The sequence below is a fragment of the Sprattus sprattus genome (assembly GCF_963457725.1).
Source record: "Sprattus sprattus genome assembly, chromosome: 18".
In the NCBI taxonomy this organism is placed as follows: Eukaryota; Metazoa; Chordata; class Actinopteri; order Clupeiformes; family Clupeidae; genus Sprattus; species Sprattus sprattus.
The window spans coordinates 7916025-7968524 of record NC_137916.1 but is presented as its reverse complement, the minus strand read 5'-3'; the positions used below and the strand labels follow the sequence as shown (position 1 = coordinate 7968524).

Genomic DNA, 52500 nt, shown 5'->3' with positions numbered 1-52500 from the left:
GAGCAACTTACATGAGTTTATGTTCTTTATGGGAAAGTAAAACAAAGCCTTTTTTTAAACCAGTATGAGCTGACCTTAAAAGCCAATCATGGGACAAAAAATATTTATATAATGTTAAACACACACCACACATGCACATGAATGCTCACAGCTCTTGTGAACCCATCCTTCATAAATACTTCAGCTGTTCTGGGCTTGGTTAAGGTTGCTCTCCATGCACCAAATTTGCTTTGTGACCCAAATTCCATGTGTTAGTCTCTAAGGAATGAGCCGGAACTCTTCCCTTTGTAGCTCTGCTTCTTTCTCCAGACGTACTGTGACTGCTTGGCTCATATTACATGGAACAGCTCCCTGCAGCAGTCTCGCTCACACACACACACACACACACACACACACACACACACACACACACACACACACACACACACACACACACACACACACAGATGCATGCAGGACGCACCCATACCCGCAGGCGTCCTCTTGCACACAAGCTCATACAGGCATACCCACATTCATACCCAAACAGACACCCACATGCACTCCCATGAACACATGCGGCCGCTTCATCTCACTACCACACTGTAAAAATGTGCCCTGAAGGGTGCTAGACAGACCACATGGCATGACAGTTGGGTGAGCCAAAGACAGCAAGAGAGACAGCAAGAGAGAGAGAGAGAGATACAGAGATATATATTGAGAGGGGGAGAGGAGAAAGGCTATGCCAGAGAGAGATATGAAGTAAGAAAAACACACCAGGGACACCGGAAGCAGATAGACCATCCAGCCAGCAGAGATAAGAGCACAGCACGCAAGGGATGATGCAGCACACTGTGTGTGTGTTGCATCGGAACGACCAGGAAATCCAGCCCGGTGGCGTGTGTGTGTGTGTGCGCGCATGTGTGTATGTGTGTGTGTGTGTGTGTGTGTGTGTGTGTGTGTGTTTGGGGTGGGGGGGGGGCTTGTACATGGCCTCCCAGGGCTCTGATCCCCTGCACCGTCACAATGGTGTTTTTTCGGCTGGTGATGAGTCGAATTTTCCAAACATTGTTGTCAGTGACAATGCGCTGTGACTGAGGGGCCTGGGCTGTGTGGTAACGCCTTAGCCAGTGGCCAACAGCCCCTCCAAAAGGACATTTACATTCCCTGTTGACCAGGGGCCTTATGGGGGAGGGGTGGTGGAAGGGTGTTTCCGACAACTCCAATATAGCCCCATCATAGAGAAGATCTATCCAGAAACGACCCTCCCACTCCAATATCCACAGGTCATCCCAGGTCCCTCACACACACACAGGCACTGAAGGATATGACTGAGATAGGGGTGTTCCCTCCAGGCTTGTGTCAGCTAACAGCCCCACTGGAGCTGGAGCTGGGGCGTGTGGGGGTGAGTGGGAGTCAGCGATCCGTCACAGAGCCCTCAGGACAGCCAGCAGCTGGGAAAGACATGTGGCTGGAGGACGGGGGGAGGCAACCAGGACTCGCACCAAAATCTGGTTCTGCCTTGGATGGGCAGAAGGGCTTTGTCTGTACACTACCAACATGTAACTGTCTGATGTTCATACACTGTTGCAGCACATGGCCTTGGCTTCATGCAGCTCAGAGTTTCAGCAAAGCATATCACAGCATAGCATAGTTTGTGGTCACTCTGCAGCTACCAATAAACCTCAACCTGTACCTGTTCAACCAAAACCTCCCAACTGTACAATCCGTTCTATCAGTAGAGCTACAGTATATCTGCTGAGTTCAAGTCAAACAAAAAGATCTCCAGATTCAGGGATATATCTACACTAACATATGTAATACAAGTTGTATAACAGTGTTGTAGATAATAAATAAAAGATAATAAATAAAATAAGTAATTTATAATGCTGAGCAGTGGAGTGGGCATGCTAGACACTACAACATTAGGCCACATCCTGCCTGCTTCCTGTATTATGACTGATGCGAATGGCATACGGTGGCCAGTGGGGGATAGACGGAAGTGCATATGTATACCCAGTGAGGTGGCTTCCCATGCTGTGAGTGTCAGACTCAAGCCAAAGAAAGGGTAAGGGTGGTTACATGTGGTTCGTGGCCCAACCCTGCAGCGAGGACTCTGCACTGCTCTGTATGGCCTTACCTTTCCTTTTTCACCCACTCTCACGGTGGAGGAAGAATGTGAGAAGATAAAGAGAAAAGCGGAGAGAGAGAGAGAAGCAGAGAAGCAGAGAGATAAATGGGGCTGGGAAAGGAAGAGAGAAGACAACAAAGGGAGAGACACAACTACATAAATAGCACGAGCGGGAAGGAAAGTGAAAGAGATATAAAGCACTGATACACCACACAGAAGACAGTATGTGTGAGAGAGAAGCAGAGAGAGACAGGCTGAGACAGACAGAGTGAGAGACTCCTTACTGTAGCTGGGGAAATAACAGCATTGTTTCTGATTAGCCCGAGGCTCCACAGGGAGGGGGGTGGGGGGTGTAGGGCAGAAGCAGGCAGGCTGGGCCGTGGGGGAAGTTAAAGAAGGACACCAGAGAAGAGATACATTTTGCAGAGAGTGGCAGACAACAGACCTGCTCCAACTCCTTGACCTTCAACTCCTCAGAGGAGACGGTGAATGCTGCTAAAACTCTTACTACTACAAGAGGCCCTTGGAGGCCTGTAAACTGATGACCCCCCTGATGAAAGTGGAAGTTTTAAGACCAGTTGGGGTTCAGCAAGGCCCTGATGTGTAAAGTGAGGAGGCAGATGGAGAGGGCCGTGGGTTCAGTACCTGCTTGCGGGCCTGGCTGAGTCCATGGAGGCGCTGCTGTAGCTCGCTCCTGTAGTTCTGGGCCGCCTCGATGCTCTCCTTTGCTTCCTGCAGCAAAGCCTCCGTCTCAATCGACATCCTCCTTCCTCCCGGCTGCTGTGCACAGACACACACACACACACACACACACACACACACACACACACACACACACACACACACACACACACACACATAAGCAATTATGGACAGCCTACAAATCTGTGCCGTGTACTGAGCGAATTCTTCACCACACAAATACAAACACTAAGGGCAGATTGATTATAAATTCATGCCGAAAAGTTTTAGAAGAAGAGTGCAATCAAAGCAAAGGCTCAAACTGCCTCCCACCCCACAGCTACACCCCCCGCCCTGGGCACAACAACCACTCATGCTCATAGTGCACGCACAAAATACCCTCTGTTTTAATGGCAAAACCATGTCAGATGATTCTAACATGAGGCGGTTCACCCAAACCCTTCTTACTGAAGCGGTTCTTCTCCTTGTACGCTCTCCCCACTGGGGACAAGCATCAGCCCTCCTTAAAGGGTTTTGCATTTCCGTGTCCCTCTGTGTTAAATGTTGGCAGATTCAGACCTCTCCCATTTGGAGCATTTCTTTACTCCTTGTACAACTGAAAGACATTCTGCTTCAAATCCGTCTCCACGGAAAAGAATACAAGGGAATGATGTTGCGAACTTGGGACTGTGCTTGTCCACAGAACGCAGGTTACACTCACATGATGTAAAGTTCAAGTTAAGTTGCCATAGCAGTATTATGACACAAATAATCCTGTGACTTTTATGTCATTTCAACTGTGGTCGTGTTTAACAGTTAAACAGTGTTTAAACTTCATCTCATATTTCCTTCTGGAGGAACAAGCCTCCAAAGTGTTAAACTTAATATAGAAGGAGAGATCGACAGACAGAACGTGTGTGTATGTCTGAAAGAGAAAGAGGGAGGAAGTGATAGATAAACAGATGAACAGCAAGAGAGGAAGACAGAAACACTTCATGGCACACTTAGCCTACTGGCTACATTCTTTTACAAACGGTATTTTCAGCCCTGTCTAAGTCATGCAGGTCATGAATCAAACAAACATTTTAAAGCCTAGTCATACCCAGACCCTACAATTCTACAACAGTGGTCTGACTGAAAGCTGGTTTTGCACGTCTAAAACAAAACTGAGAAAAGTCATTACCCTGTTTCCACCACAGAAACAGACACAGAAAGATATAAAGTAGGAGGGTTTGGTGTGACAGAGAGTGTGAAATGAAGTCAACCGATTGAAAGAATGCAAGAAGGAAAGTGAAAGAGTGAAACTGAGTTTGAAAGAGAGATAGAGAGAGAGATAGGAGAGATAGAAGAACTGCATGCCAGATGAATGTATGTGATATGTTTGTGCTTACTCTTTTCATTCACATCTATACTATTACTGTTACATGAGCTACCCCCTCACATGGTTTAGCATTACAAATGTATGTTTACAGGTGAAAAAAAGATTTGACCTAAAAAGAGAAAGAGAGAGACCACAGGAGATGTTCCACTGTGTGGATGGCCTGACAGCCTCACGGCCTCCCTTTGGCCTCCACACTGACAGGGAAACCTGATCTCCCCTGGGTGGACACCAGCCTGAAGCACTGCACACTGCCAAACAACCCATTGGACCCAGCCCAAAGATTTTCCTTTTTGGGGAAAATAGAAGCAACTCATGGCATATAAAATGGCTGGCCTGAGGCGAAAAAACACAAAATCAGCAGCCAGGAATTTCTGTTCCACTTGAATTAATAACTACTTTAATTGCAGTAAAAACAAATATATTTGTAGTTCCAACAGATCTTCCTGTGTACCATTTTAGATACACTGTTGTGTGGGAATCAGCCCCAATGGAACAACTGTCATCATTTCAGAGGTGAGGCCAAAGGGAGATTTGGTAGACTGTTCAACCAACACCGTGCAAAAAGTCCAGAAAAGTTGAATTAGTAGAACAGAGAGGAGCATGAACATCACATCCATTGCCAGTTGTATGTTTCCCCACGAGAAAACGAAAAGGGTTCCAATGCAGTTCTTACTGCTTAGTTATTTTCTGAGGCAGGATTGAGTGTTGACCCAGATTTGGGAGGGCAACGGGCCCCTTGCCAAAGTACAGTGTTGTGATTTCCAGACCAAGCTGTTGTTCATCTTCAGATTATTATGCATGCGTGCACTGGGCTTTTTTGTCTATAAATTAGGACGCTGTTAAGTATGGCTAGCGACTTAACACAATATATCTGCTTTGCCAGTAAACTACGCAAGTCGCAAGTAACAAAACAAAGGTTAACATTTATCACTACAATAACAACCATTAATAAATCTTAATGGTTGTTATTGTAGCTCCTGCACATAGTTTGAGAGAATCAGAGTCACCCTCTCAGTCCATCAAATACTAACCCCTGAGATACGTCTCACATCACTAATCTTGGAGGGGCATGACGTAACACAACAATCTACGTGATCATCGTTACATCCCAGACAAGAAGAAAAACGCAATTTCTATCTTTACGCACAACCATAGCCTACTAGAGACGTCAAGCTACTGATAACAATGAAGACTTGCGATGTCTAGATGGGACCCTACTATTAGGCTACTAAAAGCAGAATTTGAACATCACACTCATAAGAAGTTCTAGTAAAGTAGGCCTACTTCTTTATTAAGGTCCTCAATATGACATGGTTAAAGCCCAATTGTCGCAATTAAACCAACGTGAGTGAGAAACACTTTGCGCAACGTAGCTACAAGTATACTTTCTGAACCAATCACATAATTTTGGACAGGCTTAATTACCTAGAGAGTTCCAACATAGTGCCTAAAGTCTAAGATAGTAATCACATAGCAAGCATCTGACAGCACAACATGCAGCTTGCATAACATCGAACATGTCCATACTTGCTAAAAATTGAAGTGAACTTCCGTAATTCAAGCAGATGTTTACACCCTTCTGTCTACATTGAGGTATCACTGCCCCGACCACAAACCAGTTGTGGACTCCCGATATGGAACTGTTTGTCTATAACTTCAACGTCAGTTGTTCCGTAGCTTTTTAAAACGAGTTCTCCATCACCATCATCCATGGCATCATAAGTGCAAATTCACTCGGGATTGCTGGTTGCGTGAGTCAGACCTGAATATAGGCTAACCGATTCACGAAAACTTCGGGACTGGAAATACACTCTAAAAAGTCATCTTACAGATGAAAATGATCATAACCATTATTATAATATTTAAAGAATGCATGTTACCTGGTTAGACTTAGATACTACTCATATCCCACTAATAGATGAACTTCTCCGTTGACGCCCGGTCCTCAATAGAAAAGGGTTGTGTCTCTCACTGCCATATGTGACATCCAATCGCAGATCAAAACATTGTGTGGTCGCCATTGGTCCGAGGACTACAGCCAATCGGATGCTAAATTCATTTTGTTATCCCGCCCTAATATTTTCTTTTCTGTCTGAATGTAGCCTAGTAGCTGTGAGTAGCCTATGTAAAATATGAATTCATTCTATTTACAGCTCATACACACTTGGTGAGACAATATTTCATACTTTGTCTTGAATGTCATGGGGAACATCTTCCGTGAAAGTTTACATCATCTGGAATTTGCCGAGGTAGTCCCACACGAGCACATAAACATAGCACAAAAAGTAAGGACATTTGTTGGTATAAGATTTATTGACAAGAAGCATTTGTTACAACAAAGAAATAATCTACCAATCACAAATGTCCTCACTTTTTGTGCTATGTTTATATCGTGACTGCAAAAAAAATAAAAAATGATATGATGTCCCCTCACTGTCATTATGAGAGTGTCCTCCAGCCCTCTAAATGTAAGTTTTTACTAAAAGTAATGGTATCAGTCAGGCCCTGTTTGCCTTTTGGTTTTAAACAGTCAGATGGTCGTGTCCCTGATTATTTTAAAAATGCTTGTGTGATCCCACAGCTCCCTCTCTCTCTCAAAACTATTGACCAATTTTCAAGTTACCTTTATATCAAAAATTCAAGAAAAAAATATTGTCCAAACAACTTCTCTCTGCACTCGTAAATAACAATATCATTTATTTATTAAAATTGAATTCTGGTTCCTGGAAGTATCACAGCACTGTCACAGCACTGCTTAAGGTTACCTGCCTTAAGACCGGTCGGTCTTGGGACCAATTTTATACATCTTATTCATAGACATGGTGTTTATGTATATTCTTTTATATGCTGACGAGACACAGATTTGTCGGCTCATTAAATCATCAGATTCTGGTATGTTCACTTGATTACTTTTTTGAGATGTCAAAAACTGGATGTCAACGGATTTTCTTCAGAACTAAACTCAGATAAAACTGAGATCCTTGACATTGGGTCCAAGCACATCCTGCCATCTGCTGTTTCCCTAGGGGACCATATCAAGCCTGTTGCAAATCTTGGCGTCTGGTTTGACAGTTATCTCTGTTTTGACCAGCATATCACAAAACTTGTGCAATCATGTTTTTACTAGCTTAGAAATATTGAAAAAATAAGATCTATGTTACCTTTTAAAGACACAGAGAACATTTTACACACCTTTATCTAATCACAGCTGCATTACTGCAATAGCCTTTTTACCTGCCTGAACCAAAGATCTATTTAATCGGCTTCAGGCTTCTCACCAAAACCAAAATTTTAAGATGATATTCATTACTTTTAAGGTTCTTCGTGGCCTCTCTCCTAGCAAGGTCTATATCTGTGGCCGTCTTAGACCGGTACACACCGGTTCGTACTTTGAGATCCTCAGGCAGAGGTATTTTGTCTGTTCCAGAGGCTCGACTAAAAACTAAAAGGGACAGAGCATTTGCAGTCAGGACACCAGGGCTCTGGAACGATCTGACCGGACTAAGAAAATCAGGTTAGCTGAGGCAATGACTTCCTTCAAGTCCTTTCTTAAAACACTCTTGTAGGAGAGTTTTTTCTAATTTGGTTTGAGTTTCAATTTCCTTTGAATTGTCATTTATTTCCTTAATTCCTTTAAGAAATGTCTCTACTTTGTATTGGTGGACGTTTTGGTTTTCATTAACCTATATGTTTTTATTTGTTTTCTATTAAAACCGGATTTATTTTATGCCTGTTTTGATTTGCTGCCCCCTGTGAAGCACTAGAAAAGTGCGCTATAACTATTAACTAATAATAAACAAATTATTATTGTTGTTGTTGCTGTTATTACCACTACATTGAACTCAAGTCTCACAGCATAATTAATTTCCAGCAGATGGCAGCAGATATCTATTTGCTGGGACTACGGTTCCTCTGTCTATGGTTCATGGCTGCGGTAGACGCAAACCCTGGCGTCAGACCACGGTGGCTCTATGATTGGTCAAACCAGCTTGGGTAAAGGTTGATGACACTTGGCGCCATTTGCCACAGGGAGGAACCTATTTACAACAACGCGGGTTTTTTAAAGAAAAAGCTCGCTAGCAAAGCCAGCCAAACATAGGTGCTATTTAACCAGCATATCAGTTCGGTTAAGTTTTTTTTTTTACAATAGCATTTTATAACCATGTTGTTTTTGAAGAATAGATAGATAAGAAAGTAGCAAATGGACGGGGTTATAGACTTTGGTTTGTTGTTTCTGTCTCGCGAAGTATCAGTTGGCTTGCTAACTAACTTAACATTAGCCAGCTGTTTACCAGTTAGCAAGATGGTTGAGTGGCGCTAGTGGGCTGTTTTTATGCTTCAGTAGCTCAAATAGTGAAGTTTTCTTATTTAATATATATAGTATGCTTACGCTGTCCTGGAGTCATTGGATATTACTGGACTTAACGTTAGGAGATTCGCGTCTTGCATGATACGACACAGAAATTAGGTGAGTATTTTTTTGTCTGTCAACGTAGTGAGTAGAATTACGTTTAATGTACGACATTGTTTACTGGTAATCCCCCAGTCTGCTTAATATACTGGACGCAGACATCAATCTTGCTTTGTTGCAAACAAGTTGACGTTTTAATACCGTTAAGTCACGTTGACCTAATGTTACTCCATAAATGGCTAACTTGGCAAGCCAGGTGGCTGACGACAGAGTAACTTACAGTGTGGTAACGAGTGAAGTGTCCACTGTCTTTCTAGGTTTTGGGCCGGGGGACGCCACAATAATTATGGCAGGAGTCATCGCAATGGCATCTGTCATAGAAGACTTTGAAATCCAGGTAACTTGCGGTAGTTCAATGTATGTTTAACTACCATGATATGCCATGTCTTCAAAATCGGATGTGCTTGTTCATTCCCTGACTGCTATCCAACAAGGAAAGTCTTGTTACCTGTGTGTGTAGACAAACTGATTTAAAGTAACACTATGCAACAATTTGACACTTTTTAAGGATGGCGTTATAGGCAACTAGTTTTGGTACCATCCTCAAATTAATTTTGAAAGCATATGGTCATGTGAAGGACAGATAAACACCTGGGTCTTCCTCACTTGCCATCCAAGATATGCCCTTTGTAGTTCTGTGTAACGGGTTGGAACCCCCTGCAAAAAGGGAAGAGAAGCTTTCACACGCATGGCATTGCCAGCTATACTGCCAAAAGACACCAGTTAATGTGTTGACAAGCTTCTATCAGTGTCAGCTGGGCTGTTGCTGGTGTTTGCAAGGTTTTTGCATGTTCGTTTACTAGTTTTGGAACAGAACTCTGTATTGCTGCTTTAACGTTGACTCTTCACTTTAGCCATGCAAGAAACGCAAAAAAGACAGTGACGCCCCAGGAGTCAAGACAATCACCAATTACTTCACGCCAGTAGCCAAGACGATGGAGAAACCCTTCTCACCACCTCGCTCCAGCATCACGGACTACTTCAAGAAGACCCCTCCGGCCACCAAAGTGGCCAGCCCGCCTCATCAGTCCAAAGAGAACGAGCCCCATCCCGTAGAAGCTCTCGCTGGTGCTGACCACACTGCAAAACGAGGCAAGCCCCCGTCTAAAAAGCCTGGAAGGAAAGTGGGAAGACCTGCAAAAAAGGCTCTGGTGATGAACCCTCCTGTGGCTGATGAGGAGGATGATGTTGTGGTGGTAGAGAGCACAGCTCAGTGCGAGAAGCAGCCAGCAGATGCCCCAGTGTCTGTGGAGACTGCGAAGGGCACAGGCAGCACAGTCTCATACTCAAACAGTGGTGAGACCGCAGGAGCCGATGAGAAGGTTTATGAAAGCGACTGCACAGTCGATGTTACTTCAAACTCCAATCAGGATAAAATTCTAAAGGAAACTTCAGAAAGTGGCGTTCCCTCTGTGAGGATGGCCTCAAAGCAGGATGGTGCTGGTTGTCTTGTTAGTTCCATCCCTGAGGAGAAGGGAATGAGAGGCAGGACTGTGAGAAAGAATGGCAGAGGTGGAAAGGCTGACGCGGTGCAGCACGACGTGCCGCAGTTGCCATCTTCACCGCCATGTGTAACCAGCTCAAGGGCAAATGCAGATGTAGAGTCCCAGCATGACCTCAGCACTGTGACCGTCTCCTTTGCAGACTTCTTAAAGAGTCAAAGCCCAAAGATGGCAGCACAGAAGCAGCAGGGGGGGGAGGAGGAGGAGGAAGAGGAAGAGGGGGTGGAGGAGGAAGAAAAAGAAAAGACAGAGGCAGGTGGAACGGGACCTACTCCACCACCAGGTGACCAGGCCACCGATAGGCTGAGCGTCATCAACCCTTTTGAAGAGGGGGGCGACCAGCCTCCCACCCAGGTGTCTCCTTGCACTCTGACCGTCCAGGCTGAGGTCCACCCCATCTCACCCGACCAGGACCTCTCCCATGCCTCGGATCGTAAGGTGGCCTCCATCTTCACTGCCTGCCGCAAGACAAAAGACAAGCTCGCGGCCTCTTCCCAGCCGCAGCCGAACTCGGAGCCACACCCGGCCCCCCTGAGGAGGTCCAATGTAGTGCTGCAGGAGGAGGACCTGGAGCTGGCCGTGCTGGAGGATGGATCCTCTCCCAGTGCCTCTGCCGCCGTGCCCAAGTGCAGCCAGGCTGAGCGAAAGCAGTTCATGAACGCCTTCAAGCGGCCCCCCCCCCAGGACACAACCAAGGGCAAAGCTGGCAAGCAGAAGCAGCAGCCGTCCGAGAAAGACGATCCGGCTGATGAGGAGGAAGGGGAAGGTGAGGAGGAGGAGGAGGTGAAGGTGAAGGTAAAGGTAAAGGTGAAGGCAAAGGTGAAGGGGGCAGAGGTGGAGATGGTGGAGGCTGACCCCAAGCCAGCGGAGCTGAAAGGTGATGCTCCGAAAGTGGCCGGGAAAAGAAAGCGTGGGAGACCAAAAAAGGACCAGAGAACCACCCCCGAGGAGCCCACTCCTCCAGCCGCTCCCCCTGCAGAGGCAGAGGCTCCTCCAGCAGCTGAGGATGGGGACAGCCAGCCCAGCACAGACCAATCCACCAGCACGCCAGCACCCACCAGCACGCTCACAGAGACCAGGAGGAGGAGGTCCCCCCGAGAGCCTCCACGCAAGCAGAGCACCCCAGCCTCACTCACACCCTCCACACAGACAGCCACAAACGGAGAGTCGGAGCCCAAACACACGGAGAGTTCCAGTAAACCTCAGGGTCTCCCCAGTCTGGTCAGCACACCCAAAACACACCGCCCCAAACAACGTGTATACAAGTCCCACATGCTAGTACCTCCAGATGACCAAGGGAGCCCAATCAGGTGATTTGCTTGTCTTTTCTGCTGTTTAATATGATGTCACTGTCTTTTTGTACTCATTTCTGGCAACCATTTATGAATTATCTGTTTATTCTGGTTATAATCACTCAATATGTTTTCTTTTTGTTTTTCTTCTCATGTCATTTGTTTGTTTGTTTGATTGTTTTTTTCTTTTCAGAATGAAATTCACCCGTGTGTTTCCAAGCCCTGGAGAGACGAGTGAATTTGAGATCTTGAGCCCGCTGGTCAAGGAGGTAGGCGTTTTGTTGCTGATATCTGTCAGATAGACAGAGCATATTGGAAGTGTTTGCATACCAAGCCCATGTACTCAGGGCAGTGCTCTTCAACTCTCTCTCTCTCTCCACCGTGATGGACAGGACTCCAAGAAGAGGAAGAAGGCCCAGAAACTGGTGCAGATGGCGAAAGCCTTTCAGCAAAGCAGGCAGGCAGCCGCAGAAGAGAATGCACCTCCGCGCCGGTCCTCACGCCGTCAGGACACTGCTAAGAAGAACTACTGCGAGCCCGAGGCAGATGGGGTCAGAAAAACACCCACCCTCATGCCTCCATTGTCATTTTAATCACCATTTGTTGTGTCTGCTAGGTTTGACCAGGAAATCATTACTTTTACTGCATGATACCGGTATTTCAGGTGTCTAGTGTGTGTGTTTAATGGCTTGTGTGTGTTATGTTCCAGGATTCAGTGATATGTCTGGAGGAAGGTGATGGCAGCTCCACTGTGAAATCAGAAGACACTAAAGCCAAAAGACAGAAGAAGGTCCGCAGCCTTAATGACGTTTTGGGGAAAAATACACCTGGGACCAAGGGGACCAAAACGCTTGCAGGTAACGGCACACCGTATTCACTTTACACACGGCTACACCGTATTCACTTGACACACGGCTACACCGTATTCACTTGACACACGGCTACACTGTATTAACCTTACACACGGCTACACCGCTGTGTTTGAGTGCACATTAGAGTAAGAGAGTTAGTGTTGAAGAAAAACATGTCAATTACTGTTTGTTCCTTTCTAAGTAGAACCTAAACCCAAACCCAATGTTGCCTTCCCCCTAGTGACACGAACTAAACCCAATGTTGCCTTCTCCCTAGTGACAGGAACTAAACCCAATGTTGCCTTCTCCCTAGTGACAGGAACTAAACCCAATGTTGCCTTCTCCCTAGTGACAGGAACTAAACCCAATGTTGCCTTCTCCCTAGTGACACGAACTAAACCCAATGTTGCCTTCTCCCTAGTGACAGGAACTAAACCCAATGTTGCCTTCTCCCTAGTGACGGGAACTAAACCCAATGTTGCCTTCTCCCTAGTGACGGGAACTAAAGCGGCCCCTGTGTTCCTGGGGAAGAAGGCTCCGAGGCTGTCAGCAGTCATCTCCATATTTGACGACAGCAGGTGAAGGACTGTGAGATTGCTTAGAATTGGCCTTTGCTCTGTCACCTTGAGAGGACCTGTAAATAAAGAGATCACAGCACTCTTATCAAGTCAGTCTGTGTGTGTGATGCCTTGGGATGCCTCTGTATCATTTTTGATGTTAATGGGGGGAATTGACTTAAGATGTTATTGCAACCACAGTGAAGATCAGTTTTGAGTGGGGCTGTTGTAATGTTTTGACCTCATGTGACATGGTCTGAACTTGTGTGCTCTCACTCTCTCTCCAGTCGCGACGCCTCGGACATTTCCCTGGACGAAGAGCAGTTCCGGGCGCGCCGGGACTTCCTGAAGAGCGGCCTGCCCGAGTCGTTCAAGAAGCAGATCGCCAAGACGGCCGCCAGCCGCGAGGCCTACACGCTCTCCTGCGCCTCCTTCCAGAGAGTGGAGCACGTGCTGCAGAGACCCGAGGGTAATACCTCATCGCTCTCCGTCTTGTCACACGTTTGTTTCTCTCTGTCCATCTCTTCCTCTGAACCCCGCTCTGTCTCCAATGCTTTCCTCAGCTGTTTTTTTAATAGCATACTTCAGTTTCAGTTCTGCTCATGTAAACGGACCCAAAGATGAGCCACAGCAGCATGTGGTGTGTGTGTGTGTGTGGTGTGTGTGTGTGTGGTGTTGTGGTGTTGTGATGTTGTGGTGTTGTGGTGTTGTGTGACATGCCCTTCAGTGCTCTGAACCCTTGTGCCTCCAGGCTGTTCCCTGTGGGGTCTGCCGTGGCCGGCGTGTCCCCGTCTGAGCTGTGTGAAGGAGGATGGTGCTCAGGTGGACAGGCCTGCCCTGGCTGCTGTGGGTCCAGTCAGCCTCACCATCGTTCCTGCAAACAGGAGCAGCAGAGAGCAGGTGAGCTGGTGCACTTAGCTCTGAAAGTACAGTATAAAAAATGAATGTAGTCAAATGAAGGTGTTGTATTGTATATGATACCAATGTGCCTAAATCCATCTGTCAAATGTAACATTTCTTAAAGATTAGAGACAACGAGACAAAAGTTTTTTACAGTTAAAAATTCTGTAGTGATGTCCTGCATTATGTTGTCATATGTGTTTGGGGCAAAAGTTGTAATGAAAATGGATCTTTGTGAAGCCATGAAAATGTGTTGAATTGTTGTCTGTTAAAGCAGCACAACGGAACAATAGCTATTCGCGAACGGCATGCTAGCAGCTAAAACTAACGAAATCTCTTGAAATGTGCTGACTTTGACATTATGACAAACTAGTTACTCAACGACTGTCCTTACACAATCAAACATCAAGCAAGTGCAATACAAGATAAAGCAAGGCGGCAAATAAGCTACTTACTAGATCGGCAGAAGGTAATCAAAGTCAGGTCGGCGGGCATCGGCAGGCAAAACTACAGAATGCAGTTATATGCCTAAGGACCCTTGTATCGCAAAGGCACGGAGGCGATTCTCCATATTAAAAGTCATTGTAGCGACCCAATTTTTTTTAAGCTGTTATTTTAAGGTTAAACTGCTTACCCTAACCCTAATGCTGAAGTATAATTGTTGCATAATGGGGCTTTAATGAGTGGGCATCAACAGTGGTAGTAATAGTAAATAATTAGGTTGGTTGGTAGTTAGTTGTGGTAGTGTTGGTAATAGCAGCAAGCCGTAAACCTTACCACTTCTGTGGGTCTTCCACTCAGTGTGTGTCTGGCTGGAGGGAGGATTTCTCTGAGCCGGTGCGCCGCTGGCTGCTGGAGGAGATCGGCACATCCAACCCCTCCTTCCCCACCCAGCGGATCTTCGCCCAACTGCTGAAGAGACGAGCAGAGCACCTCCTGAAGGCCACAGCCCCAGGTGAGCCCAGGAGACACACTGATGTGCCACAGACTATGTGCTGGGAAGGACCGTTTACAGGGACTCAGCCCAGACATATGTATTGATCTTATTTTGTATTATTCCCTCTGTGATTCAGGTTGTATTCCAACAGGGGGCCACAAAGGTGCATTTAGTTTGAGGTCTGATTCTGAACAACGGAGTTCGCACTTGATTTCACTCTTCCCCTAGATTTTGGACACTTCTGTGTTTTGTTATTGCATGTATACAGCGTAATTTGCTGATATGTATGTAGTGATTCTTATGCTGTCTGTGTCTGTGTCTGTGTCTGTGTCTGTGTCTGTGTCTGTCTGTGTCTGTGTCTGTGTCTGTGTCTGTGTCTGTGTCTTGTGTGTGTGTCTGTGTCTTGTGTGTGTGTGTGTGTTCAGAGGCAGATAGTGTTCCTCAGGATGGGTCCTGCTGCTCACAGCCAGTGGGAGGCAAGAGGAAGCGAGAGGAGGAGGAGGAGGCGGCCGCGGCAGAGAAGGTGGCCAAGAAGCGACGTGCCGGCCAGAAAGAGCCCGAAACAATCATCATCCCAGACAACACCCCAGAGCCCCCCAGGAGGGGGAGAGGGGCCCGAGGCCGCACGCGCAAACAGCAGCAGCAGCAGGAGGAGGAGGGGGCGGGAGAGGAGCCCAAAGCTGAGGTGGTGTCTACACCCACTGACCCTCAGAAGGATGACGTGATTGTGCTGGACAGCCAGTCGCCCTCGGAGCACACGAGCCCTGAGGGTGAGTGGAACGGCACAGCAGTGTCTGAGTGGATATGTCTTAACATGATTGTGGAGCGAAGAGCGAGGCAGCTTTGAAATGAGTGTGGCAGTGGTTGAGGGCTGATGGTTGGCTGTCGGTGGTTGTGTTGTAGACGCGGCGAGAGAGGATGTGATGTGGACAGAGAAGTATCAGCCTCAGCACTCCAGCGACGTCATCGGCAACATGCTGTCAATCAGGAGATTGCACAGGTACAGCCACAAATTACACACATCAACTCTGTGTGTGTGTGTGTGTGTGTGTGTGTGTGTGCGCATTGAAATGGTATTCCTGTTATGTCCCTCGTCAGCTGGCTAAGAGAGTGGAAGCTGAGGGCAGACCGTGAGGAGAGGAGGAAGCAGCAGCAGGAGAAGAAGCAGGAGGAGCAGGACTGTAACGGTGAGGACCCAAGTGTGCACCTGTACATGTAGTCTGTTCATCATTATCAGGAGGTTATCATTGTTTCTATGGAGTGCAGAGTAAACAAAGTTTGTATGTGTGGGCACATTTGACCTTTTGTGTGTGTGTGTGTGTGTGTGTGTGTGTGCGTGCAGACTCCTGGGTCAGTGAGTGTGATGAGACCATGGAAGAGGACCTGTTGTGTAACACTCTGCTGATCACCGGTCCTACCGGCGTGGGCAAGACAGCCACTGTTTACGCCTGTGCCCAGGAGCTGGGCTTCAAGGTCAGTGCCATCCCAATGGAAACAAAAGGAACAGCCACACTGTGCAATGCCATCTGGAATTTGGGTTCAGACTTGCACCACTGGGTCTTTTACTGAACTGTGTGTTCCAGATTGTAGTAACACAGACGCCCTCTGGAGGTGCTGTTTCAGTATGTGATTGTTCTGTCTCCAGGTGTTTGAGGTGAACTGCTCGTCCCAGCGCAGCGGGCGTCAGATCCTGTCCCAGCTGAAGGAGGCCACGCAGTCACACCAGGTGGACATCCAGGGAGTCAACGCCCACAAGCCCGCCTTCTTCAGTAACTACAGCGGCAGCGGTGGTGGAGGGAGCGGCTCCAGACCAGGCTCATCCCCCCGTTAGTACAGGCTCGCCTCTCTTAGCGTTCTTACTTCTCTCCCACCATGTTTACTTCTCTCCCAGCGTGCGTACTTCTCTCCCAGCGTGCGTACTTCTCTCCCACCATGCGTACTTCTCTCCCAGCGTGGTTACTTCTCTCCCATCGTGGTTACTTCTCTCCCACCGTGCTTACTTCTCTTCCCACTCTCATTTCATTCCAAAAGTGCAGTCCTTTTTGTCGAATTCAGTGAAGTTTACCTCCTGTGTTTGTGCGAGGTCCTGGCTCTGTAAAGGGGGCATAAACAAAGTGGCTTGGCCTGAGGTAATGCGTTATTCTAGCCAATCATTGAGGGCCACTGTTAGATAAATTAATATCAAGACATTAATATTAATGAGACAGAGACCAAATAACCAAACCAAATATCATGAACAAACTCCAAAGATGAGCTGGGCACAGCCAGCCTTATGTGAGTAGAAAAAACAGGTTTCATGACACACAAAGGGCGGTATTCTCCTGTCCCATCGCTTCAGAAGTTACAGCAGTGATCTCAGAATATGTCCTGAAGAGAGGAGCAGGGTGCATAACTATCAGAACAAAAACAGGTGGTTTGCAACTGCAAGAATATGCATCCTGGCCTCAGCACACAGGATAAGCAAGCAATACAATAACAATTAAAATTAAAATTTCTGTATCAGCCACTCATGCTCCAAATTGCTTCAGGAACTCTGAAGGGAGTATTTGATTGGCTGTTGAGTTCAAATATTAACAGTATTTTGCCAGCATCAAGGACTACACCTTTTAATCAGAATGTTCAGATCGCATCATGGCTGTGTCTGCATGCTCTTAGACATTTTTGTATTGAGTCATTGGACAGGGTTTCTGCAAGCTCTAATGAGAAGTGTTTTGACATTTAAATGCATTGAATAGATATTTATAGCATAAAGAGATCAATGAAGATCTGTGTTTTACTCTCTGAACTTCCAGGCAAGGTCAAATCCCCCAGGCGGGTCGTCTCCTCCCCACACAAGCCTCCCCAGTCTCCACGAGGGGGCCCCTCCAAGCGGGGCTCACTGGCCCCCACCTCCCTGGCCAACTTCTTCAAAATGGGCGGCAAGGCTCCTCCCAAAGAGCCTGCTGAAGCCAACGCTAAAAAGCCACAGCCAGGTAAAAAATTCCGATGCCTGTCATCCTTAATAAAAAAAAAACTGTACCTACCAGCATACTGCAGGTTGCCCCCTGCCATTTTTTTTCCACCTGTAGTTCAACTGTTAGCATGGTGCTAATAATGCTCAAGTTTGAGCTTGTTAAACATTGTGCTGTTGATGTGCAGTCGAGTCCCCCTCAGTGAATTCGCTGCCTTTGCCTGTCCTTTCATCGATACAGTCTCTAAGAGCCCTCGCAAGAGAGCCAAGGCCAAGGAGTCTTCCTGTAAGACTGAGGATCTGTCTGGAACCCCAGCGCCAGCACCCTCACCAGCGTCCTCTGCACCACCAACACCAGCATCAGCACCAACACCAGCATCAGCACCAACACCTGTGGGCAAGGCCCCGGGCGACGAGCAGGGCAAGAGAACAGCCACATCGCTCATCCTGTTTGAGGAGGTGGACGTCATCTTTGACGACGACTCTGGCTTCCTGGCGGCCATCAAGACCTTCATGACCACCACCAAGAGGCCCGTCATCCTCACCACCAGTGGTGTGTGCCGTTCTATGAAAGATTTCTACAGTTTACCCTTGGTGTACTGTTAGGTTGGGTTTTGATGTATTCATGATCTGTTGTTTATGTCTGTTTGTGTGTAATATAGATCCTTCCTTTAGGACCTCATTTGACGGCTACCTTGACGAGATCCACTTTGAGACTCCCTCCGTGGTAAGTCAGATTTGGAATCCGCCGTGTGCTCTTATTCCTATCTTGAGTGCTTACAGGTGTGTGTGCGTTCGTGCGTTCGTGCGTGCGTGCGTGCGTGCGTGCGTGTGTGTGTGTGTGTCCGTCCATATCTCACTTGATCTGTGTTTGCAGGAGAGCGTGAGCACCTACCTGCGTCTGCTGTGCCTGGCGGAGAGCGTGCACGTGGCGGCGGAGGACGTGGCGTCTCTGCTGCGCTGCAATGGAGGGGACGTGAGGAGGAGCCTGCTGCAGCTGCAGTGCTGGATCCGTAGCGGAGCAGGAGCCTCACACAAAGGTACACACACCCCAGTGCCCCGCCCCAGCCCAGATGCATATTAACACATGGATTAACACACTTAACGTACTGCAGTTAGGGCTGTAGTTGCTTCAAGACTGCTGGAACTGGAACGGGATGAGGTTTCTATGTAATACCACTAGAGGGCTCTCTCAGTGTCCATATTGATAGTATTTATGTGAAAAAAAGCTACAGAAATAGACCTCTACACTTAACATTCCTGCAGAATTTATGTTTGATATCATTGTAAATGTTTTGGTCATGTCTTTACGCACCTTGTTCCCGTGGTTGTGAACAGCATTAGCCACGGAGTCACTGCAGGCCAGTGGGAGTGGGGCAGCCCCTGACCAGGATGGGAAGCCTGATGTGCCCCCCTGTGAGGCCAGCTGCACCGCCAGTCTCCTCGGCCTCCTCAACGTCCAGCCGCAGGGCAACCTGCTCAACTTCATCAAGGTGGGCCACTGGGACGGGTCCTTCTGTGGGAAGCAGCGCCGTCTTTTTATTCATAATGCATCAATAATATAGTTTGATGTCTAATTTGTTGAGTTGGGTCACACTGTCAGTGTTTAAATCTACCGTAAGGCTGATCTGAGATCATCTCTGTGTGCAGTGTGAGTCTGCGAGCCCACTCTGCTGGGAGCTGCTGGCTGAAGCAGGGAGGAGAGGTTTGGACCTGCTCTACTCCAACATGGAGGTGCTTCTCCCGCTGCCTACCAGCACACTCAAGCACACTCTACCCATAGCACACCAGGAGCCGGAGCCGGAGCCAGACCAGCCTGTCCAGGTCCCCACCACACTCCCACCCCCGCCTGCCATCCCCAACCCCATCCCCAACACTAAGCCCCCTCTGCTTGCTGAGGTTGAGGACGAGGCCAGCCCCCTCAAAGTCTCTTCCAGGATGAGGCAGAAGAAGCATCTCCATCCAGACGCTAAGGACCCCTTCCAGTCCGACTCCGACTCGGACGAAGGCTTCCTCTCGCTCCGGAGACCCACAGGCGCCCCTGGCTCCTCTGCAAAGGAGCTGAAGGAGGAGCAGCCGCTCACACAGCCTGTGAAGGAGAGAAGGAAGGTTGAGCTCACAGAAGCCGAGAGGAAGAGGAGCGTCCCCGTCTCTCTCGCCCTGGGCACCATGGCCGAGTTCCTGGAGCACATGTCCGCCCTGGACTCCTCCCTGCTGCACCCAGCATCACAGGTAGCAGAGGGTGCGTGCGTCGGGGCGGCAGAGTACGGCTGGGCCCGGGCGGAGATCCGGAGCGGCCTGACGGACGAGCCCCGGCTGGTTGGCGGCCACCGAGCGGCAGAGGAACAGGCGCAGGAGATCCGGGCGGCGATGGAGAGCCTGAGCTTCAGGAGGTGCAGGGCTGGGGTGGAGCAGGCACTGGAGGCAGCACAGGCCCTGGGTGAGGAGGGGGTCAGGAGGGTGGCGCTGGAGGAGATCACCCTCCCCGTGGCTCCACACAGACAGTCCTTCAGCATCACGCCAGACAGCACGCTGTGCCAGCCAGGGTGAGGCACACACTCACACCATTCTAAACTACCAGATCAGAAAACACAAAGTCCAGACATTATTATAGAAGTCATTTACAAGCAAGATTTTTTATAAGCACTTTATAAACACTTTTTCTAAATAAGCAGTTCATAATATAGTTAATAATATAGTTCATAATAGTTAATAAAAAGCTACATTAGTGATGTAAAAAGAGCCTGCAGAATAAAGTGGGTTTATTACAACAAAAACTAAAAACCCACAGCCATTGGGTTTCATAGTGGTCTGAAGAGTTAGCTCACATCTGGCCATTGTCAGACTAAATCTAGGGCACATATTTTAGACAGACTGCATAAGCTATGATAAGCGCTTCTAACTGTCTGTGTGTGTGTGTGTGTGTGTGTGTGCAGACTGCTCCAGCATAGGTGTGAGCTGATGAGAAGCGTGTGTAGCTCCAGAGTGAGCTCCAGCAGCAGGGCGGCCACAGCACTGGACATCCTGCCTGCCCTGCGCACCATCTGCAGATCAGAGCAGCTCAAGGAGCAGGGCAAAGTCAAGCGCAGGTAAACAAGCACCTTCACCACACACACATAGCAAGTTATAATCCCGATAATTTTGGTGAATATTGAGATCAGGATTATTGAACACGATGGGTCATTCAGTGTTCCCCCTAGCATTGTTCAGCAGCAGTGTGGTTGTGCACACAGACATGAGCCAGCTGCACCCTCACTGTTTTTATTTGATTTAATAGAAGAATTATTTTTCAGGATATAGCTAGTATAATCCTCAATGCATATTATGCTTATTATTATATGAACCTATAATTTCTGTACTGAGATTTTTTCAATTTCAGTTGAATTTCAGTACCCATTAAGGGTGCACTGCCAAAGATCTGCTGTTTTATAATGTAGGTTATGTTAAGGCTTCATGTTGAGGAAAAGGGGCGACAGTGGTACAGGAGGTAGAGAAGTCGTTTAGTAATCCGGAGGTTGCTAGTTCGATTTCCTGTCGAAGCGTCCTTGAGCAAGACACTGAACCCCTTATTGCTCCTGGTGTGCCATCAGTGTAAAAATGTAAAATGTGTATACTTCTTGTAAGGTGCTTTGGATAAAAGCGTCTGCTAAATGACTAAATGAAATGTAATGTAAAATGAAAAGGGTGTGTGTGTTTGTCTATGCATTTGAATGCAATTATGTGACAGATTTTTAGGAGAGTTCTTTTAGAATACTTCTATAATGTTTCTTTTTACAAAATGCCCTTAGTGCATTCATTGCTTTTTCAAACAGCACACACACACAAACGTTCTCACTCCAAACTATGTTACCATCACGCCAGCCACAGAGATACTTCCAACAATGTGGGAAGGCAACAAGAATGAAATGGAAGTCAAATGATATTGACCCGTCCACTAAATGTTGCGTGTATCAAAGTATTCAAGTCAAAGTGGTAGTAACATCTTAGGCTAGACCTGGCTACTCATTTTTACCACACATATTATCAGTATTTCCCTTTGAAATGTAGTGGAGTGGAGGTATAAAGTAGCATAAAATGGGCACTCAAATGAACCAAGAATATGGTTGCACAGAATGAAAATCCTGGTAAATGTTTTAGGGTGCATGTTCCCTGTTTTGTACATGTGTTCTGATGCATAGACACAGGATGTGGTGTTTTTGCATTTCACAACATTCTAAACGCATCAGTCATCACTTAAAATAGTCGTGGCTCTTGAGCTAGATATTTGTAGTGAGGCATAGTGCAATGCATCTGCAGTTGAGAGGTGCTATTGTGCTAGATCACGCATCTGCAGTTGAGAGGTGCTATTGTGCTAGATCACGCATCTGCAGTTGAGAGGTGCTATTGTGCTAGATCACGCATCTGCAGTTGAGAGGTGCTATTGTGCTAGATCACGCATCTGCAGTCTTGAAGTGCTATTGGTCTAGATCACGCATCTGCAGTCTTGAAGTGCTCACGCACACACCAAACAAGACCTCTTTCTCTTTCAGGTTCCTGCACTACTTGGAGGGCATCAACCTTGGCGTTCCTAAACGAACCCTGCAGCTTCTGGCTGCCGATTTCCCATAAGCTCTCTGTGTGTGTGTGTGTGTGTGTGTGTGTGTGTGTGTGTGTGTGTGTGTGTGTGTGTGTGTGTGTTGCCTGTGATAGCAGCAGGCAAAATGTAAAATGTGTCTTGTAACATATCCATAAAGAGTGGACTTGATTTTTGCCTTATTAATGTAGTGTACATTTTGTAACAGTATGTTTTTATACTGGCATTCCTTAACAGTCCTAAATACTGTACCCTTATTTTATCAATGTAATAAATGGCTGGATTTGACAAACATTTGTAGTAAGAGGACATGTTAACCTTTTAAAAATGTTTTTCACTTGTGGTTTGTAAACCTAGCCTTACTTTATATGAATGATGTTGACTGAGGGATGTAATGCTTCTCACAGTGTTTATAAAGTGGGGTTTATAAAATTACACGTTTTCTTTTTTGTTTATTTGTTATCACATGTGTCACTGGTTGTGTTTGTATTTATATGAAAGTGTGGCTCTGGTTTCTCTTGTAAAATCTGGAAAAATAAAACATATTTATTTTTTCCACATATGATCGTTTTATAGGGTGAGATGATTTTCGTGCAACAGTATCATGGTCGTGGTGGACAGAACATTTGAATTGCTTTATAACATAACGCTACCTCAGAATAATAAGGTTCTATCTGCGTTCAGGTCAGTTTTGAGATATTGAGGTTTAAAGTTTTAGCATTGCATTTACCAAAACTGACAAATGGGGCACATTTTTCAGAATAAAACACTCAAATTTTTTTTTTTTTTTTTTTTAAACACCTTAAATAATGTTCATAAATTATGCCAGAATAGGAATATGTAAATAACTCAATTTTGACAAAAATGTCAGATAGAACCTTATTATTCTAGGGTAGCGATATGTATAATAAATGTGTATAATAAATTCCTCATAGCATATGAATGATACACAACGACGATTAACTTAGTACCATTCATTAAAGAATATATTTTTTTACATTTTCAAACAATTAACGTTAAAACTGTTTGTGCCAGTTTGCGCAGGCGTTACTGTAACGTCATGCACAAACTTTTGGGACTGTCAGTCGCACCAGAAGACGAGGGACGCTGTGCCGCTGCACTCTACGTTACATTTTCTGTTGAATGACCAACACTGACAATTGAGCAAAAAAAAATGTAGTATAGCAATAGACGTTGACTTTTAAAAAAATCAGATTGAAATTAGAAGCTGATGTTTTTTTCCGTGACATGGCAAATCGCGATCGTAACAAAAAGATTCTGCTAGAACTGGCCAAACAGCCGGATAACAATCGCTGCGCGGATTGTGGAGCGCCTGGTGAGTTATATTTACTGTACCTATGGTTCGGTCGTACAAAGCTCTTTTATCACAAATAACGAGTTAAACGTCTGAACAACCAATACTAATGACTGATTGAGTGAATGAATGCTTAATTGTTGCTAACAGTAGTGATGATTAACCAGTGTTTTAACAGACAGGTTGAAAATGTATAGACTTCATCTTTTTGTTTTGTACAAAAGAGGAGGGAGGGCCTTTCCCATGACCATGTCAGGTGCTATACTGTATCTTTGGTGATGTATGTGGATGCCCATCAGCAGATACTCATTTCACATTATGAGTATCTTTTGAGAGCAGGCATAACTTATAGGACCATATAGGCTGTTTACCCTTCCTTACCTGGACTTAGTCTTTATATCACACTCAATAGTCAGAATCCAAATGTGTGGTTGTATTAGACTACCTGTCTGTCACTCTGGTATTCCATCAGTCAACAAGCAGGACCTCAGCATTGTGATTCACTTTTAATTGTCAATGAAGATCCCGACTGGGCCTCATACAAACTAGGAGTGTTTGTGTGCCTGAACTGCTCCGGGACTCACCGCAACCTGCCAGCAGTGAGCCGGATCAAGTCCATACGGCTGGACTTCTGGGATGATGAGCTGGTGCAGGTATGGGACACATCTGCGATTACAGAATAACATCTGCGTAGAACTGTTCAAAAACTGGATATGGCTGAACAAGTCTGTGATTATGAAACAACAGTGGCCCGTCACTATGAAATAATGTAGATATGGATGAACATGTCTGTGATTATGAAACAACAGTGCCCCGTCACTATGAAATAATATAGATATGGATGAACATGTCTGTGATTATGAAACAACAGTGCCCCGTCACTATGAAATAATATAGATATGGCTGAACAAGTCTGTGATTATGAAACAACAGTGCCCCGTCACTATGAAATAATGTAGATATGGATGAACATGTCTCTGATTATGAAACAACAGTGCCCCGTCACTATGAAATAATATAGATATGGATGAACATGTCTGTGATTATGAAACAACAGTGCCCCGTCACTATGAAATAATATAGATATGGATGAACATGTCTCTGATTATGAAACAACAGTGGCCCGTTACTATGAAATAATGTAGATATGGATGAACATGTCTGTGATTATGAAACAACAGTGGCCCGTCACTATGAAATAATGTAGATATGGATGAACATTTCTGTGATTATGAAACAACAGTGGTCGTAACTATGAAATAATGTGTATATGGATACATTTGTGCTTATGGAATAACATTGGCCAAAAAAAATGGAGTAGAATAAATAAGGAACAAATATGGAACAAAATGGAAGAAAACCGGCCAATTTAGGCATTGCAGATGTAAAATATTGAAGCCAAATGTCTGCAATGCCTTATAATACTGACACTAACTGATGCCTGTACTCTTGATGGGTTTATGAAGTTCATGAAGGTCAATGGTAATCGCTCAGGCAATGCCATCTATGAGAAGGAAGTCCCAGCATTCTATTATCGACCTGGGCCTAGCGACTGCGAGTGAGTAACTCATTTTAATGTCCTCATAGCTTATCACAGTGCTGTTTTAATGTCCTCATAGCTTATCACAGTGCTGTTTTAATGTCCTCATAGCTTATCACAGTGCTGTTTTGTATTTGTTGCTGGTTGTTCAGGTAATAGATTTCCATTTAGAGAAGTATTGTTTGATGAAGCAGCACTCAGGAAGGAAGGAACTAATGCAGCATTGTTCATGTCAGCAGCGGGAACTTCTCCTATGCCTTTCCAACACTAGTTATGTGCTGCTTTTCATAAATTCATTCCATATTTTGCTTGTCAGAGCAAAAGATTTTTTTCATCATGTTAAGCTGTTGGCTGTTCATTTGCAGATGATAATGTCACACTGTCATTGCACCCCAGTCAAATTCTCTTATTTTGTTGTGTTTGTTGTATTTGTCTGTAATTTAGGGCTCTGAGGGAGCAGTGGATTAGGGCCAAATATGAACGCTTAGAATTTACTGGAGAGAACAATCTTCTCCAGCAGATCTACACTTCAGGTGAATATGGACATCTGGAAGTGTTCTCATTTTTGTCAGCAGACGCATTGCTGGAAGTCCCAATAAACCATTGGTCCGAAGGTTTTCTGTGAGATGGGCAGGTGGTTGTCAGGCTTTTCATCGCTGTCTGGCAGAGAACAGTGACACATAGTCTTTCTATCCTCAGGTGTCCGTGAACTAGTCCTCTGGAAAAAGGGGAAGGACAATGGACATTTTCAGAAGAGGAAGTTTGTACTGTTACTGGAAGATTTCACCCTAAAATACTTCAACAGGGAGGATGTAAGGAATCAGCTCACAGTATTTTGCAACTTTCTTAACTGGACACGTAGTTCTATTTATCTGTCTACAACCCCATCTCAACTTGCTTAGCTGTGCACATTGTTCTATTTATCTGTCTGTCTACCCACTCATCTATCCATCCATCCACCCATCACTTTCACACGCTGTATAAACACTCTGTCTTTCTGCTTATCTATCCATCGTGGTTTTTTCTTTCTTTTGTGCTTTTTCTGTAACCCTTTGCTTTTCTTCTTTAGTTCACTTTTTAGGACTATAATTGCTTACGAAGATTTGTTTCACACACAGGAATCAAAGGGCCCCAAAGCTGTAATCTCGATACAGGACCTAAATGCTACTTTCCAGCCACAGAAAATCGGCCATGCGCACGGCCTTCAGATCACTTACTTGAAAGAGGCCTACACACGAAACCTATTTGTGTACCATGAAAGTGGAAAGGTGAGTGTCTCCTTCCAAGTCTCCCCTTAAGCTCTAAGCTCTCTGGACGTCAGAATACACTGATAACACGGTCATATCTGCCCCAAAGGAGATTGTCAGCTGGTTTAATACCATTCGAGCCATGCGCTTTGCCTATCTGAAGACAGCTTTCCCCAGTGCCAGTGATAATGAGGTAATTTGCCGACCCCACTTTCTGTTCTTGTTTGGCATAAAGGGTGGTGGCAACCAAACTCTGACAAAAGCAGAACAAAGGTCCTATCAGTGACATGCATCTGTAGTACCCTGGCTGTGGGGGGAAACCCCAGTAAGCTGTGCATACATTTTTGTCCTGCAATTTCTCCTGCGAAACACATGAGGCAAGCTTATTTAAAGAGAGGGCACAAGTTTGAATAGCTATGAAACAATGGCGTGCAGGAAAGCCTGCTGGAGCATTAAATGGAAGTGCCTGAAATTTCCTTTACTAAATGTCACCATTCACTCCTTCATTTCTACTAGCAGGGCTGGACTTAGACACAAATATGGCCCAGGTATTTATGGCCCCGACGGCCCATCTGGATTAGTTGGACACCACCTAACAGTAAACCATCCTTAAATATGCGTACTCATGTACTATTTCCCCCAAACCACCACAAGGCTGAGGAGTAAGTGCTGTGGACCAGTGCAAGTGGACCAGTGTACTCACTCGATCTTAGCTGACTCCCTGGTGGTCAAAGGTGGGCGTGAAGTACACAATATCCATACCCAAGTAAAAATACAAGGAATTGTCAAAGAAAAAGCTCTGCTAGAAGCCAAAGTATATTTTCAAATGATTTACTGAAACGTAAGGCCTATACAAGTATGAAGGTGCATGCTCAATGGACAGCAGCACTAAACATTTTGATCTTACTGTAGGTGGAGAGGTCACAGTAATCCATACCGTATATACTAAAGGTTACCACCATACCTTGCTGAAAATAACTTTGTTGCCTGTTGTTGGAAATTAAACCCTTTCTTATTTTGAATACATTTTAGCACAGTAAGGGCGGGTGTTGTATATTCTACAGCCTTTTCGTGCTTCTTTAACAAGGGAACCCTTGGCCTTATAATTGTAATAATATTATGATGATACGATATAGACCTAGTCCACTCACAGCAACACAGGCTTAGCCAACACCATGCTGACAAAATAACATTAGCTTGTTTTGAGTCAGCCAAAGTTGTGACTGCATTAAGGACCCAAACTAGCTACATATATAGTGCTAAAATAGCTTAGGCTGCGCTATTTGACCATGACTGAGTGACAACCTGCAGTAGGTGACGGTCTCACTTCAAGATAACGTCATGATTATCTTATCTTGTTAAAAGTCAAAGTAGCTTTATTGTCAATAACTTAATATGTCAAGACATACAAAGGAATCGAAAGGACGTTTCCCACTCTCCCACGGTGAAACATATAAAGGTGCACAGGCACAACAGATAAGACAAGACATTTCCTAAAACTAAGTAAATATAAATATTCATAAATAAGTAATACAATCTTAAACGTCAACAAGTGCTAAAAGTGCAGAGTCCTGAGTGATTTTTTGGGGGGAGGGCTGGGGGTTAGGGGGTTCAGCTTTCTGGCAGACTGGAGGATATGGCTCGGGGGAGTGAGGGGAGAGAATTTAGCTGCCTGACCGCTTGGTGTATGAAGCCATTTCTTAGTCTGGTGGTGCGGCAACAGAGGCTCCTATACCTTCTTCCAGAGGGTAGGAGGCTGAACAGACTGTGTGTGGGGTGGCTGGTGTCACTCCCAATCGAGGTAGCTTTTCGGGTGAGGCGGGTGGTGTAAATGTGTTGCAAGGAAGGGAGTGGGGCACCAATGATCTTACCAGCTGTGTTCACTATGCGTTGCAGTGCTTTCTTGCTGTGTTCAGTGCAGCTACTGCCCCACACAGTGATGCAGCTGGACAGGATGCTTTCAATGGTGCCCCGGTAGAAAGTGTTCAGGATGGGAATGGGAGCATTTGTTCTCTTGAGCTTGCGGAGAAAGTAGAGGCGCCATTTCTGTTATCACTGAAATTAATGAATTATCAAAACGGGGATGTTTCAAAATAGTTGAATGACTGTGGCATGGTGTCTTTAACTTCTCTGTTGTATTTAAAGATACTACCTCGGATTACTAGGAGCTACCTCAAAGAGGGTTTTATGGAGAAGACTGGCCCTTCAGTAAGTACATGCAATGACAGAGTAGTAAGTGTGAGATGCAGACACATTTTTCAATGAAGGATGGAATATTTCATGTTCAACTCTTCTGTATTTTTTCTATATTGAACAGCAACGAGAACCATTTAAAAGAAGATGGTTTATCCTAGACGCTGTGGACAGAAAGTTGCTTTATTTTAAAAACCAATTGGTAAGAGACAGTTTTGTGTACTTACTAGTACTACTATTCTTGACCTTTACTTCTTTATTCTTTACTTTCTTTACTTGACTCTTAATTATAGTAAGGTCTTGGTCAAAGTCAGCGACTGCTCATAATGCCAAGTCATTTTATTCTGCACTGCTGCCAAATTAAGATTCAGGAAACTTGCTGCTGTGATGCAAGACATCAACGACAAAATGACCTCACCTAAATCAGTGTCTTGTGTGGGTCTTCTCAGGATGCTGAGGAGCTTGGCGTGGTGTTCCTCGGCACAGACAAGCACGGGTACTTGGTGAAGGAGAGTTCTGCTGCAGGAGCCCGGAGCAACAAGTGGAAGTGTGGCCTGGCGGTGGAGACTCCTGACCGCCAGTTCCTCTTCATGTGTGAGCAGGAGCGCGACAGGCGGGAGTGGATTGAGGCGCTCAGACAGGTCATCTCCACCCCCATGCAGCCTCACGATTACACTAGTAAGAGCTGGACCACCACCACCACCGTTATTTCACCTGTCATAATGTTTCTCTCTTTCTCTCTGTTTCTATCATCTATACAGTAGCAGCTATATTACAGAGATGTATTATGTCCTTTGTACTGTACATGGTTTTTATAACCTGACTTGTAAATGTTCTAATAGAAGAATATCTTTTCACAGCTGAAGCAAGTATCAGACGTCGAAGATGACCACGGCAGACCCAAAGATAAACGTATTTCCAGTAACTGAATCCAAGTTTTATCCTCTGAGGAGATATCCAGAGTTTACAAGTGATCAACTATTGTACCATGTATATAATTTTCACAATGGTCACATCCTGTGCTTTTGATACTGAAGGAGGCGGAATGGGGTCTAAAATAAAATTGTTTATTAAACCCTATCTCATTTTGTTTTCTTGTTAAAATGAATGTATTCATTGCAGATGAATGGGCCAACAACATAACATAATGTATTCTTTGTATTAATTACTTTTACTTTGTGTTGCACAGATTCCAGCTAGTGAGCGATTATTCTTCACTGTATAAAGAAGTGTTTTTCATAAAGGAATTTTCTTTGTAAACTGGTTAGTGTCATCTATTTATGTTTGTCGCCCATACTCCAAATCAATGGATGGCGCTGTACCTACCCGAGACAGAGATGTCAAGCGCGAACCCGGTAGTCTTTTTTGTCCAATTTTAACTGCCGTAGTTGCCGGTTGTTGGAGGTCAGCTGTAGGAGGCGTGCGCTTGAAATTTTCAACACAGAATGTTATGAAATGTGAATTACGATTATGGACTTTAACATCTTTTGTGTGATGTGCATGCGTATGTCTACAGTCTGGATTGGTTTATAGAAGTAACAGTGAACCGCTGAACTTACGGGTCTTATTACAAGAGCAAGATCCCTGTCCGTTTTGTCCTAACGTTAGCTAACTTACACAGTTCGCTAGGATAGCCCAGCGCGTCGCTATAGTTGGACACAAGGTTGGGTTTGAACCGCGCAGGCCTGTCACTCGGCAATTGCCCCGCAGTGCTGGGGGCAGCAATTAGATGATTTTTGATTCAATCAAATGTTTTGGTTTTGCCTGGAGCTAAGATCGCCGCAATGAGAAAGGACGTCAGGATATTGCTGGTCGGTGAACGTAAGTATTTTAAGCAATTGATTATTCTAACGTTAGCTGGCTAGCTAGATTTTGATGGATGAATCGGTCATAGACCCAGTCCTGGGTCCATCTAAATAAGTTGATTGATGCGTTAGCTATTTCAACCTGCTCAATACACAATTTTTTTTGATAAATCGTCAGCTATTATAACATGTTATCCTTAAGCGATCTAAAGGTGGTTCTTCAATATATAAATTGTAGCTAACGGTAGAGATGGCGTTAACGTTACCCAATGTGACCATTGATTTTCAGAAAATGGTGCGTTAAGTAACGTTAATAATTTCGAGATCTCTTGAACATGCAAGCTCTAGAAAAGAAATACAGTTGCAAGCGTAAAGGATAAACTCAATGTCATACTAAAATCTTCATAGTGGTCTTGAACGGGCTGTACCCATCGGACTGGGCTCATCAGCCAAGTGCTGATAGTTCGATATGTCCGATAATGTGGACAGTAATTGCATTTTCCTACCGTTTAATTCAATCTACCCAAGCCTTTTAATGTTTTTTTCAGATTTGTGAAGTATTAAATCAGGTTTAGTTGTTGTCATTTGCAGCATAATGACGTGGATAATTTCATCCTTATATGTAAAAGAAATATGTAAAACGCGTATAGAATTCTGTTATTTCCAGTGATCCAAATCTCCAGTAAGTAAGAAAACATCTGCAGCTGAGCCTGAGGTCTGTTGACAAATAATGCATGACATGTCCGCATTTGTTGTGGTCAATTCAGAGTCGTTGCTATAGTTTTGTATCAGATCAGTCATAAATTACACATTTTTTGCTCCATATTGGCAACCTTATTCGTCCAACACTGCAGTACTGATGTGTTGTATGATGACCTTAAAGACCGCTAGCGACGCAGACCGGTGACAGGAGCGCTAGTGTTTATCAGTACTATTAATATCAGTTAGGTGACGATGCCGTCTGGCCTACATACTGTAGCTGGCTTGACTCTTTTCAGCTGCCAGCTTTTCAACCGGGCAGGCAAACTCGTACGTGTGTAACGTGTCCAGGGTTATTAGCCCCTTGCGAAGACGCTGTAGCCTGTCGTGTAATTTTTACATTAATGGGGAAATAAAACACTTTTGTGCGCACGCACTCATTCTTTGTGACACACATAGATTGGACATGCACTCACATACAATTTAAATGTGTGTCCTTCAACACTCTTGAAACACTCCAGGCCCTTGTCAGTCAGTAGCTGTTCTGCGTTCTCTATCTTTACTCAACTCCTCTCAATCATAGTCTACCACCTACATGTGCCATGAAGAATTCAAGTGATTTCCCTTTAATGACATCTAATGACTTTTTGTTATTTTACACCGCAGCCAAAGTGGGGAAGACATCACTGATCATGTCATTGGTCAGTGAGGAATTCCCTGACGAGGTAAAGTATCTTGTTCATTTATTGGAGGCATTCTTCATCTCAGTCCGGTAATGGGGACCCTAGTCTAGAGCCCACAGACGCCATTGTTCTGGCCTTGTTTTTACCAGTGTTTTGTGTTCCACGACAGGTTCCCCTGCGTGCTGAGGAGATCACCATTCCAGCAGATGTCACGCCAGAAAGAGTGCCCACACACATAGTAGACTATTCAGGTAACAGTGATGATTCACAGCAGAAAGAGTGCCCACACACATAGTAGACTATTCAGGTAACAGTGATGATTCACAGCAGAAAGAGTGCCCACACACATAGTAGACTATTCAGGTAACAGTGATGATTCACAGCAGAAAGAGTGCCCACACACATAGTAGACTATTCAGGTAACAGTGATGATTCACAGCAGAAAGAGTGCCCACACACATAGTAGACTATTCAGGTAACAGTGATGATTCACAGCAGAAAGAGTGCCCACACACATAGTAGACTATTCAGGTAACAGTGATGATTCACAGCAGAAAGAGTGCCCACACACATAGTAGACTATTTAGTTAACAGTGATGATTCTGAACTGAACATGTATGACGTGTGAGAAGAAAGAAGAGAGGGAAATTCAAATAGTGTTTATTGTTATTATTTTAATTGGGCACAATCCACCATTCTGTCACATACTGTTATTCTATGCCTTGTTGAGATTTCTTATCATTTCTGTTTGCAGAAGCTGAGCAGTCAGAAGAACAGTTGTTCCAAGAGATTTCCAAGGTGGGCTACAGGCTATTTGCGTACATTTTTTAAAAGTTTAATCTGAATGGCTATCTGGAATAACCATGACCTGTGTGTGTAATCATGACCTTTTCTTGCAGGCTAATGTAATATGCATTGTCTATTCGGTCAACAACAAGAAGTCTATTGAAAAGGTAGGTTCTTTTGAAAATCTCTTCTCCAACATGTTTGAATATAATAGTGTTTGCTGGATATAATAGCTGCAGTAGGCAGTATTTGACCTACATCGTGTCGTTGTATGCAGGTGACAAGCCATTGGATTCCTCTCATCAATGACAGAACAGACAAAGACAGCAGGTGTGTGTTTCAGTCCTTAAATTTGGAACGGGATTAGCTCTCTCTGTGTGTGTGTGTGTGTGTGTGTGTGTGTGTGTGTGTGTGTGTGTGTGTGTGTGTTTTGGGATATGGGAGTGGATACTCAGTACTGTTTGACCAAGGCCTTTGGTATTTATAGTGTATAGTAGTGTTAGACTGTACACCGGCACTTCAAATATAACCCTTTACCTGGGGATAAATCTGTTCTGGTTGAAATGCTGTTGGAGTTACTTTTAGTTTCACCTGTTTTTGCAGTTTTTTTTTACTACTGCTATTGTAATTATTTGAAAGTGATCCACTGCAACAGCACGAGGCTCTAGAGTCCTGTAGCGTTCATGCTTAGCCTGGTAGCAGTATGACAACTATGTATACCGTGTGAATTTTGTGTGGGTCATCACCTGTTGGCTGGCATATGTTGTTTTATCACTTAGGCATACCTACTCAGATTCGCCTGTCACTTCCTGTACTTGAAAAAGTACTAGATTTATATTGCATGGTTACCTACCGGTCATGGGCTGCAAAAAAAAAAAAAAAAAAAACATCTTGCCCTGCCCATCTTACTCCTTGACCTGCTTTAGAATCACCTTGCTTTAAGGAAATACTGGCAATAAGGAGCCATCCAGCTTGGTTAAGGCAGTGAGTGTTTAGCAGAGTTTTGCTTAAACATGGAGCATAAACGTGTGCACTGCCCCAGCTAATGTGATGACCTGTGTGCACTGCCCCTGCTCATGTGATGACCTGTGTGTCGATGTCCCTGCTAATGTGATGGCCTGTGTGTAATGCACTGTCCCTGCTTATGTGATGGCCTGTGTGCACTGCCCCTGCTAATGTGACGGCCTGTGTTCACTGCAATGCCACTGCAGGGTGCCTCTGATCCTGGTGGGGAACAAGTCGGACCTGGTGGAGCACAGCAGTATGGAGACCATCCTGCCCATCATGAACCAGTACTCTGACATCGAGACCTGCGTGGAGGTAAGGCAGGCCCGGAGCACCACCTGTGGGAAGGGCTGGCACTTGGCACCTACAGAGAACTACCCTGGTGCCAGTAGGCTCTTTCAAACAGGGCCTTAGCCTTAGCCTTTTTATGTGTGTCTGGATTTGGGGTGCCCAGTCCTCTCTCTTGAGGTGTGCCCTCACAGTATTTGGTGAAACACTAATTTACCACAGCTGACATTCCACCTTGAGCGGTCTTATTCTGAGAGTTTGTAATCATAGCTATTTTTAAAAGCTTTACTAATAAAATATTTGTTGGCACCCTGGCCTGATCCCTGAAGTGAACCTGGAAGGGCTCCCTGGCTCCCTGGCATGTGTGGGTGAGCACCTGGACTTCCGCCAGACTGGGTCTCATGTGACCAAGGCAGAAGGTGGGCGTGGGGATCGGCAGGGAGTTAGGCAGTCATGAAGCACACGTACACATGCACACAAACGGCTCATGTAACAGTTGCTGATGGTGTCGACCCCAGTGGGGGATCGGGGATCTGAGAGCAGAGGCTTACGTGATGGACCACACGCTACAGCTTTCTCTCCTTAGCAAGGAGAGGAAACTATCTCTTTTCCACGTCACTACTGTACTAACTGTACCAACTTATGGCTGGGAGGAAAAGACCATCAATGATCAGCTCAGCACATCTAACTCTACCCTGGTGAAACACTGCAATAGGTCATACTGTTTGATAATGCACATTCAAGCAGCTTGAACTGTTTGCTTCAAAGTTTTTCGAAGAACTAAAACCTCTTAATTCCATAACTAATCGGCCAAGCTTGGTGTGTTTCCTGAAGCACCTTGGTCAGCAGCACATTTGTGATGCGTGTCTGTTTCTCTCCCTTCAGTGTTCAGCGAAGAACCTCAAGAACATTTCTGAGTTGTTCTACTACGCCCAGAAGGCCGTGCTCCACCCTACAGGGCCGCTGTACTGCCCTGAGGAGAAGGAGGTGAGCGTAAGAGGGGGGGGGGGGTCTTCAACTAGAGCACTATACTGATGACACACAGATGTGCTCCTACGTGGCTGTTTATCTAGACCATCTGCTCTTTACCACTGACAGGTGATTGAAAGGAAAGATGCTTTATTCACACTTTCTCTATGTGAACCCTGTGTGTGTTTGCAGATGAAACCGTCGTGTATCAAATCCCTCACGCGCATTTTCAAGGTGTCCGACCTGGACAATGATGGCATTCTCAACGACAACGAGCTCAATTTCTTCCAGGTGAGGTCACATACAGAGGTGACGCATGCTCACAGGTGCTGTTGCATGGTACACGTACGTTATACGTACCACTATAGGGGGCAGGAGCCACTGCATGGTACACACATGGTTATACTTACCACTATAGGGGGCAGGAGCCACCCTGAACTAAGTTATTCTGCCAAAGAGAACTGGTGCAGTACTCTGATAAGTCGTAAAATGTTACTGGACGAGAGTGTTTCTGACTGGAATGACCCGAGTGTTGCCCTTTGTCCACCTGCAGAGGACGTGCTTCAACATCCCACTGGCCGCCCAGGCCCTGGAGGACGTGAAGAACGTGGTGAGGAAGAACATCTCCGAGGGAGTGAAGGACAACGGGCTCACACTCAAAGGTGAACTCTTCTTCTGTATGCTTTTCCTCTGGTCTCGTCAAAGCTCTCGAGGTCCACGTAGATCCAGTCCAACTGACCTGGCGGAAGAATGGAAAACCATGGAGAATTTGTGATATGTGATTTGGAATTAATAATGTTCAGGTTTTTAATACCTTCAGTGAGCTCTCAAGTGATCTGTCATCTGCCAGTTCTGCCTCATGTCCAACAGAAATTCACGTGGCCCCTCTATTCCCTTGTACAGGTTTCCTGTTCCTGCACACACTCTTCATCCAGAGAGGCCGGCACGAGACCACCTGGACCGTCCTGCGGAGGTTTGGCTACGATGACGACCTGGAGCTCACACAGGAGTACCTGTTTCCACTGTGAGTCCTAGCCAGCCCTGTTCACAACTAAGTTCCATTTTAAAACTACAGTTCCCAGAGGCCCTATGGCTTCTGGATAGAAGATCTTAGGAACTGACTTGACTCTGCTTAATCTAGGCTACACTACTGTCTTTCCCTGCCAGGTTGAAGATCCCTTCAGACTGCACCACGGAGCTGAACCACAACGCGTACCTCTTTCTGCAGGGTGTCTTTGACAAGCATGACAAAGTGAGTTCATTGTGTTAGTGCAGATTCACACAATTTCACTCTGTAGGCCTGATCTGAAAGAACTTTAAAAACTTCCATATGGACGCCTGTAGTTGGCTGCTGGTGAATTCCAGCTAGTAATTATAGCTGCAGAGTAAATTCAGGGCAGAAGATGAATTTTGGCAGAGTTTGTGGCCTTTTAAACCCAGTTCCCGCTATAGCAACTGGCAAGCTGGCCCTGTGTTCGAGACTAGGTTAAGGTTTTTTCTGATACATCTGCATGCTTTCAGGACCGGGACTGTGCTCTGTCCCCCGACGAGCTGAAGGACCTGTTCAAAGTCTTCCCCTACCTACCCTGGGGTCCTGATGTCAACAACACTGTCTGCACCAATGAGCAGGGCTGGATCACCTACCAGGGCTACCTGTCGCAGTGGACGTAAGTATGAAACCAGAGGCACAGAGGCACAGAAAATTGACATGGAGGTGGAGAAGAGGTCTTTGGTCCTGATGAGAGGCCATTTTGGCCTCCTTGATAATCTTGTACTTCTTATGTTTTCCTTAAAAGTATTTATTTTGATGTCTGTAGTGTTTTGACATGAACATGTTTTTGTTTGTTTGTTTGTCTGTCAGGCTTACGACGTACCTGGATGTGCAGAGGTGTCTGGAGTACATGGGCTACCTTGGCTATTCCATCATTAATGAACAGGAGTCCCAGGCCGCCGCCATCACAGGTGAGTCAACGGCTTGTGTTTATGTGTGCACATCATGTCTCTAAATGAAGGCAAAAGAGGAAACCCCTTCCAGTGGAGCTGCCTGCTAAGTGCTGTGTGATGGTTCTGTGATCAGTGACGCGGAACAAGCGCATCGACCTGCAGAAGAAGCAGACCCAGCGCAGCGTGTTCCGCTGCAACGTGATGGGAGCGCACCACAGCGGCAAGAGCGGCTTCCTGCAGGCCTTTCTGAGCAGGAACCTCACGGTGAGCACATAGTAGTCAAATAGTTCCTAGTGAATAGTTCCCAGCGAATAGTTCCCAGTGAATACTATTCCTAATACTCAAAAAAAAAAAAAAAAAAAAAAAAACACGTTCTGTGGGGATGCACAGACAGTATATTTAGTATTTTGACAAGGCCGGAAAATCTATGGCTATTACTTTTATCAGAAGCTAGTCTCTTTATTGAGTCGGTAATGTAAATGTGGTCATCGGATCACACCTGTTTGTTTGATCTTGCAGCGACAGCTGAAGTTAAGAGAGGACCACAAGTCCTTCTACGCCATGAACACCACCTACGTTTACGGCCAGGAAAAGTACCTGCTGGTAAGATCATGTCTGTTATGGAGGTGTGCAGAACATGGGTGGTGTGGGTTTAATACTAACTGCAGGTCCTTGTTCCTTTCATCTCTCTTTCTTGTTCTCTCTGTCTCTGTCCTTTTCTTGACCTCCCTCTTCCCTCTCTGTTCCCCCTCTCCTCTCTGGTGTAGCTCCATGAAGTGTCCCCAGACTTGGACTTCCTTTCTGAGACGGACCTGGCCTGTGACGTGGTCTGTCTGATCTATGATGTCAGCAACCCGCGTTCCTTTGAGTACTGCGCCAAGGCCTACAAGGTTAGTTCAGATGTAATCGTACAGAGATAATATGACTCTTACAAACAACAACTTACACAATGTATGTATTGTACAATAAGATGTATTTTATGGAGATACATTTGTTTGAATTCTAACATTAATTTCTATCATCTGTGTTCTACATATGAGGTATTTTTACTAACGCAAGAATTTAGTATTGTTAGTATTGTGTCAGACATATTAGCGTTGGCTAACAACGTTCACCCTGTATTTTCCTTCAGCGCTACTTCATGGACAGTAAGACACCGTGCATGTTCATCGCTGCCAAGTCAGACCTGCACGAGGTGCGTCAGCAGAGCACGCTCCCCCCGCTGGATTTCTGCCGCAAGCACCGGCTGCACCCGCCACAGCCTTTCACCTGCAACACAGACGATGCGCCCGGCAAAGACATCTACACCAAACTCACCACCATGGCCATGTACCCGTGAGTATAGCCTGGCTCGCTCTCCTCTTATTCTCTACACACACACACACAAACACACACACACACATCTCTGTCTCTCTCTCTCTCTTTGTCTGTCTCTCTCTTTATATGTCTCTCTCTCTACCTCTGTCTCTCTGCCGCTGTCTCTCTGTTTATTTTTTGGTGTACTTTCCCCATCCCTTCATCTCTCCTTGCTCTGCTGTTCCTCTCAGTCTTGTCGTTGGGTCTAGAGGGCCCCCCCCCCCCCCCCCCCCCCCCCCCACCCATCAAGCTGAATCGTCCAGGTTCAGAACGGTCATCCCTCCCAAAATGTAATGATTCAGAAGGTAGTAATTGAGCTGCTCACTCGATGGAAGAGGTGAAACAGGGTGAGGAGATGCTCATTCTGGGGTCCTGATGTCTGATTTCAGGATCATCTTGGCTTGATTGTGGCTCAGGTCTGATTTCAGGATCATCTTGGCTTGATTGTGGCTTAGGTCCTGATGTGTGATTTCAGGATCATCTTGGCTTGATTGTGGCTCAGGTCCTGATGTCTGATTTCAGGATCATCTTGGCTTGATTGTGGCTCAGGTCTGATTTCAGGATCATCTTGGCTTGATTGTGGCTTAGGTCCTGATGTCTGATTTCAGGATCATCTTGTCTTGATTGCGGCTCAGGTCCTGATGTGTGATCTCAGGATCATCTTGGCTTGATTGTGGCTTAGGTCCTGATGTGTGATTTCAGGATCATCTTGGCTTGATTGTGGCTCAGGTCCTGATGTCTGATTTCAGGATCATCTTGGCTTGATTGTGGCTCAGGTCCTGATGTGTGATCTCAGGATCATCTTGGCTTGATTGTGGCTTTGGGCATTTTCACCAGCTCTCACTCAGACATTTGTCAAGCACTCTTAAGCACACGAGCCGATGAGGAACAAACAAAGGTGTTGCGGTTAGACATTAAGCAGGAGTGCTTTCCTTGGGGAAATACAATGGTTCTGTATCAAGACTTCTACCCTTCTAATGCTCACAGACATCTATCTGCTGGCTGGTCATGAGGTCATGAGCTCATGTTTAAGGGAGGATGCATACTGATTCTGTGCATATCTCCCTTGCACTGTAAGTGACTTTAAAACATCCTTTGTCCATAAATGTAAATGTACATTTTTGTACTGCATTGTACCACTGGGGATCAGTTAACTCAATACAGCATTCTAGAAACATCCGTTCCTGCTGTCTTCTGCTGTCATACAATTGTTTGGGGTGTATAACCTTTCAGCACTGACCCAGTACTGGTCAGAAAGCATTAAGTATTCCCAAGACTCATCCTGCAACACCTCTGGAGGACATAAGAAAAAGAACCCTAAATATAGCTGCAAGCAGCGATGTGGTGGCCAAGCTGGTCAGATTACCCAGAAGAAGCCTTCGATACACTCAGAAGAGGCTTTTGATATACTCAGCAGAGGCTGGATTCGAACCGATGAGGCTGCCTACGACAGGGCACCAATCACAAACTCACTTACCTAGTGAGCTATTGTCGGTGATGGAAATCAAAGAGTTCATTTACTGTGTCAAAATAGAAGCTGGTTTTCCTGTGGAAATGGTGGTCAAATTTGGACCAAGTTTAAACAGTTTAAACAGATACAGTGCCTTGCATAAGTATTCACCCCCTTGGATGTTTTACCCTTTTATTGCTTTTATAAATCAGTCATAATCAATATAAGTTGGCTTTTTGGACAAAAAAAATCACAAAAAAGCCCTCTTTAACTTCAAAGTGAAAACATATTTCTACACAGTTATGTAAATTAAATAAAAATATGTAATGAAAATAAGTGATTGCATAAGTATTCACCCCCTTTATCATCCCCTTTATATAGACTGACCTAATTCAACAGAGGTCCAGCCAATTGGTGCTAGAAGTCTCACAATTTGTGAAATGGGGATCAGTGTGCAGTGAATGTGTCTCAAGTGATTGTAGTATAACGACACCTGTGTCTGGAAGGCCCATTCACTGGTCAGTATTCAGTAATCAGTATTACTGGCTATTGCTAAACCATTAAGACCCAAGATCACTCTAAGCAACTCAGAGAAAATGTTTAAAAGTATAGGTCAGGGGAAGGATACAAAAAAATGTCCAAGGCACTTAACATCCCCTGGAATTCTGTTAAATCCATCATCAAGAAATGGATGGATTGTGGCACATGTGTAAATCTGCCTAGATCAGGCCGTCCTCACAAACTGAGGGGCCTTGCAAGAAGGAGACTAGTAAGAGAGGCCACCAATAGACCTATGACTACTCTGAAGGAGTTTCAAGCTTCAGCAGTTGAGATTGGAGAAACTCTGCATACCACCACTGTTGCCTTGGTTCTTCACCAATCAAAGCTTTATGGAAGAGAGCCACTGTTGAAAAAAAGGATCAACTACAGTTCGCCAAAAGGCATGCGGGAGTCTCCATGGTCAAGTGGAAGAAGGTTCTGTGGTTTGATGGGACCAAAGTGGAGCATTTTTTCAACAGTGACTCTCTTCCATGAAGCTTTGATTGGTGAAGAACCAAGGCAACAGTGGTGGTATGCAGAGTCTCTCCCATACCAGCTGCTGAAGCTTGAAACTTCTTCAGAGTAGTCATAGGTGTCTTGGTGGCCTCTCTTACTAGTCTCCATCTTGCATGGTCACTCAGTTTGTAAGGGCGGCCTGATCTAGGCAGATTTACACATGTGCCATATTCCTTCCATTTCTTGATGATGGATTAAACAGAATTTCAGGGGATGTTAAGTGCCTTGGACATTTTTTTGTATCCTTCCCCTGACCTATACTTTTCAATAACCTTTTCTCTGAGTTTCTTAGGGTGATCTGTGGTCTTCATGGTGTAACAGTAGCCAGGAATACTGATTACTGAATACTGACCAGTGAATAGACCTTCCAGACACAGGTGTAGTTATACTACAATCACTTGAGACACATTCACTGCACACTGATCCCCATTTCACTAATTGTGAGACTTTTAGCACCAATTGGCCGGACCTCTGTTGAATTAGGTCAGTCTATATATAGGGGGTGATAAAGGGGGTGAATACTTATGCAAACACTTATTTTCATTACATATTTTTATTTTATTTACATAACTGTGTAGAAATATGTTTTCACTTTGACATTAAATAGAGCTATTTTGTGAATTTTTTTGTCCAAAAAGCCAACTTATATTGACCATGACTGATTTATAAAAGCCATAAAAGGGTAAAACATCCAAGGGGGTGAATACTTATGCAAGGTACTGTAATTCAGTCCTATTTTGACAAGTCTAGGTGATTGTGGTCTGAAGATAATCTGTGCCAAATTTGGTGAATATTTGATATTCACTAAAAACGTTATATTCATTCATTCAAAATGGCAGCCACATCAATTCGGCCACATCAATTTGATTGACTGTAACTAACAAACGGTTGCGAAAATCAAAACGCCAGGGGATAACTTTTGTGAGGCTTGGTCTGAAGACCATGTGTGGCAATTTTGAAGAAGATTTCGACAAGAATTGTAGGAGGAGTCGCGAAAAAATGCTTTTCCTTAACATTCAAACTAGCAGAAAATCTATATAACTGGGTATTATGTCATAGAGTGTGTTGAATTAGTCTCTCCAGGGAATCCAATGATATCTCATTTTGGAAAATGGGGCATATGGTTCAAAAGTAACGTGTGTAAACACATCTTCAACTTTGACCCATTGGTGGCGCTAGAGGGTTTGAGTGGGAGACATGAAAGTTGGTGAGATTGATGAGGGGACTAGTCCCAAAGAGTGTGCCAAATTTCGCAAACTTTGACCATGCGGTTCAAAAGTAACGTGTGTAAACACATCTTCAACTTTGACCCATTGGTGGTGCTAGAGAGTTCAAATGGGAGACATGAAACTTGGTGAAAATGATGAGGGGACTGGTCCCAAAGAGTGTGCCAAATTTCACAACTTTTGACCATGCGCTTCAAAAGTAACGTGTGTAAACACATCTTCAACTTTGACCCATTGGTGGCGCTTCAAAAGGAAGACATGAAACTTGATGAAATTGATGAGAGAATTGGTCCCAAAGAGTGTGCCAAATTTCGTGACTATTTGATATTCACCAAAAACGTAATATTCATTCATTCAAAATGGCAGCCAAATCAATTCGGCCACATCAATTTGATTGACTGTAACTAACAAACGGTTGCGAAAATCAAAACACCAGGGCACAACTTTTATGAGGCTTGGTCTGAAGATAAATCGTGGCAAAAAAAACACTTTTCCTAAACATTCACAATAGCTTGAGAATCTATATTATTTTTAATGATGTCATAGAGTGAGTTGAACTCGTCTTGATCCAGGGAATCATGTGAATTCATCTTCAATTTCACAACTTTTGACCATGCGGTTCTAGGGGCTGCCATAGACTCCCATGTGTGTAATAATAATAATAATAATAATAAATAGAAAACCAATAGGTGGCTTTCGCAGCTTCGCTGCTTGGCCACCAATAAAGTAGTGCCAGCCTCTCTGAGTAATGTAGGCCGGCTCTGATGGCCCTCGCTTTTCTGAAGTGTAGGACAGCTGAAAGTGTTGAGTAAAGAGAAGAGAAAAAGAGAGAAGGGGCTCTCACTCATAGCAGTGGCCATCCACATTCACTGGAGTCCCATATATTGGGGATTGAGAGGCTGCCAGCCAGTAGATCTCTGACCGTCTGCATCGATTTCCACCCGTCTGCCCAGACAAGATGTTGAGATCGATTGAAGACGACCACAAATCAAGTCCATTGTGCAGTGATTCGAGTGCCACAGTGAACTCTGAATGGACTGCAGTGCTAAGAGCCACCATCGCGTAAAATACCAAACAGACAGTTCAGACAGGGTGATTGTGTAGGGAACATTCTGGTGTGGTCATAGCTTTTGTGGAACATTGATGGGTAGGTTAGGTAAAATTATGTGGCTGTTTATTTATATTTTTTGTATTTCCCTTTCCCCTGTTCCTTTCTCTCTGTTTGTCTTTGCTTAATCCCTTGTTCCTTTCTCTCTGTTTGTCTTTGCTTAATCCCTTGTTCCTTTCTTTCTCTTTGTTGCATTCCTCCTTCTGTGTCCGTTCTGTTGTTCTGGTCTGAAGCCACTGCCGGTGGAGCTTCTGTCTCTTAATGCAATTAGTTTATTAATGTCAGGTGAAATTGTATTTTGATGGATTTTAAAGAAATATTTAAATATGTATCTCTCCTCATTAGTCTCTGAAGACCTGGTCATAGTATTTGCTTATTTTCAGTTTCGCCATTGGTTTGGTTTGGTTTGGTTTGATTTTATCTTCTCGTGTTTTTTTTTCTTTCAATTCTACCTTACTTGATCCCAACTTTCCCTTGGTCTACGATCCGAGACCCTTCCCTCCTCCAACCCTCACCCAAGCCCCTCTGGTCCGTATCCTGAGCCCAAATCCCCAACCTGGCCCTACCCAGATCTCCAGACCCTTACCCAGGGCATCACATGCCCACAGTCCCCTGCCCTTGCCTGCCCATCCCTCCAAACCCCACCTCTCATCCCTCCTCCTCTTCGCCCATATCAGGTGCTAAGCTGGAGCCACTACCCCATATTGGGCGTCCCTGGGATGTAAGCCCTACTACCAACGGATGGAACAACGATTTGATCGGCCCTTCTTGTGTGTGTGTGTGTGTGTGTGTGTGTGCATGTTCGTTTGTGTGTCTGTGTGTCTCTCTCCACAGCCACGCCAAGTTACGGTGCATGTGCGTCTGCAACAGGTGCACCTTTTGTGTGTCTCACAACCTCCTGAGTTCAGAGCTGTTGCGCTCTCTCAAGGCCACCCTCGTCACGGCCCTCCTCAGCAGGTCTCAGAACTACACATCCGCCCGTCCTCGCTCTCTTCCCCTGCCCCCTGTGCCCTCTCCGTCTGGACCACGGCAGGGAGCTGTGCCCGAGCTCTCACTCCCCTCTCTGCTTCAGCTCTGGCTCCTGATCTCTCTCTCTCTCTCTCTCTCTCTCTCTCTCTCTCTCTCTCTCTCTCTCTCTCTCTCTCTCTCTCTCTGTGAGCTCAGCTTTCTAACTCACGCTCCTGATGCTTACCTCTTTCTCTCTATTCCGTCCGCTGGTGCGGTCAGCGCTTTAGTCGCTCAGGCTTACTCTGCATATCCACGCGCTGTGTACACACACACACACACACACACACACACACACACACACACACACACACACACACACACACAGACTCATGGTGTGGTGCAGCGAAGGCCAAGGTCATTTGCGCTGATATCGTGTGTGTGTGGAGGTGACTTCCTTGCGATGGTTCGAGTGGTTGATTGGTGTTCAGGGAGGCTTTATGCATAGGTGTCTTGGCAGGTGATGGAACAGCAATTATACAGTTATGTATTCTGTATTTCCCATTTTTAGTCCCACACCAGCATTGTTGACTTTCACTCAGCACCTTGCTGCCTCTGGTGCAGATGTGAATCGGCTGTCGTGTACTGTTGGATGGTGTGTGTGTACTGGTGTATGTGTGTGTACTGGTGTGTGTGTATGACGGATGGCTCTCCATCTCTGCAGCTCTACCCGTTCCCACCCTGCCTCCTGGCCGTGGAGCAGCAGTCTCGGTGTCCTCCTCACCCAGGCCCTGCATTGGGGCCGAAGGCCCACCACCCTGCTAGCTAGGGAGGTATTTGCATGTGGTGCTCATTTCTCACACTAATGCAACACATGTGCAGCTAGCATGGGTCTGATTAACAGAGTTACTGGGCAGTTGAGTTGGTGGTTGGTGACTTAGCTTGTTTGCATTCATTCAGTGCTCAGTTTTATTTATTTCGTTTTGTTAATGGCTTTTTACTCATCTATACACTAGCAGGGTTTCCATCCAACCTATTCGCATATTGGAAGTGCATTCATGAGAAATTGGCTAAAAGAAATGGGAGTTTGCACATTCCTTCCATTGTGTTATGCAAATGATTCATGGACACAGTCTCCTAATCAAGGGAGAAATTGTGAACAGCTGTGGTCAAAACTTCGGGTTGTCAGGACTAATTTTACGGAAACACGCAATAAAATCTCAAGATAAGCAATTTGATGCGAATTAACTAGTTTTCATCATTCTTAGTTACATGATACCTTATGTGATTTGGGTGTTCATCCCCCCCCCTCCCCTTACAATTTGTTACTCAATGATTTGGTTGCAATCTGATTTAATTTTTTTAATAATAGTTCAAGTGTTTCCACTTAAGGATTTCCCATTTGAATGATCACAATTCGCATTAGGAATTCGGATGAAAACCCAGCTACTTAAAAATGAGGCTGACCGTTAGTTGGACTACCGTATACCTTCAAATAAAGACCAGGATTGAATTAGACGCCGGGCTTCAAATAGTAGCCGGGGGCATGTTCGATACTGACAAATAAAGGCCGGGCCCCGAATACAGCCCGGGGGTAAAATAAGGTACCGGTAGCCTATTTTACTGTAGCCTACCAGCATCAGTCCATCGGCACAAAGAAGACATCACAATTTAATTGAACGCATTTCATAAATACATGTTCTCCTCATGTCTAATGTTGTTGGCTAATTTCGATGGCAGACATTTTCCCACGTAGGACTACTAGGCGAAATTGTTGCATGAAGGCGTGTCTGGCAATTTGTTATTGTTTAGCCTCAATGCACCACGTATCGTAGCCTACTGTTGTTTATCTGTAACGTTTTAGTTGGCTAGGTTACTTGGAAACCAGCCTCGCCGAATGGATTTTCTCAGTCTGCGATAAGCATAATAGAGTGTCTAGAAAAAATTATTAAAAACAGAGCTTTGGAAATCTTTTCCTCTGTGACTGACAGTGGAGACCATAACTTCGATGTTTATTGTTACGTTGACACTGCACATAAAGCGCTATGCGATGTGCAGGAAGTGTTGAACGCATATGCAATGAATGATATTAGCCTACTGTAGTTATTTAAGTAATACAATTATATAACAGAAGAAAAGTAAGAAATAAAGGCCTGCCCCTAATACAAGCCTGCCCCAAATAAAGGCCGGTGCGCTGTGCAGCCCAAGTAAATAAAAGCCCCAGCCGCAATTTGAGGATTTACGGTATATATTTAGTTCCTCTGATACAGGTAGTGAAGACATGATTATTGATCTGTACATTTGAAGTGCATTTAGTGATAATACCAATCACACGTATTGCATGGATATGCAGAGGCTAAATCTGGATTAATTTGCGTAATTTGTAGCCAACAAGAATACTCTAACCACACTAACCTGACTATGGTCTCTTAGTGTAGATTTGAAAAAGTTCAGTTTACCAAAGACTTTTCTCTGTAACTTCATAAGCTTTTATAGAGTTTTGACATGTCATGGCTGATGTTTATTGTGTGTGCAGTGAAATACGGGTGTACAATGGACACCGTCTTGATTTTCCTGTTTGAGTCGAAGTTCTCTGTCTGGACTAGGGTTTACTGTAAATGTCTTGTTGATACATTAGATAAATGTGTGACTGAAGGGTCATTTGGAATGCAATTGAGACCTAATTCCGTTGTGATCTGTGTTTTTTTTCCTGTGTTGTTTTCTTCCCCTCCTATAGGTGCTCAAAGTCATTCGCTTGGTTGGCTGTGTGTCTTGTTTCGTTGCATTTGTTGACTTGATGCTAACCGGCCCTCTTGGCACGTGCATTAGACTGACTTGCTCTGCCTGTGTGACTGGGGCTTATCTAAACTCTACTTCCTCAATGGGTGCATTGTCACTGTCAATGTATTCTACATGCTTGCTGTGTTCTTGGGTGCTGTGTCCTCTGTTAACATGCGGGTGATGAAGCTTGTGTATGTCTTTAATACTTGGTTGTAGATAGCTTGTAGATAACTTTCAACATTTGAAAGCCTACCTGTCAGGTGTTGGCATTGTGTTGGGTTTGAGAGATTTTGGGACTTTCTGTGATGGCTCGTGTTTGACATTGATGTGACTAATTTCTTGGAAAGCTGAAGTAGAGGAATATTAAAACAAGCTGCATGTAAGCTACCGGATCACATACCGCACTGACCAGCATTTCATGCTTCTGCTCAGTTTTGGGTGTACATTTCAAGCACAGATCAGCAGGTCAGGCAGTATTTTCACTGCAGATAGTTTGACAAAACAAGTATATAATCCACTCGTCAAACAAGTTATTACATTCAGTAAATGCATGCAGTATTCACTGAAAGAAATGCAACATTTGGTGAATAGAGTAGCCCTACAGCACACGATCTTTAGGTTTTCTGAGACGTCATCAGTGCTTAGCGGTCTTTTAACGCCATTGCGGTGTGTGTGTGGGCATAGCATGTTTGGGTTCGGGGGTGCTCTGTGTGTGTGGTTGTGTTTGGGGGTAGTTTGCAAGGCAGGTGTCATTTCGTCTGTGGGTTTCAGGCTCGCTGAACCATCCTCGTGTGCATGTGTGTAAGGTTGGAGCCCTGTGTAGAGCACCTGGGTGCATGTCTCTTGACCGATGAGGAGTCCAGCCTCATCCAGCAGGTGCACGAGGTCACCTATGTAGAGGACTCAATCTACATGGAGTCGTCTGTTGATCCCTTTACGCCCAGGTAACAGTTCCCATGGTAACAGGGCATGCGTTGCTCACATGTGTCCGTCTTTCCCTGGTAGGCAGTTTAGAGACTAATACTCCCATTCAAAACACAAGTCTCTTTGGATGCGCAAGTACTAAACGTTCGACAGTGCATGTCCAGAAAGCACAGTCAAGGTTGTCACATACATAGCTCTCGCTCTTTGTAGGTGATGCTAAATAACTTGACTCTGTGACATGTTTTCAAGACTGGAAAAATTCCTAGTTTTAAGTAGCACACATAGGTGTAGCCCCTACCATGTACATGCAGGTGGTGTAAGCTATCCATCATTTTGTTAACGTAGGTACTAGTTTTGCTGAATTTTACCCAGCTCTGTGTGTGTGTTGATGCTGTACCGTAAGAATAATGACCTGCCGTCTTGAGGCTCCTCAGTGAACGTTATGGGTGTGTGGTTGTCTAGGTGACCAAACCCAGTTCAGTTCATTTGGGATCTTTTTATGGGTATCAAGGAAGCCACCTGCCTCTTCTTAAAGATCTGAAGATTATTTTTTCTAACTGCACTGATTGATTGTTTGCCCAAAAAAGCAGCTTTTCTGTCCTGAGAGGTTTTGGAGATGCAACCCTAGAGGCTGAAGAGGTTTTTTCTGTTGACCGATGTGCTTCTCATGGCATAGTTGATTAATCATTCGGACCTGGCCACTCTGGAGGACATATGGACAGGGAGTTTAACCTCTGGAAGACCGTCTGAAAACGCTAGGGATCTCACGAAAATGTTCCTTCTCTAACCACTTCTGTCTTTTCTCAGTCCTCGTGTGTCCCCCTCTGAGACTCCCATTCACTGCTGTTGCTCATTGATCAAAGCCATAACAATCCTCACAACAGCCCCCCTCCCACGCTTCTCTCCCTCACTCCAGCACTAGTTTCTAGAGCTACTAGCGTGACCCAGCAAACCCTTCTCTCTTCAGTCTATCATTAGAAACCCTATTGAGTTAAAGCAGATGGCATATCAAAGTTGAGTGAGTGATATGCCATTTGTTGAACAAAATTCCATGGAATATCTTGGCCGAAACTTTGTCATTAGCATTTGTGACAAGCGGTTGAATGTGACCAAATATGCTCACTGGTCTAATTTTAATATGTATTCTCTCTCTCTCTCTCTCTCTCTCTCTCTCTCTCTCTCTCTCTCTCTCTCTCTCTCTCTCTCTCTCTCTCTCTCTCTCTCTCTCTCTCTCTCGCTCTCTCTCTCCTAGACACATGACCCAGGCTGACCTGAAGAACTCCACTTTCTGGCTGCGAGCCAGTTTGGGTGCCACCGTCTTTGCCGTGCTAGGCTTCGCCATGTACAAGGCCATCCTTAAGCAGCGGTGATCAGTTTCAACACACACACCTGTGTGATAACCACAACGCCCCCCCCTCCTCCGCCTCTTATCCCTTACTCAACTATGACCCCCCCCCCCCCCCATCCCACCCTCTTCTTCAGCCCAATCCCCTGAATTGAGTCAAACCTTAACTAGAAACGTTGCAAATCCAAGACATAGCTACATTTTTTTCTATATATATATTTGAAATGAAGAAGAACATGAAAAGTTGCAACTATTTTTCTTCTGCGGTTTATTGGAACCCCATGCGCCTGAAAAAACAACAACCATTGTCTGTAGAGAAGGGCATTTGAAGAATGCTGCAGATAGTTGCAGTGCGGTTGCCTTCCTGATTGGCCTCAGTGTCTGCTGGTTTTTCTAAAAGCAGGTTTAAACTGCTCTCAGGCCAGTATTCGACCCTCCTTTTTGACCAGGAACAAAGGGAACTGTAGGTAGCTATGGCGGCACAGGGTTCCTAGCTCAGATTGGACTGACCTCCATGTTTATAAACTGTATATACTGCTCAGAAAACCTAAGATCACACTCATTGTCTCTGAGGTGGAAAGGGAAACACATTCTCACACTACCCAAAGGAGACACTACAAATACCAAGCCATTTCTAATCTGTTAAAGACAGTTTTCAAGACACATTGCAGATGTATTAATTTATTAACCGCTTTTTTTCTGCTTTTTGGTGTGTGTGTGTGTTTTTTTTTTTTTTTTTTAATTGTCCATTTTAATTGTTTTGTTTGACATTGCATGAAAGCCGGCACAGTTCAAGAGAGTTAGGTTTTCTTTTGTATTGTTTTTTTCCATTATTGTTTATTATATATTACATTTGATCACTGCAGCAACGAACAACTGAAGAATCAACTAAACTTAAGTGCTTCATGGATCTGGCTGACGTTTCTCCACCTAGCAGGTTGGCTGCTTTGGGAATTGAAAGGGTCTTTGGCCCCTCAGTGCTGTCTGACGGCGGGGCCCCTACTCTGCCCCTACTCTGCCCCTACTCTTACCCCTTTCCGCTGTAGCTCAGTGTGTGGCGCCCCCTACTGTTCAGGATGTTTTAAACTACATCATACACAGAACCTGTTCTCATTGGCTTCAGGGTTCCATCTGCTAAGATCCTTTCACACTCTCCTCAACAATCTCAAGAACACCACACTGTTATTTACTCTTGCGTTGAACTCTCATCATAACTATGTATGCACCATCATTATTACTTCCATTGCCATGACTGTAACGGTCTGACACCATACTTTGCTCTCACATCAAATGTTAGAACATGTTTTATTTGTTTCTGACTTTTACAGCATTTACAATAAATAACCTTGTGATCTACCTGTAGCTTCTGAGTGTTTCCTATGATGTGTGTTGAAGCGAGTAACTAGAAAAGCCATTTGAAATGTTTATTTATACCAAGAGGTGTTCGACCATGGCATTGTGTTCGACTGTTAACCTCCGAAACATGCTTGAAGGTTAAAAATTCAAGTGTGATTGATGTTCCTGGTACATTTCTCACCACAGCCCCTCGCCTATCCCCAGTGAATTCTCTTAGGAGGAAGATGCTTGGAAAAAATGTTTGAATGGTAGAATAGTAAACCATAGTAAGTATCTTTCTTGTATACTGAAAATAACTCCAGACCCCAGCTGTTCCCCCACCACAGACATTAGATCATCATTCACATTCAGTTCTCAACCATGATACATTCTGACAGGCCATATTTGGATTGTCGCTACACAAATCACTACACAGGTCTGTTCCTCACGCAATCGCAGAAGTCAGGTGGTACGTCGGAAAACTCCCACCTTGTTATTGAAAAAAGGAAGGGAAGACTTTAGTGAAAGTGATATCAGAAAACCCACTTGTCAAAACCAATTGATGCGGAACACCGTGAGGACCATGTCTTTAGAAGTTGATGGTGGGTCAAAGCTGTTTTTCGAGGGTTACCTGAAGAAAAGAAAAGATAAAATGGTGGGTGTGTCTACTTACATTTTCTGGCATCTTTGTTTTGATGCTTAATCAATCAATGAACACAGGGATATGTGGAGCTCTGTCAAAATGAATCTCCACATAACACCAACAGAAGAGTGGTATATTTAACATAATGTTCTTAATGCAAAGTAAAATGATTCATTTGCACCTCTATACCGCAACATGAGCAGCTTGAGGAACTCTGAAAATCATTTGAGTTTTATGTATAGGCTAATAGATTTGTTTCCAATCATCAGAAAATCAGATGGGTGACCTATTGGTTCAGACTTCATAACACAACGCTTTTCTTTTACTCTAAGAAAGAGGGACGTGCTGTAAGTACACATTTGGTGTTTATTTTTTCAAAACATTCTTGGAGTAGCGACAGATTATATTTCAGAATATAATTGAATACATGATCCAAATGACAAAGATTCAGTATGTGTACTGTATCATGTATCATTGTATCATATACAAGTTGAGATTTGATTCACCTCTGACTTCTTTTTTATTTTCTCCTGTTATTTCCCAGACAAATCTAAAAGGACAGTATTACATATACACAGTAAGTACAGTAACTGTGGTTGAGGTGCAGTTTTGCTTTCCTTGCCTCTATTGGCTTGTTGTGAATTCATATTTACATTGCTTGTGCAATGATGGTAATGATCCTCACGTAACCGTGATAATAATGATGAGGATAATAGCACGGCCATATTCTGCTCTAGGTACAGTCTGTGCGTGAAGTGACTGATGACAAACGGCACACATTCGAGATCACCATGAAAAATGGGAAGAGGAAAGTGTTGGTGAGTTCCCCTCGGCTGTTTACCCTTCTGAGCAGGAGAGCTCACCGTAGCTCTGTTTGAGGATGTGGTCACTGGTCCCTGGTCAACAAATGACATGCATTGTTCTTTGAGAAGAGAGCGGGAAGTCCCTTGACAACACTGGTCTTTATTTCGGCTTGAGAGGAGCATTGTTTGCCCTGGCTCACACTTAGTTTCTTCTATCTGCTGTTGATTTGTTGTTCTGTCAAAACATTATTCTGTGTTAAAATCCCTTTTATGACTACTACCACATCTCTTTTCTTTCATTATCTTATTCCTTAATGTAATACAAAACTGTGAAAGTGCGTGCATGTGTGCACATGCGTGTGTGTGTGTGTGTGTGCGTTTGTGTTTGTGTGTGTGCGTGTGCGTGCATGTGTGTTACTAGGCAGCAGACACAGCTGAACTGAGGTGGGAGTGGGTCAGGCAGCTGTGGAAGTCCATGCAGTTATCTGGTTCTGGGCGGTCTCTGAGTGTCTGCACACGGTAAGTAGACCTCACATGAACACAACAGTTGGTTTCATATCAGAAAAAGTCACCATTCACAGTGCACGTTGGTTAACCAAACTCACGCTCATGATGGTTCAGATTTTTTTTTTTTTTAATACAGACCATTAGTTGTCATAGTGATGTACTTAAAACCTTGTGGCAATGTGTAGTCACCCTATGGATTCAGCAGTTTGTGTTGTGTGTTGTTGTGTTGTGTGTTGTGTTGTGTGTGTGTATTGCTTACCTCCAGGCCCAAAGGAACTGACCAGAAGGCACGAGCCAACTCCAGCCCATGCACCTCTGACATTCTAGTCACAAAACTGGTGG

General features: G+C 44.8%; 4 protein-coding genes across 9 annotated transcripts in view; 3 read left to right on the top strand and 1 right to left on the bottom strand.

Annotated features, from left to right (window-relative positions):
• Nucleotides 1-2878, bottom strand: part of crlf3 (cytokine receptor-like factor 3) — a 9355-nt gene extending 6477 nt beyond the window's left edge. Inside the window, exon 1 of the mRNA XM_080856337.1 lies at nucleotides 2756-2878. Within this exon, the coding sequence (XP_080712463.1) occupies nucleotides 2756-2872 (117 nt within the window). The 5' untranslated portion in view covers nucleotides 2873-2878. The remainder of the gene's footprint in view (nucleotides 1-2755) is intronic.
• A 6051-nt stretch (nucleotides 2879-8929) lies between these two features.
• Nucleotides 8930-22285, top strand: atad5a (ATPase family AAA domain containing 5a; the record flags this gene model as incomplete). The annotated part of the gene is given in 23 exon segments (XM_080856678.1): nucleotides 8930-8980; nucleotides 9498-11455; nucleotides 11631-11706; nucleotides 11830-12027; nucleotides 12031-12039; nucleotides 12147-12294; nucleotides 12782-12866; nucleotides 13133-13314; nucleotides 13597-13745; nucleotides 14547-14700; nucleotides 15108-15452; nucleotides 15586-15682; nucleotides 15781-15869; nucleotides 16025-16155; nucleotides 16328-16508; nucleotides 17475-17654; nucleotides 17874-18185; nucleotides 18295-18359; nucleotides 18510-18672; nucleotides 18971-19125; nucleotides 19283-20178; nucleotides 20569-20721; nucleotides 22162-22285. Coding segments are annotated over 23 exon segments (5856 nt in total). The 3' UTR covers nucleotides 22241-22285.
• Nucleotides 22286-23381: 1096 nt separating this feature from the next.
• Nucleotides 23382-29631, top strand: adap2 (ArfGAP with dual PH domains 2). The gene is made up of 11 exons (XM_080856966.1): nucleotides 23382-23541; nucleotides 24043-24173; nucleotides 24987-25078; nucleotides 25505-25593; nucleotides 25760-25872; nucleotides 26179-26328; nucleotides 26417-26500; nucleotides 28453-28515; nucleotides 28625-28702; nucleotides 28950-29178; nucleotides 29361-29631. The coding sequence occupies exons 1-11, from the start codon at nucleotides 23454-23456 to the stop codon at nucleotides 29387-29389; spliced, it is 1146 nt and encodes a 381-aa protein (XP_080713092.1). The 5' UTR covers nucleotides 23382-23453; the 3' UTR covers nucleotides 29390-29631.
• Nucleotides 29632-29893: 262 nt separating this feature from the next.
• On the top strand, nucleotides 29894-50226 carry rhot1a (ras homolog family member T1a). Of its 6 annotated transcripts, none has more exons than XM_080856860.1 (21): nucleotides 29894-30321; nucleotides 31671-31729; nucleotides 31857-31938; nucleotides 32442-32485; nucleotides 32587-32640; nucleotides 32751-32803; nucleotides 33685-33793; nucleotides 34652-34753; nucleotides 34928-35026; nucleotides 35289-35397; nucleotides 35639-35759; nucleotides 35903-35987; nucleotides 36257-36402; nucleotides 36597-36697; nucleotides 36813-36943; nucleotides 37199-37282; nucleotides 37447-37569; nucleotides 37812-38014; nucleotides 44545-44650; nucleotides 47409-47545; nucleotides 48778-50226. In XM_080856860.1, exons 1-21 carry the CDS (start codon nucleotides 30285-30287, stop codon nucleotides 48893-48895), a joined length of 2103 nt encoding a protein of 700 aa, XP_080712986.1. In that variant the 5' UTR covers nucleotides 29894-30284; the 3' UTR covers nucleotides 48896-50226. The 6 variants fall into 6 exon arrangements, with proteins under 6 accessions (XP_080712986.1, XP_080712991.1, XP_080712987.1 ...); XM_080856865.1 differs by lacking the exon at nucleotides 44545-44650 and adding an exon at nucleotides 43710-43832 and having other exon boundaries at nucleotides 47408-47545; XM_080856861.1 differs by lacking the exons at nucleotides 47409-47545; nucleotides 48778-50226 and adding an exon at nucleotides 46559-47379.
• The last annotated feature ends 2274 nt before the right edge of the window (nucleotides 50227-52500 follow it).

Bases quoted from the DNA above. Each gene is read 5' to 3' on its own strand.
- adap2 (XM_080856966.1), top strand. From the start codon at position 23,454: ATGGCAAATCGCGATCGTAACAAAAAGATTCTGCTAGAACTGGCCAAA. The intron at 26,329-26,416 runs GTGAGTGTCTCC...TCTGCCCCAAAG, and splicing joins TGTACCATGAAAGTGGAAAG to GAGATTGTCAGCTGGTTTAA. The intron at 28,703-28,949 runs GTAAGAGACAGT...GGGTCTTCTCAG, and splicing joins TTTATTTTAAAAACCAATTG to GATGCTGAGGAGCTTGGCGT.
- rhot1a (XM_080856865.1), top strand. From the start codon at position 30,285: ATGAGAAAGGACGTCAGGATATTGCTGGTCGGTGAAC. The intron at 35,988-36,256 runs GTGAGTTCATTG...GCATGCTTTCAG, and splicing joins TCTTTGACAAGCATGACAAA to GACCGGGACTGTGCTCTGTC. The intron at 36,944-37,198 runs GTGAGCACATAG...TTGATCTTGCAG, and splicing joins TTCTGAGCAGGAACCTCACG to CGACAGCTGAAGTTAAGAGA.